Source organism: Arachis hypogaea, chromosome 15 (genome assembly GCF_003086295.3).
Source record: "Arachis hypogaea cultivar Tifrunner chromosome 15, arahy.Tifrunner.gnm2.J5K5, whole genome shotgun sequence".
NCBI lineage: Eukaryota > Viridiplantae > Streptophyta > Magnoliopsida > Fabales > Fabaceae > Arachis > Arachis hypogaea.
Genome location: NC_092050.1, coordinates 31,322,963 through 31,395,051, shown reverse-complemented (window position 1 = coordinate 31,395,051; position 72,089 = coordinate 31,322,963). Strand labels below are relative to the sequence as shown.

General features: G+C 40.3%; 1 non-coding gene across 1 annotated transcript; it reads right to left on the bottom strand.

Moving 5' to 3' along the window:
• Positions 1-63,886: 63,886 nt before the first annotated feature.
• LOC112752920 (small nucleolar RNA R71) lies at positions 63,887-63,994 on the bottom strand. The gene has a single exon (XR_003177329.1). It is a non-coding gene; the product is annotated as a small nucleolar RNA R71 (small nucleolar RNA).
• Between the last annotated feature and the right edge of the window lie 8,095 nt (positions 63,995-72,089).

The following is a 72,089-nucleotide window of genomic DNA, read 5'->3' as shown; positions in this document are numbered from 1 at the left end:
TACAGTTGCCAGGAATCAGCATCTGTACCTAAGCAGTGACCCTTCCATGAAAGAAGAGGTTAAAACAGCAACTGCTGAACTCAGTCCTGTAAAACAAGCTGCTGAATTCAACCAGCAATTGGACTTTCTAATAAAGCAGTTAGCTGAATTCAAAGAGAGACTACAAGAGACAAGGATGGCTAATATACATATGGACGAACAGTTTAAGCAAACAAAGCAGCAACTGTCAAGGCAAATAACAGAAGAATGCCAAGCAGTTCAACTGAGAAGTGGGAAAACATTAAATACCCCACCTCAATGCAGCAAAAAGCTAAGAAATGAGCAAACCACCCAAAATTCACCTGAGGACAGTAAGAGCCCAGGGAAAAGTAATTCTGGCGTTAAAACGCCAAAAATCTGGTGGAAGGCTGGCGCTGAACGCCCAGACCATGCTCAGGACTGGCGTTCAACGCCAAAAACAAGGCAGGACTGGCGTTCAACGCCAGAAATAGGCAAGGATCTGGCGTTGAACGCCCAAAATGGGCAAGATCTGGCGCTGAACGCCCAAAATGGGCACAGTTCTGGCGTTCAGACGCCAGGAACAGACAAGGAGCTGGCGTCCAATTTCACTCCAGCTTCTAACCCTGGCACTCAATTGCTGGTGAGGGATCAGACACACACAAATGCTGATAACAACCCCTCTAAAAAGGCTTCTTCAACCACTTCTGTAGGCAATAAACCTGCAGCAACTAAGGTTGAGGAATATAAAGCCAAGATACCTAATCCTCAAAAACTCCGGAAAGAGGAGCAGGATAAGCAATTTGCTCGCTTTGCAGATTATCTCAGGACTCTTGAAATAAAGATTCCATTTGCAGAAGCACTTGAGCAAATACCTTCTTATGCCAAGTTCATGAAAGAAATCTTTAGTCATAAAAAGGATTGGAGAGAAACAGAAAGAGTTCTCCTCACTGAAGAATGCAGTGCAGTCATTCTGAAAAGCTTTCCTGAGAAGCTTAAAGATCCTGGGAGTTTTCTGATACCATGCATATTAGAAGGTAATTGCACCAAGACAGCTTTATGTGATCTTGGGGCAAGCATCAACCTAATACCTTCATCCAATATCAGAAAGCTTGGTTTAACTGAAGAAGTTAAACCAACCCGGATATGTCTCCAACTTGCTGATGGCTCCACTAAATACCCATCAGGCGTGATTGAAGACATGATTGTCAGGGTTGGGCCATTCGCCTTTCCCACTGACTTCGTTGTGCTGGAAATAGAGGAGCACAAGAGTGCTACTCTTATTCTAGGAAGACCCTTCCTAGCAACTGGACGATCCTTCATTGACGTGCAACAGGGGGAAATAACCCTGAGAGTCAATGATGATGAGTTTAAGTTAAACGCTGTCAAAGCCATGCGGCATCCAGGCACATCAACAGACTGCATGAAAGTTGATCTTATTGACTCCTTGGTAGAAGAGGTCAACATGGCTGAGAGTCTCGAATCAGAGTTGGAAAACATCTTTAAAGATGCTCAGCCTAATTTAGAGGATTCAGAGGACATGAAAGAGCCTCTGAAATTTCTTCTGGAAGAAGAAAAACCTCCTAAATCCGAGCTCAAGCCATTACCACCATCCTTGAAATATGCATTTCTGGGAGAAGGTGACACTTTTCCAGTGATCATAAGCTCTGCTTTAAATTCACAGGAAGAGGAAGCACTTATTCAAGTGCTAAGGACACACAAGACAGCTCTTGGGTGGTCCATAGGTGACCTTAAGGGCCTAAGCCCAGCTAGATGCATGCACAAAATCTTATTGGAGGATAATGCCAAACCAGTGGTTCAACCACAGAGGCGGCTAAATCCAGCCATGAAGGAAGTGGTGCAGAAAGAGGTCACCAAATTACTAGAGGCTAGGATTATTTATACTATTTCTGATAGCCCCTGGGTGAGCCCTGTCCAAGTCGTCCCAAAAAAGGGAGGCATGACAGTGATTCATAATGAAAAAAATAAACTGGTTCCTACAAGAACAGTTATAGGGTGGCGCATGTGTATTGACTACAGAAGGCTCAATACAGCCACCAGAAAGGATCATTTTCCTTTACCATTCATAGACCAGATGCTAGAAAGACTAGCAGGTCATGATTATTACTGCTTTTTGGATGGCTACTCAGGCTATAACCAGATTGCAGTAGATCCTCAAGATCAAGAGAAAACAGCATTCACATGTCCATCTGGAGTGTTTGCTTATAGAAGGATGCCATTTGGGCTGTGTAATGCGCCTGCAACCTTCCAGAGATGCATGCTCTCTATTTTCTCTGATATGGTAGAAAAATTTCTGGAAGTCTTCATGGATGACTTCTCAGTATATGGAGACTCATTCAGCTCCTGTCTTGATCACCTGAAACTTGTTCTGAAAAGATGCCAAGAGACCAACCTAGTTTTAAACTGGGAAAAATGTCACTTCATGGTGACTGAAGGGATTGTTCTTGGGCATAAAATTTCAAACAAGGGAATAGAGGTGGATCAAGCAAAAATAGAGGTAATTGAAAAATTACCATCACCTGCCAATGTTAAGGCAATCAGAAGCTTTCTGGGGCACGCAGGATTCTATAGGAGGTTTATAAAGGATTTTTCAAAAATCGCAAAACCTCTAAGCAATCTGCTAGCTGCTGACACGCCATTTGTGTTTGACATAGAGTGCCTGCAGGCATTTGAAACGCTGAAAGCTAAGCTGGTCACAGCACCAGTAATTTCTGCACCAGACTGGACATTACCATTTGAGCTAATGTGTGATGCCAGTGATCACGCCATTAGTGCAGTGTTGGGACAGAGGCATGATAAGCTTCTGCACGTCATTTATTACGCCAGTCGTGTTCTAAATGATGCCCAGAAAAATTACACAACCACAGAAAAAGAATTACTTGCAGTGGTTTACGCCAATGACAAGTTCAGATTATACTTAGTAGGATCAAAAGTGATTGTGTATACTGATCATGCTGCTCTTAAATATCTACTCACAAAGCAGGATTCAAAACCCAGGCTCATCAGATGGGTGTTGCTTCTGAAAGAGTTTGATATAGAAATAAGAGACAGAAAAGGGACAGAGAACCAAGTGGCTGATCATCTATCCCGGATAGAGCCAGTAGAAGGGACGCCCCTCCCCTCTCTTGAGATCTCTGAGACTTTTCCAGATGAGCATTTATTTGCCATTTAGAAAACACCATGGTTTGCCGATATTGCAAACTATAAAGCTGCAAGGTTCATACCCAAGGAGTACAACAGGATACAAAAGAAAAAATTAATTACTGATGCAAAGTACTACTTGTGGGATGAACCTTATCTCTTTAAGAGATGTGCAGACGGAATAATCCGTAGGTGTGTGCCTAGAGAAGAAGCACAGAGGATCCTGTGGCATTGCCACGGATCTCAATATGGAGGCCATTTTGGAGGTGAGCGAACAGCCACCAAGGTCCTCCAATGTGGCTTCTATTGGCCCACACTCTATAAAGATTCCCGAGAGTTTGTACGTAACTGTGACAGTTGCCAAAGAGCTGGTAATCTGCCTCATGGTTACGCCATGCCTCAACAAGGAATCTTGGAAATTGAGTTGTTTGACGTATGAGGAATTGACTTCATGGGACCTTTCCCACCATCATACTCAAACACTTATATTCTGGTAGCAGTTGACTATGTATCAAAATGGGTTGAGGCCATTGCTACACCTACCAATGATACTAAAACAGTGCTGAAGTTCTTCCAGAAACATATCTTTAGCAGGTTTGGTGTCCCTAGAGTACTCATCAGTGATGGGGGCACTCACTTCTGCAATAAACAACTTTACTCTGCCATGGTTCGGTATGGAATTCGCCATAAGGTGGCTACTCCATATCATCCACAAACTAATGGGCAAGCTGAAGTCTCTAACAGAGAATTAAAGAGAATCCTAGAACGGACAGTAAGTACCCGTAGAAAGGATTGGGCACGGAGCCTGGATGATGCTCTGTGGGCTTACAGAACAGCATTCAAGACCCCTATAGGGACCTCTCCATACCAACTTGTGTATGGTAAGGCATGTCACCTGCCCGTAGAACTGGAACATAAAGCCTACTGGGCAACCAGATTCCTAAACTTTGATGCCAAATTAGCAGGAGAAAAAAGATTGCTCCAGCTAAATGAGCTAGAGGAATTCAGATTCACAGCTTTCGAAAATGCCAAGCTTTATAAAGAGAAATAAAAAAAGTGGCATGACAGAAAGCTGTCCTCTAGAATCTTTGAGCCAGGACAGAAGGTTCTGCTGTTCAACTCTAGACTCAGGCTATTCCCCGGGAAATTGAAATCCCGGTGGAGGGGACCATACGTGATTACAAGTGTATCACCATATGGTTATGTGGAGCTTCAAGATATTGATTCTGATAAGAGGTTCATTGTCAATGGACAGAGAATCAAACACTATCTTGAAGGAAACATTGAGCAAGAGTGCTCAAGGCTGAAGCTAGACTAAAAGCTCAGCAAGGTCCAGCTAAAGACAATAAAGAAGCGCTTGCTGGGAGGCAACCCAGCCATGGGGCATCAATCCTCTAAAGCATTTTGCCCTATTTTTATTTTTATTTTTATTTGTTTATATAAAGTTCACTGACACTGAGGTGAGGAATCATTTATATAAGTCCACAGAGTTACAAAAGGATTCGGCACACAAAACAGAGAAAAAGAGCTCACTGGCAAGAAAACGCCAGTAATGGTAGCAATCTGGGCGTTCAACGCCAGAAATAGGCACCCACTGGGCGTTGAACGCCAGTAATAGCAGCAGCTGGGCGTTGAAGCCCAGGAGAGCAGCATTTGGGCGTTGAATGCCCAAAACAGGCAGTGTTTAGGCGTTCAAACGCCAGGATGGCAGGGAGGAGGCAAAACTCATTTTTCTTCAATTTTTTTTCTAAATCTTGATTTTCATACTTCAATTCATGATTTCTTGCATAAATATGTTAAGAACTCTGATTTCTAAAATCCCTAATTTCTAAAAACCCTACCTTAAAAATATCAAATGTATTTTAATCCATAAGCACCAGGCCTCTTTGCAAATTCAATCCAACTCTTTTCAAATCCTATTTTCAAAACAAATCTAATTTTTTCCAACTAATATCTTTTTCAAATCTCCACATTATCTTTTTCAAAATCTAGATTTATCTTTTTCAAAAATCTTTCATATCTTTTCAATTTTAAACTATATCCTCTCTTATCATATCTTCTATCTTATCTTTTCCAAATCAATCTTTTTATCATATCTTTATCTCTTTTTTCAAAAACCCACCCTCCCTCCCTTTAAATTTGGGTTCGGCCTCCCTCCCCCTCCATCAACAATTTCACCTAGCTCTCCTTCTTTCCCTCTCCTTCTTTCCCTCTCCTTTCTTTTCTTTTGCTCGATCACTAAGATCATGGCTCCTAAAGGAAAACAACCCACTCCAAGAGGCAAGAAAGAGAGCGTTCCAAAACCACTTTGGAATCAAGGGAAGTTCTTATCTAAAGAACATTCAGACCATTATAATAAAATAATGGGTCTGAGATCAGTGATCCCGGAAGTTAGATTCGATCTGAAAGAAGATGAATATCCAGAGATCCAGGAGCAAATTCGAATCAGGAACTGGGAAGTCCTAGCTAATCCTGAAACGAAAGTGGGAAGGAATATGATCCAGGAGTTTTATGCTAATATGTGGCAGACTGACAAGCAAAAACTATCTGGAACTGCTTTCTATGAATATCGGACCATGGTCAGAGGAAAGATTGTTCATACCACCCCTGACAAGATCAGAGAGATCTTAAAGCTACCTCAGCTGAAAGATGATCCAGACTCCTTCAACAGGAGAATGATGAGAACAAACAAGGGCCTGGATAAGATTCTAGAGGACATATGTATCCCTGGAGCCAGGTGGACCACCAACACAAAGGGTGTCCCAAATCAACTCAAGAGAGAAGATCTCAAACCAGTCGCCAGAGGATGGCTGGACTTCATTGGGCATTCTCTGTTGCCTACCAGCAACCGTTCTGAAGTCACAGTTAAAAGAGCAGTGATGATCCATTGCATCATGATAGGAAAAGAAGTGGAAGTTCATCAGCTGATCTCAGCTGAACTCTACAAAATTGCTAACAAAAATTCTAAAGAAGCCAGGTTGACTTATCCAAACGTGATTTCTCTGCTCTGCAAGGACGCTGGGGTAAGGATGGGAATAACTGAGTATATCTCAGTTGAGAAACCAATTACCAAAGCATCAATGGAAAAACAACAAGCACAAGATGATCCCACCAAGAAGAAAACACAGGAATTTCTCCCAGAAATCCCTCAATCTGAATACTGGGAGTATCTTGAGACGTCTATCACCAAGATACGGGAAGCTATGGAGCAAATAATAAAAGAACAGAAGGAACACAATCAATTGCTGACCTATATGTTTAAAGAACAAGAGGAGCAAGGGCGTGAGTTAAGGGAATTGAAGCGCCAGAAGTTATCTCTTGAAGAATCAAGCACCCCACGGATCAGAGGAACACCTATTTCCTAGAACAAAGGTTGTTAAATTCCAATTTCTGCTTTAACTCTGTGATAGTGTCATTAGAGAAGTTCACCTTAGGAGTCATATAGTAGTAATTAGTATCTATTTTGATCTTATCTCCAATTAAGCCATAGTTTATTTTTCTCATCATCAGCAAACATGAATAAAATAGTAGATCTTTTGAATAAGAGGCAATAAAATTTCGAGTTTTAATAAGAGAAATTCTAATTAGTTACATGTGGTGGCAATACTTTCTGTCTTCTGAATGAATGCTTGAACAGTGCATATGTCTCTTGAATTTGTTGTTTAAGACTGTTAAATATGTTGGCTCTTGAAAGAATGGTGAACATGAGACATGTTATTGATAATCTGAAAAATCATAAAAATGATTCTTGAAGCAAGAAAAAGCAGCAAAAAAAAAAAAGAAAAGCAGAAAAAGCCAATAGCCCTTAAAACCAAAAGGCAAGGGTAATAAAAAGGATCCCAAGGCTTTGAGCATCAGTGGATAGGAGGGCCTAAGGGAATAAAATCCTGGCCTAAGCGGCTAAACCGAGCTGTCCCTAACCATGTGCTTGTGGCGTGAAGGTGTCAAGTGAAAACTTGAGACTGAGCGGTTAAAGTCAAGATCCAAAGCAGAAAGAAGAGTGTGCTTAAGAACTCTGGACACCTCTAATTGGGGACTTTAGCAAAGCTGAGTCACAATCCAAAGGGTTCACCCAATTATGTGTCTGTGGCATTTATGTATCCGGTGGTAATACTGGAAAACAAAGTGCTTAGGGCCACGGTCAAGACTCATGAAATAGCTGTGTTCAAGAATCATCATACTGAAATAGGAGAATCAATAACACTATCTGAATTCTAAGTTCTTATAGATGCCAATCACTCTGAGCTTCAATGGATAAAGTGAGATGCCAAAACTGTTCGGAAGGAAAAAGCTGCTAGTCCCGCTCATCTAATTAGAATCTGAGCTTCACTCAAAAACTATGAGATATTATTGCTTCTCAACCTATCAGTCTTCTATTTTATTTGTCTAGTTGCTTGAGGACAAGTAACAGTTTAAGTTTGGTGTTGTGATGAGCGGATATTTTATACGCTTTTTGGGGTTAATTTCATATAGTTTTTAGTATGTTTTAGTTAGTTTTTAGTTTATTTTCATTAGTTTTTAGGAAAAATTTATATTTCTGGACTTTACTATGAGTTGTGTGTTTTTCTGTAATTTCAGGTATTTTTCTGGCTGAAATTGAGGGAACTGAGCAAAAATCTGATTCAGGCTGAAAAAGGACTGCTGATGCTGTTGGATTCTGACCTCCCTACACTCAAAGTGGATTTTCTGGAGCTACAGAACTCGAAATAGCGTGCTTCCAATTGCGTTGGAAAGTAGACATCCAGGGCTTTCCAGAAATATATAATAGTCCATACTTTGCTCAAGGATAGACGACGTAAACTGGCGTTCAACGCCAGTTCTCTGCCCAATTCTGGTGTCCAGCGCCAGAAAAGGATTAAAAGTTGGAGTTCAACGCCAGAAATGGATTCAAACCTGGCGTTGAACGCCCAAAATGGCCTTATGCACGTGAATTGCTTAAGTCTCAGCCCCGACACACACCAAGTGGGCCCCAGAAGTGGATCTCTATACCATCTGTTATAGTTTACTCAATTTCTGTAAACCTAGGCTACTAGTTTAGTATTTAAACAACTTTTAGAGACTTATTTTGTATCTGATGATATTTTTAGATCTAAACTTTGTATTCTCTGACGGCATGAGTCTCTAAACTCCATTGTTGGGGGTGAGGAGCTCTGCTGTGTCTCGATGAATTAATGCAAGTATTTCTGTTTTCTATTCAAACATGCGTGTTCCTATCTAAGATATCCATTCGCGCCTAACTATGGACTAGGTGATGATCAGTGACACTCATCACCTTTCTCAATCCACGAACGTGTGTTTGACAATCACCTCCGTTCTACATCAGATTGAATGAATATCTCTTAGATTCCTAAATCAGGATCTCCGTGGTATAAGCTAGATTGATGACGGCATTCATGAGAATCCGGAAAGTCTAAACCTTGTCTGTGGTATTCTGAGTAGGATTTAGGGATTGAATGACTGTGACGAGCTTCAAACTCGCGAGTGCTGGGCGTAGTGACAGACGCAAAAGGAGGGTGAATCCTATTCCAGCATGATCGGGAACCTCAGATGATTAGCCGTGCTGTGATAGAGCATTTGGACCATTTTCACAAGAGGAGGGGATGTAACCATTGACAACGGTGATGCCCCAACACACAGCTTGCCATAGAAGGACGTGCGTGCGTGAATCAGAGAACAGAGGAAAGCAGAGATTCAGAAGACAAAGCATCTCCAAAACTCTAACATATTCTCCATTACTGCATAACAAGTAACCTTTAACCCATGCTCTCTTGTTCATTCGCAATTCAACTGATAAATATAATTGACTTCCTGACTAAGAATTGCAAGATAACCATAGATTGCTTCAAACCAACAATCTCCGTGGGATTCGACCCTTACTCACGTAAGGTATTACTTGGACGACCCAGTGCACTTGCTGGTTAGTGGTACGAGTTGTGAAAAGTGTGATTCACAATTCATGCACCAGCAGTATTTTGAAAACTGCCATGCTAATTGAAGACGAAGGTTGGCTTCGCCATAACATTTTTCACACAATGTGCGCTGCTCAAGGAAAGGTGTGCAAGGTCATCATTGACTCCGGAGGTTGTGAGAATATTGTTGTGACCTATATGGTGGAGAAACTGAAGATTCCGACTGAGGAACATCCTCACCCTTATAAGTTGCAATGGCTGAGAAAAGGGAATGAGGTCAAAGTGACAAGGAGATGTTGCGTTCAATTCTCAATTGGGAGTAAATATAAAGATGAAGTATGGTGTGATGTAATCCTAATTGTTGCATTGTCACTTGTTGCTAGGACACCTTTGACAATATGATCATCGTGCTATCCATGATGGTTTCAAGAATACATATTCCTTCTTCAAGGATGGAGTGAAGATTGTGTTGACTCCATTAAGACATGATGAGTACGAGAAGCAAGTTGAGTCGTCCTTAATCATACGGTCAGACCTTAACAAAACTCATCGAAAGTTTAACTTCATGTGTTTTTTATTGATTTGTGAGGAGAACAAGGAAACCTTGTCCGTGCATGAGGATGTCACGCCTTTGATTGAAGAATTTTTTGATGCGGTCCCTGAGGAGATCCTTAACGGGTTACCACCAATGCGAGATATTCAACATGTCATTAATTTTGTCCATGGTTCGGTGATCCTAAACAAGCCAGCATATCATATGAGTCCTAAGGAGCATGTCGAGTTGCAACTAAGGTGGGTTCTTGGCTATTTTCACCATAGTAGGGTTGTTAACCTTGCCAGGATTGGTGAGCCAAACGATGTCCCGGCGTCAGTTTGGTATCAGAGTAAGGTTGGTCCTCGACTTGCTCCAGTAAAATTTTATTTCGTTCGTGGGTACGGGTCTTTAGTGCGGTACTCTCACTGTTGGTACGAGTCAGTCGTCAGTGTAGATTATCTGTTGCAGAGTTTCGGGTAATATCATTCTTTTCTCTTCTTTTGGTGGCTTTTTTGTTGATGATTATCTTAGTGCATTCCCATCATTGGGGCATTCTCATCATCATCGTGCATCATCATCATCATCATCATAACATTGGCACCCAATCATCAACCTCATTGAAGGATGGCTCCAAAGCGTAGAACTACACAAGAGATTGAAATGGAAGAGTTACTGATGAGCGGATATTTTATACGCTTTTTGGGGTTAATTTCATATAGTTTTGAGTATGTTTTAGTTAGTTTTTAGTCTATTTTCATTAGTTTTTAGGAAAAATTCATATTTCTGGACTTTACTATGAGTTGTGTGTTTTTCTGTAATTTCAGGTATTTTTCTGGCTGAAATTGAGGGAGCTGAGCAAAAATCTGATTCAGGCTGAAAAAGGACTGCTGATGTTGTTGGAATCTGACCTCCCTGCACTCAAAGTGGATTTTCTGGAGCTACAAAACTTGAAATGGCATGCTTCCAACTGCGTTGGAAAGTAGACATCCAGGGCTTTCCAGAAATATATAATAGTCCATACTTTGCACAAGGATAAATGACGTAAACTAGCGTTCAACACCAGTTTTCTGCCCAATTCTGGCGTCCAGCGCCAGAAAAGGATCAAAAGCTGGAGTTGAACGCCCAAACTGGCACAAAAACTGGCGTTCAACTCCACAAATGGCCTTTGCACGTGACTTGCTTAAATCTCAGCCCCAGCACACACCAAGTGGGCCCAGAAGTGGATCTCTGCATCACCTATCATAGTCTACTCATTTTTTGTAAACCTAGGCTACTAGTTTAGTATTTAAACAACTTTTAGAGACTTATTTTGGGGCTCATGACATTTTAGATCAAACCCTTGTATTCTCTGACGGCATGAGTCTCTAAACCCCATTGTTGGGGGTGAGGAGCTCTGCTGTGTCTCGATGAATTAATGCAAGTATTTATGTTTTCCATTCAAACACGCTTGTTCCTATCTAAGATGTTCATTCGCACTTAACTGTGATGAAGGTGATGATCTGTGACATTCATCACCTTCCTCAACCCATGAACGTGTGCCTGACAACCACCTCTGTTCTATATCCGATTGAATGAGTATCTCTGAGATCTCTTAATCAGAATCTCCGTGGTATAAGCTAGAACTGATGGCGGCATTCATGAGAATCCGGAAAGTCTAAACCTTGTCTGTGGTATTCCGAGTAGGATTCAAGGATTGAACGACTGTGACGAGCTTCAAACTCCTGAAGGCTGGGCGTTAGTGACAGACGCAAAAGGATAGTAAATCCTATTCCAACCGGATCGAGAACCAACCGGTGATTAGCCGTGCTGTGACAGAGCGCGTGAGTGTAGTTTTCACTGGAAGGATGGAAGGTAGCCATTGACAACGGTGATCCACCAACACACAGCCTGCCATAGGAGGACGTGCGTGCGTGAATCAGAAGATAGAGGAAAGCAGAGATTCAGAAGACAAAGCATATTCAAAACTCCAACATATTCTCCATTACTGCACAACAAGTAACCTTTAATTTATGCTCTCTTGGTTATTCGCAATTCAACTGATAAACATAATTGACTTCCTGACTAAGACTTACAAGATAACCATAGATTGCTTCAAACCAACAATCTCCGTGGGATTCGACCCTTACTCACGTAAGGTATTACTTGGACGACCCAGTGCACTTGTTGGTTAGTGGTACGCGTTGTGAAAAGTGTGATTCACAATTTGTGCACCAAGTTTTTGGCGCCGTTGCCGGGGATTGTTCGTGTTTAAACAACTGACGGATTATTTTGTTGCTTAGATTAGGAAAATTTTTCTTTTTGGTTTAGAGTCTCTTATTATTGTTCTTGGTTAAAAATATCCTTCTTTAAAACAAGTGTTACATTTACTGCCCAATTGGCTAGAGCGTTAGTCTAAGCCCGTGGCAGTTTGGTGCACTCTTTTTAAAACCTTTTTCATAAATAATATTTTCTCTATTAAATTTTGTGCCAAACTTTAAGTTTGGTGTTTTCTTGTTGATTTTTCAAAAAAAAAATTTTTCGTAAATTTATTTTGGTTTTCTAAAAAAAAAAAATTTAAGTTTGGTGTTCCTTAGTGTTTTTCCCTTAAAAATTTTTGAAAACAAGGAGCATCAGATCTAAAAATTTTAAATCTTGTGCTATCTTATTGTTTTTCTCTCTCCTCTTTAAATTCAAAAAATATTTTTTCTCTCCAATTTTAAGCAATTTTTCGAAAATTTCCTTTAAAATTCAGATTTTTTTTTTAATTTTAAAACCTTTTTCAAAAATCATCATATCCTTTTTAAAACCTTCTAACCACTTTCTCTCTCCTCATTTTTTCGAAAATCTTCACCCATTTTTATTTATTTTATTTTAATTTATTTTGTTTTCGAAATAAATTAATAAATTAAATAAATAAAAATATTTTCTCTATTTTACATCATCTCCCTTTCTCCATCATGGATCTAAGCGGAAATGAACAGTCCAGGAGGACTCTGGGGTCATATTCTAACCCCTCTACTGCTTCATATGGGAGTAGCATCTACATACCCTCCATTGGAGTCAGTAGCTTTGAGTTGAATCCTCAGCTCATTATCATGGTGCAGCAAAGTTGCTAGTATTCCGGTCTTCCACAGGAAGAACCTACAGAATTTCTGGCACAATTTTTACAAATTGCTGACACAGTACATGATAAGGAAATAGATCAGGATGTCTACAGACTATTACTGTTTCTATTTGCTGTAAAAGATCAAGCTAAGAGGTGGTTAAATAACCAACCTAAGGCCAGCATAAAGACATGGAAACAGCTGACAGAAAAATTCCTGAATCAATATTTCCCTCCAAAAAGGATGACACAGCTAAGGCTGGACATCCAAGGCTTCAAGCAAGGAGATAATGAATCTCTTTATGATGCCTGGGAGAGATACAGAGAGATGCTACGAAAATGCCCCTCTGAAATGTTCTCAGAGTGGGTTCAGTTAGACATCTTCTACTATGGGCTTGCAGAAGGAGCTCAGATGTCTCTAGATTACTCAGCTGGTGGATCTATCCACATGAGAAAGACAATTAAAGAGGCTCAAGAGCTCATTGATACAGTTGCCAGGAATCAGCATCTGTATCTAAGCAGTGACCCTTCCATGAAAGAAGAGGTTAAAACAGCAACTGCTGAACTCAGTCCTGTAGAACAAGCTGCTGAATTCAATCAGCAATTGGACTTCCTAACAAGGCAGTTAGCTGAATTCAAAGATAGACTACAAGAGACTAGGATGGCTAATATACATATGGAAGAACAGTTTAAGCAAACAAAGCAGCAGCTGTCAAGGCAAATAACAGAAGAATGCCAAGCAGTTTAATTAAGAAGTGGGAAGACATTAAATATCCCACCTCAAGGCAGCAAAAAGTCAAGAAATGCGCAACCCACCAAAGATTCACCTGAGGACAGTAAGAGCCCAGGGAAAAATAATTCTGGCGCTAAAACGCCAGAAAATTTGTGGAAGGCTGACGCTGAACGCCCAGACCATGCCCACAACTGGCGTTCAACGCCAGAAACAAGGCAGGATTGGCGTTCAACGCCAGAAATGGGCAAGAATATGGCATTGAACACCCAAAATGGACAGGATCCGGCACTGAACGCCCAAAATAGGCATATTTCTGGCATTCAGACGCCAGGAACAGACAGGGAGCTGGCGTCTAACGTCACTCTAGCTTCTAACTCTGGCACTCAATCGCCAGTAAGGGATCAGACACACACAAATGCTGATAACAACCCCTCTAAAAAGGCCTCTTCAACCACTTCTGTAGGCAATAAACCTGCAGCAACTAAGGTTGAAGAATATAAAGCCAAGATACCTTATCCTTAAAAACTCTAGAAAGAGGAGCAGGATAAGCAATTTTCTCGCTTTGCAGATTATCTCAGGACTCTTGAAATAAAGATTCCATTTGCAGAAGCACTTGAGCAAATACCTTCTTATGCCAAGTTCATGAAAGAGATCTTGAGTCATAAGAAGGATTGGAGAGAAACAGAAAGAGTTCTCCTCACTGAAGAATGCAGTGCAGTCATTCTGAAAAGCTTAAAGACCCTGGGAGTTTTCTGATACCATGTATATTAGAAGGTAATTGCACCAAGACAGCTTTATGCGATCTTGGGGCAAGCATCAACCTAATACCTGCATCCACTATTAGGAAGCTTGGCTTAACTGAAGAAGTTAAACCAACCCGGATATGTCTCCAACTTGCTGATGGTTCCACTAAATACCCATCAGGCGTGATTGAGGACATGATTGTTAGAGTTGGGCCATTCGCCTTTCCCACTGACTTTGTTGTGCTGGAAATGGAGGAGCACAAGAGTGCTACTCTCATTCTAGGAAGACCCTTCCTAGCAACTGGACGATCCCTCATTGACGTCCAACAAGGGAAAATAACCCTGAGAGTCAACGATGATGAGTTCAAGTTGAACGCTGTCAAAGCCATGCAGCATCCAGACACATCAACAGACTGCATGAGAGTTGATCTTATTGACTCTTTGGTAGAAGAGATCAACATGGTTGAGAGTCTCGAATCAGAGTTGGAAGACATCTTTAAAGATGCTCAGCTTGATTTGGAGGATTCAGGGGACATGAAAGAGCCTCTGAACTTTCTTCTAAAAGAGGAAAAACCTCCTAAACCCGAGCTCAAGCCATTACCACCATCCTTGAAATATGCATTTCTGGGAGAAGGTGACACTTTTCCAGTGATCATAAACTCTGCTTTAAATTCACAGGAAGAGGAAGCACTTATTCAAGTGCTAAGGACACACAAGACAGCTCTTGGGTGGTCCATAGGTGACCTTAAGGGCATAAGCCCAGCTAGATGCATGCACAAAATCTTATTGGAGGATAATGCCAAACCAGTGGTTCAACCACAGAGGCGGCTAAATCCAGCCATGAAAGAAGTAGTGCAGAAAGAGGTCACCAAACTACTAGAGGCTGGGATTATTTATCCTATTTCTGATAGCCCCTGGGTGAGCCCTGTCCAAGTCGTCCCAAAAAAGGGAGGCATGACAGTGATTCATAATGAAAAAAATAAACTAGTTCCTACAAGAACAGTTACAGGGTGGCGCATGTGTATTGACTATAGAAGGCTCAATACAGCCACCAGAAAGGATCATTTTCCTTTACCATTCATAGACCAGATGCTAGAAAGACTAGCAGGTCATGATTATTACTGCTTTTTGGATGGCTACTCAGGCTATAACCAGATTGCAGTAGATCCCCAGGATCAAGAGAAAACAGCATTCACATGTCCATCCGGAGTGTTTGCTTATAGAAGGATGCCATTTGGGCTATGTAATGCGCCTGCAACCTTCCAGAGATGCATGCTCTCTATTTTCTCTGATATGGTGGAAAAATTTCTGGAAGTCTTCATGGATGACTTCTCAGTATATGGAGACTCATTCAGCTCCTGTCTTGATCACCTGAAACTTGTTCTGAAAAGATGCCAAGAGACCAACCTAGTTTTAAACTGGGAAAAGTGTCACTTCATGGTGACTGAAGGAATTGTTCTTGGGCATAAAATCTCAAACAAGGGAATAGAGGTGGATCAAGCAAAAATAGAGGTAATTGAAAAATTACCACCACCTGCCAATGTTAAGGCAATCAGAAGCTTTCTGGGGCATGCAGGATTCTATAGGAGGTTTATAAAGGATTTTTCAAAAATCGCAAAACCTCTAAGCAATCTGCTAGCTGCTGACATGCCATTTGTGTTTGACACAGAGTGCCTGCAGGCGTTTGAAACGCTGAAAGCTAAGCTGGTCACCGCACCAGTTATTTCTGCACCAGACTGGACACTACCATTTGAGCTAATGTGTGATGCCAGTGATCACGCCATTGGTGCAGTGCTGGGACAGAGGCATGACAAGCTTCTGCACGTCATTTATTTTGCTAGTCGCATTTTAAATGATGCCCAGAAAAATTACACAACCACAGAAAAAGAATTACTTGCAGTGGTTTACGCCATTGACAAGTTCAGATCATACTTAGTAGGATCAAAAGTGATTGTGTATACTGATCATGCTGCTCTTAAATATCTACTCACAAAGCAGGATTCAAAACCCAGGCTCATCAGATGGGTGTTGCTTCTGCAAGAGTTTGATATAGAAATAAGAGACAGAAAAGGGACAGAGAACCAAGTGGCTGATCATCTGTCCCGGATAGAGCCAGTGGAAGGGACGTCCCTCCCCTTTCTTGAGATCTCTGAGACGTTTCCTGATGAGAATTTATTTGCCATTCAGGAAGCACCATGGTTTGCCGATATTGCAAACTATAAAGCTGCAAGGTTCATACCCAAGGAGTACAACAGGATACAAAAGAAGAAATTAATTACTGATGCAAAGTATTACTTGTGGGATGAACCCTATCTCTTTAAGAGATGTGCAGACGGAATAATCCGTAGTTGTGTGCCTAGAGAAGAGGCATAGAGGATCCTATGGCATTGCCATGGATCTCAATATGGAGGCCATTTCGGAGGTGAGCGAACAGCCACCAAAGTCCTCCAATGTGGCTTCTATTGGCCCACACTCTATAAAGATTCCCGAGAGTTTGTACGTAACTGTGACAGTTGCCAAAGAGCTGGTAATCTGCCTCATGGTTACGCCATGCCTCAACAAGGAATCTTGGAAATTGAGTTGTTTGACGTATGGGGAATTGACTTCATAGGACCTTTCCCACCATCATACTCAAACACTTATATTCTGGTGGCAGTTGACTATGTATCAAAATAGGTTGAGGCTATTGCCACACCCACCAATGATACTAAAACAGTGCTGAAGTTCCTCCAGAAATATATCTTTAGCAGGTTTGGTGTCCCTAGAGTACTAATCAGTGATGGGGGCACTCACTTCTGCAATAAACAGCTTTACTCTGCCATGGTTCGGTATGGAATTCGCCACAAGGTGGCCACTCCATATCATCCACAAACCAATGGGCAAGCTGAAGTCTCTAATAGAGAATTAAAGAGAATCCTGGAACGGACAGTAAATACCCGTAGAAAGGATTGGGCACGGAGCTTGGATGATGCTTTGTGGGCTTACAGGACAGCATTCAAGACCCCTATAGGGACCTCTCCATACCAACTCGTGTATGGTATGGCATGTCACCTGCCCGTGGAACTGGAACATAAGGCCTACTGGGCAACCAGATTCCTAAACTTTGATGCCAAACTAGCAGGAGAAAAATGATTGCTCCAGCTAAATGAGCTAGAAGAATTCAGATTCACAGCTTTCGAAAATGCCAAGCTTTATAAAGAAAAATAAAAAAAGTGGCATGACAGAAAGCTGTCATCTAGAATCTTTGAACCAGGACAGAAGGTTCTGTTGTTTAACTCTAGACTCAGGCTATTCCCCGGGAAACTGAAATCCCGGTGGAGGGGACCATACATGATTACAAGTGTATCACCATATGGTTATGTGGAGCTTCAAGATATTGATTCTGATAAGAAGTTCATTGTCAATGGACAGAGAATCAAGCATTATCTTGAAGGCAACATTGAGCAAGAATGCTCAAGGCTGAAGCTAGATTAAAAGCTCAGCAAGGTCCAGCTAAGGACATTAAAGAAGCGCTTGTTGGGAGGCAACCCAATTTTTATTTATTTTCATGGTTTTTCATGTTTTATTAGGTTCATGATCATGTGGAGTCACAAAATAAATATTAAAAATTGAAAAAGGAATAAAAAACAGCAGAAGAAAAATCACACCTTGGAGGAAGCACCTGTCTGGCGTTCAACGCCAGAACAGAGCATGGTTCTGGCGCTGAACGCCCAAAATGGGCAACATCCTGGCGCTGAACGCCCAGAACAAGCATGGTTCTGGCGTTCAACGCCAGAAATGGCTAGTAAATGGGCGTTGAACGCCCAAAATGGGCACCAACCTGGCGCTGAACGCCCAGAGTTGTGTGCAAGGGCATTTTGCATGCCTAAATTGGTGCAGGGATGTAAATGTCTTGACACCTCAAGATCTGTGGACCCCACAGGATCCCCACCTTCCCTCCTCATAATCCTAGTTTTTTCTTTCCACATCTTCTCCTTCATCTATTCCCTCTTCTTTTGCTCAAGGGCGAGCAACATTCTAAGTTTGGTGTGGTAAAATAATTATGTGAAGGATCTATAGCTCAGTGGTAGAACATGTGGCTGCAAATCAAGAGATACCTCAGGGAATGCACTTCCCTCCACATAATTATTGGAAGCAACTGAGGATAGAAATACCAAAAATCACTAGGAATCAAGCCACAAAGGCAAGGAAGAGACATAAAAGAGCTCAAGAACATCATTGGTGCCTCAAGAAGGAAATGCCATCATCACTAAGGTGGACTCGTTCCTTGTTCTTACTTTCTCTATTTTTCGTTTTCTCTATGTTAAGTGCTTATCTATGTTTGTGTCTTCATTACATGATCATTAGTAGTAATTAGTGTCTAGTTTGATTTTATCCCCAATTAAGTTATAGTCTATTTTTCTCATCATCAGCAAACATGAATAAAATAGTAGATCTTTTGAATAAGAGGCAATAAAACTTCGAGTTTTTAATAAGAAAAATTCTAATTAGTAACATGTGGTGGCAATGCTTTCTGTCTTCTGAATGAATGCTTGAACAGTGCATATGTCTTTTGAATTTGTTGTTTAAGACTGTTAAATATGTTGGCTCTTGAAAGAATGATGAACATGAGACATGTTATTGATAATCTGAAAAATCATAAAAATGATTCTTGAAGCAAGAAAAAGCAGCAAAGAACAAAGCTTGCAGAAAAAAAATATAGAAAGAAAAAGAAAAAGCAAGCAGAAAAAGCCAAAAGCTCTTAAAACCAAGAGGCAAGAGCAAATAGCCAATAACCCTTAAAACCAAAAGGCAAGGGCAAATAAAAAGGATCCCAAGGCTTTGAGCATCAGTGGATAGGAGGGCCTAAAGGAATAAAATCCTGGTCTAAGCGGCTAAACCAAGCTGTCCCTAACCATGTGCTTGTGGCGTGAAGGTGTCAAGTGAAAACTTGAGACTGAGCGGTTAAAGTCGAGGTCCAAAGCAAAAAGAAGAGTGTGCTTAAGAACTCTGGACACCTCTAATTGGGGACTTTAGCAAAGCTGAGTCACAATCTAAAAGGTTCACCCAATTATGTGTCTGTGGCATTTATGTATCCGGTGGTAATACTGGAAAACAAAGTGCTTAGGGCCACGGCCAAGACTCATAAAATAGCTGTGTTCAAGAATCATCACACTGAAATAGGAGAATCAATAACACTATCTGAATTTTAAGTTCCTATAGATGCCAATCACTCTGAGCTTCAATGGATAAAGTGAGATGCCAAAACTGTTCAGAAGCAAAAAGCTACTAGTCCCGCTCATCTAATTAGAGTCTGAGCTCCACTCAAAAACTCTGAGATATTATTGCTTCTCAACCTATTAGTCTTCTATTTTATTTATCTAGTTGCTTGAGGACAAGCAACAGTTTAAGTTTGGTGTTGTGATGAGCGGATATTTTATACGCTTTTTGGGGTTAATTTCATATAGTTTTGAGTATGTTTTAGTTAGTTTTTAGTCTATTTTCATTAGTTTTTAGGAAAAATTCATATTTCTGGACTTTACTATGAGTTGTGTGTTTTTCTGTAATTTTAGGTATTTTTCTGGCTGAAATTGAGGGAGCTGAGCAAAAATCTGATTCAGGCTGAAAAAGGACTGCTGATGCTGTTGGATTCTGACCTCCCTGCACTCAAAGTAGATTTTCTGGAGCTACAGAACTCGAAATGGCATGCTTCTAATTGCGTTGGAAAGTAGACATCCAGGGCTTTCCAGCAATATATAATAGTCCATACTTTTCACAAAGATAAATGACGTAAACTGGCGTTCAACGCCAGTTCTCTGCCCAATTCTGGCGTCCAGCGCCAGAAAAGGATCAAAAGCTGGAGTTGAACGCCTAAACTGGAACAAAAACTGGCGTTCAACTCCACAAATGGCCTTTGCACGTGACTTGCTTAAATCTCAGCCCCAGCACACACCAAGTGGGCCCAGAAGTGGATCTCTGCATCACCTATCATAGTCTACTCATTTTTTATAAACCTAGGCTACTAGTTTAGTATTTAAAGAACTTTTAGAGACTTATTTTGGGGCTCATGACATTTTAGATCAAACCCTTGTATTCTCTGACGGCATGAGTCTCTAAACCCCATTGTTGGGGGTGAGGAGCTCTGCTGTGTCTCGATGAATTAATGCAAGTATTTCTGTTTTCCATTCAAACACGCTTGTTCCTATCTAAGATGTTCATTCGCGCTTAACTGTGATGAAGGTGATGATCTGTGACATTCATCACCTTCCTCAACCCATGAACGTGTGCCTGACAACCACCTCTGTTCTATATCCGATTGAATGAGTATCTCTGAGATCTCTTAATCAGAATCTCCGTGGTATAAGCTAGAACTGATGGCGGTATTCATGAGAATCCGGAAAGTCTAAACCTTGTCTGTGGTATTCCGAGTAGGATTCAAGGATTGAACGACTGTGACGAGCTTCAAACTCCTGAAGGCTGGGCGTTAGTGACAGACGCAAAAGGAAAGTGAATCCTATTCCAACCGGATCGAGAACCAACCGGTGATTAGCCGTGCTGTGACAGAGCGCGTGAGCGTAGTTTTCACTGGAAGGATGGAAGGTAGCCATTGACAACGGTGATCCACCAACACACAGCCTGCCATAGGAGGACGTGCGTGCGTGAATCAGAAGACAGAGGAAAGCAGAGATTCAGAAGATAAAGCATCTCCAAAACTCCAACATATTCTCCATTACTGCACAACAAGTAACCTTTAATTTATGCTCTCTTGGTTATTCGCAATTCAACTGATAAACATAATTGACTTCCTGACTAAGACTTACAAGATAACCATAGATTGCTTCAAACCAACAATCTCCGTGGGATTCGACCCTTACTCACGTAAGGTATTACTTGGACGACCCAGTGCACTTGCTGGTTAGTGGTACGCGTTGTGAAAAGTGTGATTCACAATTCGTGCACCAGTTACGCCATCAAGTTAAGGAGTTGCAAGAGCAACTTACAAAATATCAAGCTACTCAAAATAATCATGGCAACCAGAGTGATGACAGTTCTTCTAGCGAAGAAAATAATGGAAATTCATTTTATTATTCTTCTTCGTCTGAAGATTTGTCCACACGAAGAGTACGACACAACAACATAAAAGCTAAAAACTTAGGAATCAAAATTGATATTCCTGAGTTTGAAAGAAGACTCCAACCAAATGGTTTCATCGATTGGCTTTGCACAATGAAAAGAGTGTTCGAGTTAAAAGACATTCCAGATGACAAGAGTGTGAAGCTTGTAGTAATCAAGTTAAAGAAGCACGTGTCAGTATGGTGGGAGAATCTCAAATGTCAGCGAGAAAGAGAAGGATAGAGCAAAATCAAGACATGGGATAAAATGCGCCGTGAACTAAGGAGAAAGTTCCTTCTAGAGAACTACAGGCAAGAAGTCTTCATCAAATTTCACAATTTTAAAACAAATTATTGACTGTGGAGGAGTACACTATGGAGTTTGAAGAGCTTCTTATGAAGTGTGACATTTAAGAGTCTAAAGAACAAAATGTTGCTCGCTACCTTGGAGGGCTTAATGAAAACATTGCAAACATTGTTCAACTACAACCATTCTGGATGTTCGATGATGTTACAAGACTAGCATTGAAGGTTGAAAAGAAAATAACACAGAAGAAGAATAATTGCTTCTCAAAAGAAAGGGGGTGGTTAATTTTCCAAAGCAGAAGTGGACTCCCCAACAATACTCTTAGCTAAGTCCTTTAAACAGTTCACCAACCAATAAAGAGCACAACTCTTCTCGCTCTAGTGAGTCCAATAGAAGGTGTTTCAAGTGTCAAGAATTTGGGCATATTGCTACTGATAGCCCAAATCGAAGAGTTATCACTCTAATTGAAGAAGAAAACCATGAAGAGCTGAGTGAAGAGTTCGAGAAGGAGAATGATATTAAGTATGATGCTGTTCATACCCTGGGTCGAGCTATCCGACCTGGGATGATCAACGATGCAGCGACCGACCTGTTAAGGTCAAGCGGACCGACTTCGTTACAAAGAACTCGGCCATATCGACAAGAAAGCCCAATAAAGGGCCCAAATAGAGGAACACGACCCAAATCTAAAGGCAATCCCAGCCTATAGAGATAAAGGCGGTTCCCTTGAAGATAAGCTGACTTCATCCCAAATAGGATAAGATAAGATAAGATAACTAACTTATCTTATCAGAAAGGTCAGCCCACACTACTATAAATACACTGGAGCACCCAGGTATAACTCATACTCTGATTCTACATAAAACCTGCTTAATACCCATGCTAACTTAAGCATCGGAGTCTCTTGCAGGTACCCCCCACCCTCCGGTGGCCTAGGATCAGCAGTGCAGCAAGTCCAACAAGTCGGACACAACAGCTCCGGCCGCCACCAACCAGCCAGACACGTCATCTCTGACCAGTACCAAGGATCTCATCCGAGATCGACCTCCAGTTTCAGGTAACCCTCGGAACATTGGCGCCGTTGCCGGGGAACCTGAGAGTCATCCCAAAACCATGGCGGACGGCCATGACAACGACCACGACTCGGATCTAGAGAACAGAACACCGCACAAGACCGCGGACACTACGCTAAAAGATACTCCGGAATCCAACGGGAACAAAAACTCACCAAATTCGGGAGCCTTGGAAGCACTTCAAAATCACTTAAAGCAACTTGAGAAAGAAACCCAGCAACAACGGGAGATCGGAAAGGATCTACAAAGAGAGGTACGGCGACGCCGAGAACTGGAAGAAAAAATTAGAGGCCGACCTCAAATCAAAAGCTCCTCGGACCACTCCTGAGGAAAATTCGCGCAAAGAACAGGATCCATTCACCAGGGAAATCATGAAGACCAAAATCCCAAAGGATTTCAAGCTCCCGGATATGGTTTTGTATGATGGCACTACAGATCCCAACCATCATCTCAGCAATTTTAGAAGCAGAATGTACCTCACCGATGCCTCAGATGCCGTTCGCTGCAAAGCTTTCCCAACAACTCTCACGAAAACGGCGATCAGATGGTTCGACAACTTACCGCCGAAATCCATCTCAAACTTCGACGACCTGGCCAAAATATTCCTTGCCAGATTCTCCATCCAGAAAGATAAGGCCAAGCACGCACCCAGCTTACTAGGAATCAAGCAAGGAGATCGGGAGAGCCTCCGCAACTACATGGAAAGATTCAACAAAACATGCATGGACATACAAAATTTACCAACAGAAGCCGCCATCATGGGGCTTATTAATGGCTTACGAGAGGGATCTTTCAGCCAATCTATATCAAAAAAGTATCCTACCTCCTTAGACGAAGTACAGGAGCGAGCAGAAAAATACATCAACATGGAAGAGAACGCTCGACTGGGAGAAACCTCAAAATCTGGGGCCTCCTACCGAGACAAAGACAAGGACTCCAAAAGGAAAGAAGATCGACAGGGTGAGAAAATCAAAAAATACCACAACTACACTCCTCTCAGAGCATCCCTGGTCGAGATGTACAAAGAAGTCTGCCATACAGAAAAAATCCCCCCAGCGCGGCCACTCAAAGGCAAAAGGGGAGGAGGAAATCGGAAGGAATATTGTGAATACCATCGAGCGCGAGGGCACTCTACCAACGAATGCTTCGACTTGAAAAATATCATAAAAAAATTGGTAAGAGAAGGAAAATTAGATCGATTTCTGGCCACCTGGGATGATGACCAAAGAAAAAGACGAAGAGACGAAGATGATGGACGAGCTGAACGGTTACCTCGGACACCAGAAAGACACGTCCACATGATACATGGCGGATTCGCAGGAGGTGGGATCTCCAAATCGTCCCGAAAGAGACATCTCAAAGAAGTATATCATGTTAAGCGAAAGGAAGAAGCACCCGACATCCTGGCGAAAACATTTACTAAAGAGGACGCATCCGGCATCATCTCGGGACACGACAATCCCATGGTCATCACTATTATACTGGCAAACGCCAATCTACATCGCACATTAGTAGACCAAGGGAGTTCCACCGACATCTTATTCAAAACACCTTTCGACAAGCTCGGCTTAGACGAAAAGGAACTTAGAGCATACCCGAACAATCTGTTTGGACTAGGAGACATTCCGATACAATCATTGGGATACGTATCGCTACACACTACTTTTGGAAAAGGGAACCAATCTAGGACCCTCAGAATAGACTACATTGTGGTCGACGTAAGGTCAGCCTACAATGCTCTCTTAAGTCGGACAACACTCAATCAACTCGGCGCAATAGTCTCAACTCCGCACCTATGCATGAAATTCCCAACTACAGAGGGGATAGCCACGATAAAAGCAGATCAAAAGATGGCACGTCGCTGTTATAACGAGAGCTTAAACCTCAAAGGCAGAGGAGAAGAGTTTCATACAATTGAGCTTGGTGGTGGAGCTCAGCATCGAGAAGAACTCCGTCCGCACCCAGAAGGCGAGGTAGAGAAGGTCCAGATTGGAGACACCTCGGATAAAATGACCAATATCGGCACGGTCTTAAGAGGAGATTCAAAAGAATTACTGATACAATTCTTATGAGATAATGTCGACCTCTTCGCATGGAAAGCCGCAGACATGCCAGGCATAGACCCTAAGCTAATGTGCCACAAGTTGGCGGTCTATCCAGGATCTCGGCCGGTGCAGCAGAAGCGAAGAAAACTCGGATCAGAACGATCCCAAGCTGTGGAAGAACAAGTACAAATGTTACTGGAGGCAGGATTCATAAGAGAAGTCAAGTACCCACTATGGCTAGCCAACATCGTCTTGGTGAAAAAATCAAACGGGAAGTGGCGCATGTGTACCGATTACACCGATCTCAACAAAGCCTGCCCAAAAGATCCATACCCACTCCCAAGTATTGACGCTCTGGTAGACGTTTCCTCTGGATATAGATACCTCTCGTTTATGGATGCCTATTTGGGATACAACCAAATCCCCATGTATCCACCAGATCAAGAAAAGACCTCGTTCTTAACACCAAAGGTGAACTACTGCTACATCGTGATGCCTTTCGGTCTCAAGAACGCGGGAGCTACCTATCAAAGGCTAATAAATAAAGTCTTCTCGGATCACATCGGAAAAATCATGGAAGTCTATGTGGACGACATGTTGATAAAAACACAAAGCGAAGATACATTATTGTCTGACCTGGCTCAAGTGTTTGACACTATAAGGAAGCATAACATACGACTCAACCCCGCAAAATGCACCTTCGCAGTTGAAGCAGGCAAATTTTTGGGTTTCATGCTCACACAAAGGGGAATTGAAGCAAATCCAGACAAATGCCAAGCTATACTCAACATGAAGAGCCCAACCTGTGTCAAAGAAGTACAACAACTTAACGGGAGATTGGCCGCCCTATCCCGATTCTTAGCAGGAGCTGCGATAAGATCTCTCCCCTTCTATGCTACGTTAAGAAAGGGAAAACAGTTCGAATGGACGACAGAATGTGAGCAAGCTTTCTGAGACTTCAAGGAATTCTTAGGATGGCCACCTATCCTATCTCAACCACGAGAAGGAGAACCACTCATATTATATCTCGCAGTAGGAAGCCGGGCGATAGCTTCAGCACTAGTCAGAGAAGATGAAAATGGGCAACAACCCGTCTACTTCATTAGCAAAGCACTACAGGGATCTGAGCTGAACTACCAGAAAATAGAAAAATTTTCCTATACTCTCATCCTAACATCTCGACGACTCCGCCCGTACTTCCAGGCTCACACCATTAAGGTTAGAACTAACCAGCCCATAAAAAGAATATTGCAGAAAACAGATTTAGCAGGCAGAATTCTACAATAGGCAGTCGAGTTGTCAGAATTCGACCTCCACTATGAAGCTCGGACGGCCATCAAATCACAGTATCTGGCCGACTTCATCGCAGAATTCACAGATACCCTGGAAACCCCCACAGAATGGAATCTATATGTGGACGATTCCTCAAATAAAACTGGAAGCGGCGCAGGCGTGATAATAGAAAGCAACCAAGGAACCCAAGTTGAGTTCTCCCTCAAGTTCGGGTTCCCGGCCTCCAATAACCAAGCGGAATATGAAGCATTATTAGCTGGTTTGAAGTTGGCTAAAGAGGTCAGAACTAAAATACTCAATATTTACAGCGATTCACAAGTGGTCACATCACAAATAACAGGGAGCTATCAAGCCAAAGACCCCACCATGAAAAAATATTTGGATAAAACCAAGGAACTACTCGGACAAATCGGGAAATATAAGATCTGCCACATACCCCGCGAACAAAATGCCCGAGCTGATGCACTCTCAAAACTAGCCAGCACCAAACCAGGGGGCAACAATAGAAGCCTCATCCAGGAAATGTTGCAAAACCCGTCAATCTCGGAAGAGAAAAAAGTCCTGGCCATAACAAGTCAGGACCAAGGATGGATGACCCCCATAATCAACTACCTCAAAGAAGGAACACTCCCCGCAGAAGAAAAGGAGGCAAAGAAGTTAAAAAGGGAGGCACAGTACTACACCATCATAAACAACATCCTGTACAAAAGAGGAATCTCAATACCCTTACTAAAATGCGTGCCGACCTCCAACACAAGGGAAGTGCTAGAAGAAATACACGGCGGCATTTGTGGCAATCATCTCGGAGCACGAGCTCTCGCCAAAAAAGTACTTCGGGCGGGATTTTATTGGCCAACTCTACAGAAAGAAGCCACAAATTTGTAAAGACATGTCCACCATGTCAAAAACATGCCAACTTTCACATCGCCCCGCCAGAAGAGCTCATCAGCGTGACTTCGCCTTGGCCGTTTGCAAAATGGGGACTCGATCTTCTCGGCCCCTTCCCACAGGGATCAAGACAAGTAAAATTTCTCATAGTGGGAGTAGATTACTTTACAAAGTGGATCGAAGCAGAACCCCTAGCCAATGCCACCGCTCAAAGAAGCCGGAAGTTCTTATATCGAAACATTGTCACAAGGTTCGGGGTTCCATATTCAATAACCACAGACAATGGCACCCAATTCACAGATGCAGGCTTCAGAAAACTGGTAGCCGACTTGAATATAAAGCACCAGTACACCTCCGTCGAACATCCACAAGCCAATGGGCAGGCCGAAGCTGCCAACAAAGTCATATTGGCTGGATTAAAACGGAGATTACAAGACGCAAAGGGAGCCTGGGCAGAAGAGCTCCCACAGGTCCTGTGGGCATATCGAACAACGCCACATTCCACCACGAAGGAATCCCCCTTTCGATTAGCATACGGAACAGAGGTGATGATTCCAATAGAGATCGAGGAAAGGTCACCCAGAGTAGTTCACTACAATGAGGACGCAAACTTCCAACTTCAGAGAGAAGAGCTCGACTTGTTACCCGAAATCCAAGAAAGAGCTCGGATCAGGGAAGAAGCTCTAAAACGCCAAATGGCTTCCAGATATAATCAAAAGGTAGTGCCGAGAAATTTCACAGAAAATGATCTCATCCTAATCCGAAATGATATCGGAACAACTCGACCAGGAGAGGGAAAGGTAGCAGCAAACTGGAAAGGACCCTACCGAATTGTAGAAGTACTGGGAAAGGGCTACTACAGACTGTCTGAACTCGATGGACGAGAGCTTCCCAGGTCATGGCACACCTGCAACCTCAGAAGGTACTACAGTTAGAAAAGATAAAAGATCTCATCATAGGATGCACTCTTTTTCCTGAAAAGGTTTTTTAATGAGGCACCAAGTTGAGACTCAGACAATCCCATATGTATATATTTGCACTTTTCCTTTAAATAAAATATATTCTACAAAGATTTCAAGACGCATTAATCTGAAGTATTCATCATCCGATTATAAAGCAACAGATCGGCAGAAAGTGAAAAACAATTTCACTGCACGATCACGATAAAGACAACCGTCCGATAAAGGTGAAAACGCGATTCACCCAAAGGACGATCTAGAAATGACAACCACTTTCTACAGATCGGCAAAGATGAACACAGAATAATGTAAGAAGTTATCTAAAGCGATCCAAAAAAGAACCTGACGAGGTCTTACGGATTGTTAAAATAATAACTTAAAGACTGGCCGACGTTGAGAGGTCGGACCAAGTCAACCCAAGTTATAAGTAAACTCTGGAAAGAGGTCTGGCCAACCCAATTAAAGAGGATTACTTTAACTTAGAAGGGCTCGACATGACAAAGTCGGCCCAAAATGAGAAGTTATCAAAGTAGTCCCTAAAAGAGATCTGACAAAGATCCAAGAAAGAGGACTACAAATAACTTAAAGGAGACCGATATAACCAAGTCGGACTCCTACTACTAAAAAGTTATAAAAGTAATCCCTGAAAGAGATCGGACAAAGATCCAAGAAAGAGGATTACAAAAATAACTTAAAAAAGGACTACGAAAACAACTCGGAGGACTAACTTGAAGAAATCGGCTACAAATCGTCAGAAATGCAAGCCGAAGCGAGAACGAACCAAAAAGCAAGTTAGACCTACCTAGTCACAACCACAAAGGATTCAAGATACAAAGTACAAAGCAATCCAAAAAAGGTTAAGCCGCAAGGTTCCAATATTCGCAGAAAAAGAGATACCAAAGTCAAGCACAAAAAGCGCAATATCATCCACAAGGTTATAACAGCCTCAGAGGCCACCAAAACCTATCTCAAAAAAGCTAAAGCATGCTACCATTTGTTTTTCATAAAAAACAAAAGTTGCTAGGCAAGCAACGGGAAAGTGTCAGCAAACTAACAAAACATAAAGAGTTTAAAAAAGCCCACAAGCCGGGCCAACTACATATCCAGAATAAAGATAAAGCTAAGGGTCAGAAGATTTTTTAGCAGCATCAGGCCGAGGAGACGGAGGCCGAGTCTGGAGAGGAATGGCATCTACAGTACCGTCATCCCGGTTCAAGATCTGGCAGTCGGGATCAGAAGCGGGAGGACCAACCTCGGCAGGGGCAGCAGAAGTCGACACCTTGGTAGAGGTTACAGGGGGAGGATCGACATCATCCTCATCCTCGTCATCAGGGACAACCTTGCCATCCCTGACAACGTTCTCCAAGCTAAAGAGGGTCAGGTCAGCCTCGGGAGCAATAACCCGAACTTGTTCCTTCAGGTTCTCATAGGCAGCAGTTACACTGCCAACAAGATGACCTTGGAGTTCGGAATAATTCTCCCGGGCATTCTCTAACTCTTCTCTCAGACGCAACACCTCCCGGTAAGACGTCAAATAACTATCCTTATGCTGCATATCCATGTCCTTGGCCAGTTTCAGAGAACCAGCCAGGGAAGTAGAAATAGCCTTTTCATTTTCCAAGTCTTTCTCCAACCTGGCCACCCTTACTTCAAGCTTCCCCTTCAAGTCCTTCATTCGATCAAACTCCTGTTTGGCCTCCTCCATAAAAGCTTTAGTGGCATGGAGAGGAAGACTTTGAGCAGTTCGATATAGGGCCGCCCCCATATGTGCCAACTTGATACCACTCCGGGTGATATAATCAAAATGATGAAGAATCGACATGTCATCCATAGGAAGAACACCATAAGGGCCGATTTGTTGATCTACAAACTCAACCGCATCAAAGTCAGGAGCATCAAGGTTGAAAGGCTCAGTTGTTCTTTGCTTTTTACTAGGAGGGGCACCGGAAGCTGCAACGGAAGATTGTGGAGGATCGACCAGACGGACCCGAGGAGTAGGAATTGCTCTCCTCGGCCCGGGAGAACTCGGTATAGAAGGTTTAACTAGAGGCTGAGAAGACCCCTCTCCGGCCGCCTTGGCCGAGATGTTTAAAGCAGCGGTCGCCTTCTTCACCTTCTTATAGGCTCTCATAGAATCATTATTCTTTGACATCTCTAAAAAACACAAAAAACAAAGACAAGTTACAACACAGGAGAAACAAAGCTCGGGAGCAAGTATAAAAACAAATCAGGCAGTACCCAAAGCAGCCCGAACCAAAGATGGATCATTCAAAAATCTCTTTGTGTCCAGGTGGGGTGGCTTCCCCCACAAATCTTCAAGAACAACTACAAAGGCCCGCTCAACCTCACTAAGCATTTCCCATGTGTAACGTGGCACTCTTACATTCTTTTGCCACTTCAGAGGAAAAACATGCTCATCATTTTCATCAAGAAAAAAAGGGGCGAACCCCCTCAACGTTACGGACTTGGAAGAAATAGTTCTTAAAATCTTTAAACGACTCATCATACATGGCAAAAACTTGATGCCCCTGGGCCGACCTGAAAGAGACCCAGGAAGCTTTCTTTTTGGAGGAACCTCCAAGTTTGGCCGAGACAAAAAGATAAAGGAAAAGAGTTTCAGACGGTGTTATGTCCAACTCCTGACAAAGAAGTTGAAATATTTTGATAAAACCCCAAGAGTTTGGATGAAGCTGGGACGGAGCAATATTGCAGGACCACAACAAGTCAGTTTTAAAAGCAGTAAAAGGGAAAGTAACATTCAATTGGCTGAAGAAGTATTCATAAGCATAAAAAGAGGGACGCTCCCCCTCGACGGAAGTCGGAAAACAAACTCTCTCATCGGAATCAGGAGCAACAAGCTCATAATCACCCTCACAGGCACTGTTAGCACAAATCCTATGGCGCTTCCTCAGCTCTGTGCAAAATTCAGCATCCACAATAGAAACACACAACAAAACAAGGGAGTCCAGCCAATCGGACATCCCCTCGGGAACTCTGGAAGACATCTCTACAATGTTATTGCGAGAAGACATAAGGCCAACTAATCCTACAAGTAAGAAAAGAAGAGGGGATTACTAAAAACATCTCGGACAAGGGAGAAAACAACTCAATACGATGCAGGTGATCACACAGAAAAGGAAAACCCCAAGACTCAAACCAAAATCTTGGGGCATCCTTTGGAGGCAGTAACAAAGCAAGGTTTCCAGGAAAATCTACAGCTCTCACCCCAGCATCTTACAAACAAGAAAAAAGACTTCAAACAAGCAAGCATTTCCAGAAGCATAAGTCATCACAGTCAACCAAGCAAAAAAGCATTCCCAAAACATCAAAACACGTCAAATGGAAATCATCAAAGGTACGAACTTTAGAGAAATCAGACAAAAAGCAATCAAGCAAAGCAAGGAACGGATGCAGAGTTTCTATCAGATAGTAAAACATCAGAAGCAACAAACAAAAACCATATAAAGCCTCGACGGAAATGCCAGAGGAACACACAAAAGAAAGCCAAGAAAAATGCATTTACAGCGACAAACAGATGCAAAATCACGAAAAGGTTCAAACTTTCAAAACATGCAAAAGCAAAAGCTTCACCAAAAAAGTAAAGATGAAGCTGTGAAAGAAGCAAGAAAGTTAGTACCAACCTGAAAAGGCAGCAAGACTTCAGGGAAGGTGAAGAGGGACGGCGAAATCTGGAATCACTACCTCGAAGCAAAAGAAAAGACACGAGCAAAAGAAAACGTCGCTGGGCTGAAACGCGAAACCACGAACTCCAGGCAGATGCTTCAGAAAAATCAAACAAACGCCGCAACACAAAGAAAATTTGAAAGCGAGAGAATGAAGGGAAAAATGCGAAGAAGTTATGAAAAGGGCGAAAGAAGAGAAACCGTTTCTGGGTTTTCAAAATTAAAATAAAGAGCCAAAAGGAAACGGGGCAATTAATGCTAAAATTAAAAGGCATTAAACCCTCGCACGTTCCCAAAGCACCGATATAAAAGCGCGCGCTTGTAGAGGAAAACGTTCTACATTCAAAAGCTGCTACAAAAGAAGTCGACAAAATGCTTGAGTTCGGCTTCGCTACGAGAAGGACCGAAGTCAAGGACTCGACCTCGACAAAGAAGACCGAGCTCAAGCAGGGGCACTGTTCATACCCTGGGTCGAGCTATCCGACCTGGGATGATCAACGATGCAACGACCGACCTGTTAAGGTCAAGCGGACCGACTTCATTACAAAGAACTCGGCCATATCGACAAGAAAGCCCAATAAAGGGCCCAAATAGAGGAACACGACCCAAATCCAAAGGCAATCCCAGCCTATAGAGATAAAGGCAGTTCCCTTGAAGATAAGCTGACTTCATCCCAAACAGGATAAGATAAGATAAGATAACTAACTTATCTTATCAGAAAGGTCAGCCCACACTACTATAAATACACTGGAGCACCCATGTATAACTCATATTCTGATTTTACATAAAACCTGCTTAATACCCATGCTAACTTAAGCATCGGAGTCTCTTGCAGGTATCCCCCACCCTCCGGTGGCCTAGGATCAGCAGTGCAGCAAGTCCAACAAGTCGGACACAACAGCTCCGGCCGCCACCAACCAGCCGGACACGTCACCTCCGACCAGTACCAAGGATCTCATCCGAGATCGACCTCCAGTTTCAGGTAACCCTCGGAACAGATGCTAAAAAGGAGGTTTCAGCAGATTGTGGTGAAGCTTTGGTGGTTCGCAGTATTTTGAACACTGCCATGCTAACTGAAGACGAAGGTTGGCTCCGCCATAACATTTTTCACACAAGGTGTGCTGCTCAAGGAAAGGTGTGCAAGGTCATCATTGACTCCGGAGGTTGTGAGAATATTGTTGTGACCTATATGGTGGAGAAACTAAAGATTCCGACTGAGGAACATCCTCACCCTTATAAGTTGCAATGGCTGAGAAAAGGGAATGAGGTCAAAGTGACAAGGAGATGTTGCGTTCAATTCTCAATTGGGAGTAAATATAAAGATGAAGTATGGTGTGATGTAATCCCAATTGTTGCATTGTCACTTGTTGCTAGGACACCTTTGACAATATGATCATCGTGCTATCCATGATGGTTTCAAGAATACATATTCCTTCTTCAAGGATGGAGTGAAGATTGTGTTGACTCCATTAAGACATGATGAGTACGAGAAGCAAGTTGAGCCGTCCTTAATCACACGGTCAGACCTTAACAAAACTCATCAAAAGTTTAACTTCATGTGTTTTTTATCGATTTGTGAGGAGAACAAGGAAACCTTGTCCGTGCATGAGGATGTCATGCCTTTGATTGAAGAATTTTTCGATGCGGTCCCTGAGGAGATCCCTAACGGGTTACCACCAATGCGAGATATTCAACATGTCATTAATTTTGTCCATGGTTCAGGGATCCTAAACAAGCCAGCATATCATATGAGTCCTAAGGAGCATGTCGAGTTGCAACTAAGGTGGGTTCTTGGCTATTTTCACCATAGTAGGGTTGTTAACCTTGCCAGGATTGGTGAGCCAAACGATGTCCCGGTGTCAGTTTGGTATCAGAGTAAGGTTGGTCCTCGACTTGCTCCAGTAAAATTTTATTTCGTTCGTGGGTACGGGTCTTTAGTGCGGTACTCTCACTATTGGTACGAGTCAGTCGTCAGTGCAGATTATCTGTTGCAGAGTTCTGGATAATATCATTCTTTTCTCTTCTTTTGGTGGCTTTTTTGTTGGTGATTATCTTAGTGCATTCCCATCATTGGGGCATTCTCATCATCATCATCATGCATCATCATCATCATCATCATAACATCGGCACCCAATCATCAACCTCATTGAAAGATGGCTCCAAAGCGTAGAACTACACAAGAGATTAAAATGGAAGAGTTACGCCATCAAGTTAAGGAATTGCAAGAGCAACTTGCAAAATATCAAGCTACTCAAAATAATCATGGCAACCAGAGTGATGACAGTTCATCTAGCGAAGAAGATAATGGAAATTCATTTTATTATTCTTTTTCGTCTGAAGATTTGTCCACACGAAGAGTACGACACAACAACATAAAAGCTAAAAACTTAGGAATCAAAATTGATATTCCTGAGTTTGAAAGAAGACTCCAACCAAATGGTTTCATCGATTGGCTTTGCACAATAAAAAGAGTGTTCGAGTTAAAAGACATTCCAGATGACAAGAGTGTGAAGCTTGTAGTAATCAAGTTAAAGAAGCACGTGTCAGTATGGTGGGAGAATCTCAAATGTCAGCGAGAAAGAGAAGGACAGAGCAAAATCAAGACATGGGATAAAATGCGCCGTGAACTAAGGAGAAAGTTCCTTCTAGAGAACTACAGGCAAGAAGTCTTTATCAAATTTCACAATTTTAAAACAAATTATTGACTGTGGAGGAATACACTATGGAGTTTGAAGAGCTTCTTATGAAGTGTGACATTTAAGAGTCTAAAGAACAAACTGTTGCTCGCTACCTTGGAGGGCTTAATGAAAACATTGCAAACATTGTTCAACTACAACCATTCTGGATGTTCGATGATGTTACAAGACTAGCATTGAAGGTTGAAAAGCAAATAACACAGAAGAAGAACAATTGCTTCTCAAAAGAAAGGGGGTGGTTAATTTTCCAAAGCAGAAGTGGACTCCCCAACAATACTCTTAGCTAAGTCCTTTAAAAAGTTCACCAACCAATAAAGAGCACAACTCTTCTCGCTCTAGTGAATCCAATAGAAGGTGTTTCAAGTGTCAAGAATTTGGGCATATTGCTACTGATAGCCCAAATCGAAGAGTTATCACTCTAATTGAAGAAGAAAACCATGAAGAGCTGAGTGAAGAGTTCGAGAAGGAGAATGATATTAAGTATGATGCTAAAAAGGAGGTTCCAGCAGATTGTGGTAAAGCTTTGGTGGTTCGCAGTATTTTGAACACTGCCATGCTAACTGAAGACGAAGGTTGGCTCCGCCATAACATTTTTCACACAAGGTGCACTGCTCAAGGAAAGGTGTGCAAGGTCATCATTGACTCCGGAGGTTGTGAGAATATTGTTGTGACCTATATGATGGAGAAACTGTAGATTCCGACTGAGGAATATCCTCACCCTTATAAGTTGCAATGGCTGAGAAAAGGGAATGAGGTCAAAGTGACAAGGAGATGTTGCGTTCAATTCTCAATTGGGAGTAAATATAAAGATGAAGTATGGTGTGATGTAATCCCAATTGTTGCATTGTCACTTGTTGCTAGGACACCTTTGACAATATGATCATCGTGCTATCCATGATGGTTTCAAGAATACATATTCCTTCTTCAAGGATGGAGTGAAGATTGTGTTGACTCCATTAAGACATGATGAGTACGAGAAGAAAGTTGAGCCGTCCTTAATCACACGGTCAGACCTTAACAAAACTCATCAAAAGTTTAACTTCATGTGTTTTTTATTGATTTGTGAGGAGAACAAGGAAACCTTGTCCGTGCATGAGGATGTCACGCCTTTGATTGAAGAATTTTTTGATGCGGTCCCTGAGGAGATCCCTAACGAGTTACCACCAATGCGAGATATTCAACATGTCATTAATTTTGTCCATGGTTCGGTGATCCTAAACAAGCCAGCATATCATATGAATCCTAAGGAGCATGTCGAGTTGCAACGCCATGTAAAAAATCTCCTAGACAAAGGCCTAGTCAGAGAAAGTGATAGTCCTTGCGCCATTCCTGCTCTGCTAGTTCCGAAGAAAGATGGTTCGTGGTGTATGTGCATTGATAGTCGTGTTGTGAATAAGATCACCATCAAGTACATGTTTTCTATTCCCCGACTTGATGATCTGTGATAAACCGCTATTTTACGGTTTATTTTGTATTGAATTGAGCGAATTTTATCCATTATTCTCACACTTATGCATATGAATTGCGTGTTTTACATTTTCCTTCTTAATTCTGTGATATAGTTGAAAACATGTTTCCTAGGCCTTTAAATTGTCAATTCTTAATTACTATTACCATTCGATTCCGTGTTTTGTGTGTTAAGTGTTTTCAGGCTTTATAGGTTAGGAATGGCTTAGAGGATGGAAAGGAAGCATGCAAAAGTGGAAGGAACGCAAGAAAATGATATTTTGAGAAGCTGGCAGCGACGCGTACGCGTGATTGGCACAGAAGACGAACGACGCGTACGCGTGACTGATGCGTACGCGTGACAAAGATTTTTGCCAAATGACGCATACGCGTGGACGATACGTACGCGTAACAAAGCGTCATGTGCTGCATTTTACAGAAAGCGCTGGGGCCAATTTCTGAGCTATTTTTGGCCCAATTCCAAGTTCGAAAACACAGAATAGAGGCTGCAGAGTAGGAGAATCATGGACACAACTCTCGTTATTCACACATTAGGTTTTAGATGTAGTTTTCTAGAGAGAGAGGCTCTTTCCTCTCTCTAGGTTTTAGGTTTTTAGCTTTAATTCTTCTCAATTTCAGATTTCTATCTTAGTTTAATTTAGTTTCTCTTCTACTTTTATTTGTCTTAGCATTCTAGTTTATTTATTTCCCTTGTTGATTACTTTATGTTGCGAATTTAGTTTATGAATTCTCATGTTAGATTTGATTTTCTATTTAATGCAATTTGAGGTATTTCATATTTATTTCTTCTTCCATTATTTGTTATCATTGATTTTGCAATTGTTGGTTTTAGTATTTACATTCTCTTATTGCTTTTTTATGCTTTTATTTTGTGCCTACCAAGTGTTTGATAAAATGCTTGGTTGGATTTTAAGTTAGATTTTTATATTCTTAGCTTGGATTGATTAATTGGAGACTCTTGAATTATCAAAAGTCTTTTATTGATTGGTGATTGAGACTTGCTAGTTGGCTTAAGCTTCACTGAATCTAGTCTTTGATTAGAGGCTATAAAGCAGGGAAATCCATTCATTCATGAGAGGACTTGGATATTCACACAATTTTAGGTTTTAGATGTAGTTTTTAGAGAGAGGCTCTCTCCTCTCTCTTAGGTTTTAGGATTTAGGATTTCCTTTACTTTATGGTTATTTCTTCAAGCACAGGTTTAATGTTCCTTTAATTTATTTTCTACTTTTATTTATTTAATTACTTTAATTGTTATTTATGTTGTCCAATTGGCTTATGAACCTTTCCATGTTAGAACTTAAATTTATGTTTAAATGCAATTTGAGGTATTTCAGATTTATGATTATTTTATTCTGTTTAAGATTGCTTTCAATTTAATTTAGATTCATTTTTCCTTTTGGCTTTGGTTAAGTAATTGATAATACTTGAGTTATCAAACTCAACTGTTGATTGAAAATTGGGATTGCTGATTGATTTGAATTCCAATAACTCTAGTCTTTCCGTAAGGATTTGACTAAGATCTGAGGAATCAAATTGATTCATCCACTTAACTTACCTTCATAGTTAGAGGTTAATTAAAGTGGGAGCAAAAATCTAATTCTCATCACACCTGATAAGGATAGTTAGGATAGGACCTCAATTTCTCACACCTTGCCAAGAGATTTTATTAATTATTAATTTATTTTTCTTGTTATTTAAATTACTTGTTCCCTATTTCAAAAACCCAAAAATATATTGTTTTACATAACCAATAATAAATCATACTTCCTTGCAATTCCTTGAAAAGACGACCCGAGGTTTGAATACTTTGGTTATTTATTTTTATTGGGTTTGCTTTAGTGACAAACAAAACTTTTGTAAGAAATGAATTCTTGTCGTTCTAGAAGCTATACTTACAACGGGAATTTATTCGTGAAAATTCTAGATCGCGCGAGAGTTTCGCTCTTTCAAAATGGCGCCGTTGCCGGGGAATTGCAAACGTGTGCCTTATTATTGGTTATTATAAATATTTTATTTTTTTTGCTTGTTTATTTACTTTTATTTTTATTTTTAATTTTCATTAGCTACTATGATTTCTCACCCCCATCGCTTTGAGTTTGGTTCCAATGCTGTTGCAAGGAATGAAAATTATAACAGGAACATGCATCAAGGTCAGAATAATCAAAGATGGAAGGAGCCACGAGGATTTGATCAACCCTTTAGGCAACAACACCCTCCAAGGTACCATGGACCACGACCATTCCACAATGCATGTCAAGACAATCGTTATGATGGACCCCATCATACGCCTACGAACCACCTCTTCAGTGCAACTTTGAACCATCACACTCACAAGCCAACTACTACCATTCACCTCCATATGACCCTAACTCGTATCTACCCCAATTCCAATCCAATTACTCCCAAGAACCACCACATCCCTATGCACCATGTCCATATCCATCACCCCAAGAATCAAGGAAGCAACTCAAGGAAACATTTGAAAAATTTCATGCCACACTTCACCAATTGTATCAAGTGATAAATCGACTACCTTCCCGACATTCGGACACCCAAGAAACCCCCATGGCTAAAGAATCTCAACTTGAGAACAAGAAATTAAAGTGTGCTGTGCAACAAGTGGAAAAGAGGGAGAGTGATTAACCACCCTCTTATCATGAACCTTTCCTCCCAAATAATGAGCCCTCACATCCACCTCAACCTTCAATACATGATACTATTGGTGTTCTTCTTCAAGGGCAAAGAGAGATGAAACGGGGAGTACTAGAATTCACGACTGCCTTTACCGAGGTAATAAATCAATTAGCTTCCCAACATCTGAGCACTCAAAGTACTCCCATGGCTACATGTGGAGAATCAAAAGAAGAGCATAGCATGAAAGAGACACTAGAAACTCCGGTGGACAACGAGGAACATGGCTTTGTATTGGAACAAGTGGAGGAAGCCATAACAGTTGCAGAGGAAGAAGTGGTTGAAGATTTAGGGGATGCTAAACCTCCATGGGAATCTAGAATTGTAAAGTACCCCTCCAATAAGATTGAAATTGATGTCAAGAAGGCCAGTGCACAACCTCCATGGCATATTCCTTATGAAGACTTGGATGGGATAGATCAAGAAGTAAGTTCCCTTGGTGATGAGAATCATGCATCAAGTCCTCCTAGTGATAAATCTACATCCGCAAACGAACTCCTTAAGTATGAAGACTCTTCTCTGATTGAGTCTGCAAATGATGTGGAAGTAGAAGCCCTTCGAAAAGGATGGACGGGAGTTGAGTACGCTTTGTCAAGAACGTTGGAGACTTCTCCACCTAGGTTGTCGTCTACTCCTTCACTTGAGTGGGTAAAACTTATCTCTGTTCGTCTTCCTATCCCACTTGAGTATGGTATTCTTGAAACGGATGGCCAACTTAGGAACCTTTGTGGCATTAAGCATAAGAGAAGAATGTTTAGTGGTTGGAGTTGCAAATCAAGGCTTATCAAGGTTGATACTTCAAGAGAAAGATGTAAGGGCTCAACTGGTGATAATTTGGTTAGATCTAAAAGAAGAGTTTGGTACTCCGTAGAGAATTCAAATTGCTTGTCACTCGGTTAGAACAGTGATGATCAACAAGAAGACGGGTGCAAAAGCAAGGTCTGGGACCCCGGAATTCAGTCTAGAAATCAACACTCTTGGGGCCTTGTCACTTGCTTCAACTTGCTTGAAGACTTTACGCGTCTAATTTGGGACCCCGGAGGTTACTGGAAGTACAAACATTGGTGGAGATTCCTGGATGAGTTCAAGCACAAGCCACCATAACAAAGGACTCCCCAAATGTCCAACTTAATGACTTTAACTAAAAGTGCTAGGTGGGAGACAACCCACCATGGTATAATCCTTCCTTTTATTCCTAGTTTATTTTATTTTAATTTTATTATTGTCATTCATAGTGTTTGCATTAGCATCTGCATACTGCATTCTACATTTTGCATATTATTTAAAAAAAAAACACGCACGCGACATGGCAGCGTCGCTGACGCGCCCGCGTCACCAGTGCGTTGGGAAGAAAATAAAATTGAACAGAAAGTCACGCAAAAGCGTGGCTGGAGGCGCGCCTTAGGCATAACCATGCCCACGCGACCATGTCAATGACGCGACCGCGCCATTTGAAAAATAAGCCTCCCACGCGTCCGCGTTAACCACGCGAATGCGTGCTCTTAAAAATCGACGTAAAAGAGGTGTATAGCAGTAAGTTATGATGGAGTGAGGCTGGAATGGTGCTGGAAGCACCAGCCTTACCACGCGACCGCGTGCCCCACGTGGTCGCGTCGTTTTCAAAATATCGCCATCCACGCGATCGCGTCAACCACGCGATCGCGTCAACCACGCGATCGCGTCACCCTAAAAATTTGGCAAAATGAGTTTGAGACAGAGAGTCACGCGAACGCGCAGCTGCTCTCGCGCCATTCGCACAAATCAAGTCACGCTACCACGTGACCCACGCGTCCGCGTCGCATGCGGCGTACAGATTATCCCCATCAGCCAAAATATCTTATATTTTCTTCCCCAAATCCTTATTTTTCTTTTCCCTTATTATTATTTCTTTCTTCTCATTTCTTCCTTCTCTATTTTTTCTCACTTTTTACTTTTTCCTTTTTCTTTTCTTTTTACATCCATTATCAAGGTTCTTTTCTTCTTCCCTCTTTACTTCTTCCTTCTTATTCCTTTTATTTTATTCATGTTTTCTTATTACTTTCATTATGCATATTTTATTTTTCCTTCTTTTTATTCCTTTAATTGGTGTTGAAAATTTATTTGGGTCATTATTTATTTCTATATTCTGCTTGTGGATTTTTATATTGTTTGACAATTAATATTACTTCCTTAAAGGGTTGCTTGCATGTTCTATCTTATATTTTCCACAACTACTATGCATGCTAAGTGTTTGTGAAAAAGCCCGTATGGCATTGTGCATTATTTTAAATTACTCAATTCTACTACGTTAATGCCTATTTTTCACAAAACCCCTTTTATATTTTATTTATTTAATTTAATTATCAATACAAACAGATTGTCAGTTTGAATGACTTGGTAATCTAACTTAGACATTGAATGCTTGATCTATGCTACTCATGCCTTTGCCAGCATGCCAATAAACATCTTGCATTCAATTGCCATCACATGCACTTGATATGTTACCTTTGATGAACTTTTGACATGTAGTCTAGACCATGTGTTAACAACATCCCTCCTTACAGTGCATTGATTACCACCCATAATGTTCGCTCCCTTGCTCGAACCCTTAGCTTTACATGTTACTTTCTTTTTCCCTTTTTAGGATGGCCACCAAGAAAGGTAAAGAGAAAGCCACTCCCAAACCACCGGCAAGGAAAGGAACAAAAAGAGCACTAGCTGCGGAGCCACCCGTTCACTTGTACATCTTAGCATGCACCGAGGACGGTGCAATCTTTAAGTGTGGGGAGGTTGATACCGATCTCCATGGGTTAGTTATTTTCTCTTCAAAACCAATATTTTATTTTCTTTGTTTGATCATTGTTCCATTTGCATGTTTGATTGCATAATTATTTGATTTTGTGCATATTTTACCACCACTTGGTTAAAGTAATATTTTCTTTTCCAAGAAATTATTTTATAATATTTCACTAATTTGAATAAAATTTTTGTTACACTTGTTTGAAGAAATATTATACTAGAACATGGTTTAGAGCTCGAACACACAAAACCAGTGAGACTTTGAGCCTAATTGATTGGTTGCATCTTATCAACCAATATTTTATTTTTAGTGTGTGTTTTTCTCTCTAAAATTGTGATCTTTGTCTTGCTTGATTCTATATCTCCATTGTTTGATGTATGCATGCACTTATATGATTAAGGCCTTTGTTTCACTGAGCTTACATACCCATATGGCCTTACCCTTTCGTTATCCTTTGTAAACCAATGTTGAGCCTATTATACCCCTTTGTTCTTTACTTTAGCTCATCACTAACTCTAAGCGGAAAACAATAATGTCTTTAATTTGAATCCTTGGTTAGCTTAGACTAATGAGAGTGCTTATGATTTAAGTTTGGGGAAATTGGGTTTGGAAACATTTGGTTTGAGAATTGAGTATGTTAGAATTTTCTGAAAATGTGAAAGAATGTTGAAAATATGTTCATGCATTCAATACCTTAATCATATGCATTGAGAAAAATAAAAGAAAAAAATATACATATATAAAAATAAAAAAATAATAAAAAAAGAAAAAGAGAAAAAGAAAATAAAAAAAAGAGCAAATAAGTAAAAGGGGACAAAATGCCCAAAAGTAAGTGGAGAAAGCAATGCATATGTACTATACTTGAAATTAGAATGCATGAATATATGGAAAACATGGTTAATGGATAGTTAGATGTGGTATTATGATCACATGGATTGTCTAAAGTTAGGTGGAAAGTTTAAGTTAATTAAGGATTCAGATTTTAGTCCACTTGGCCAAATACAGTCCCACCTTGATCCTAACCCCATTACAACCCTTAAAAGACCTCTTGATATGTGTATCTATGCATCAAATTTGTGTTGATTGGTAGAAGAAAATCAAGCCTTAGAAAGCATGGTTAGTAGAGAATTGAGAGAATCGAACCTTAAACACATGAGTGATTAGAGTGCATACACTTCCGGTGAGGGTTCGATGCTCGATTCCTTGTTCCCGGCTTTCATGAGCTATTTTCTTCTACAAGTTTACTTGTACTTTATTTTATGATTTGAATTAGTAAAATCCAGTTCATATTTGTTCTTAAAAGATTTTCTTACTTTTAACCAAGTAGGTAGAAATATTCTGCAATTAGTTGCATTCATAGGTTGCATTTCATACTTATCTACCATTCCTCTTCACCTTTATAGCTTCTCTTGAGCTTAGCATGAGGACATACTAATGTTTAAGTGTGGGGAGGTTGATAAACCACTATTTTATGGTTTATCTTGTGCTCAATTGAGTGGTTTTTATCAACTCTTTACCCACGTATTCATACTATTTGCATGGTTTTACCTTTTCCTTCCCGATTTTGTGTTATGATTGAAAACATGCTTCTTTGGCCTTTAAATTGCTTATTATTAATCCTCTCTTATTACCATTCGATGCCGTGATATGTGCGTTACGTGATTTCAGAGATTACATGGCAGGAATGGCTTAGAGGATAGAAAGGAAGCATGCAAAAGTGGAAGGAATACAAGAAGTTGAAGGAGTTGCTAAGTTGTCTAGCCTGACCTCTTCACACTCAAACGGTCATAACTTGAGCTACAGAGGTCCAATTGACACGGTTCTAGTTGTGTTGGAAAGCTAACGTCCGGGGTTTTGATTTGATATATAATTTGCCATAGTGGCCGTACAGCTAGAGGATGTGAATGCGTGCTCCACACGGACGTGTCACAGTGACGAAAATCAGCGTGGCAGATTTTGCCCCCAGCGATTTCTGGGCTGTTTCTGGCCCAATTTTCGGCTCAGAAAACACAGATTCTAGGCTATAAAGCAAGGGAATCCATTCATTCATGAGAGGACTTGGATATTCACACAATTTTAGGTTTTAGATGTAGTTTTTAGAGAGAGGCTCTCTCCTCTCTCTTAGGTTTTAGGATTTAGGATTTCCTTTACTTTATGGTTATTTCTTCAAGCACAGATTTAATGTTCCTTTAATTTATTTTCTACTTTTATTTATTTAATTACTTTAATTGTTATTTATGTTGTCCAATTGGCTTATGAACCTTTCCATGTTAGGACTTAAATTTATGTTTAAAAATTTGAGGTATTTCAGATTTATGATTATTTTATTCTGTTTAAGATTGCTTTCAATTTAATTTAGTTTCATTTTTCCTTTTGGCTTTGGTTAGGTAATTGATAATAATTGAGTTATCAAACTCAACTATTGATTGAAAATTGGGATTGCTAATTGATTTGAATTCCAATTACTCTAGTCTTTCCGTAAGGATTTGACTAGGATCTGAGGAATCAAATTGATTCATCCACTTAACTTACCTTCATAGTTAGAGGTTAATTAAAGTGGGAGCAAAAATCCAATTCTCATCACACCTGATAAGGATAGTTAGGATAGGACCTCAATTTCTCACACCTTGCCAAGAGATTTTATTAATTATTAATTTATTTTTCTTGTTATTTAAATTACTTGTTCCCTATTTCAAAAACCCAAAAATATACTGTTTTACATAACCAATAATAAATCATACTTCCCTGCAATTCCTTGAGAAGACGACCCGAGGTTTGAATACTTCGGTTATTTATTTTTATTGGGTTTGCTTTAGTAACAAACAAAACTTTTGTAAGAAAGGAATTCTTGTCGGTCTAGAAGCTATACTTACAACGGGAATTTATTCGTGAAAATTCTAGATCGTGCGAGAGTTTCGCTCTTTCAGGCGCGTTAGATTCGCCCTTAGATAAGACTGGTGAATTGGTGGAAACCACTTCACCGTCTTCAGAGGCTAACCGATGTCGAGCTCGCCTAATACGTGAAATAGTTTTCTCGATCTCAGGATCAAATGCGGCTAAGCTCGGATCAGGTAGTGAACGCGTCATTCAATGAAAGAAAAATTAAACTAAAAATAGAATAAAAAATCCAAAGATGCAAATATAAAAATATTTACACCAACCAATAATTTAGCACACTATTGCAACTTCCCGGCAACGCCGCCAAAAATTGACGGGCGAAAAATTGCCGATTAAGAATTTATAATGAAAATAGCATTGCAAGTATAGTTCTTAACCTACGAAAATTTCACTTATCAATTTAAAAGAGTTATCACAATTTAAGAATAAAATACTGGGAGTAGAATTTCCAGGTCGTCTCCCAACGAGTTGACAAAAGAGTGCAATTTATTGGTCAGGAATTTTCTAAGGATTTTTTAGAGTCGGGGAATAAAGAAATAAATGACTATAAATTAAAGCAATAAAAATTAGCAAGAGAAATTATATAATTAAAATAAAAGTATTGACTAGGAGAAGATTAATCGGAATTTCTATCCTTGTTGAATTTTCCCAAGTATAATAGTAAGAGGTTATTGTTCTACTTAGTTATCCTTTACCTAATAAAGGAAAGTCAAGTAACTAACCAACTCTAATTCACGAGTCCTAATCCCTTCCTAGGGAAGGATTAGAGTTTGAGACTAGAGAGTCAGCCATCAACTTCCAATTACGAATTAACACTTGAGTATTCCAACTCAAAGGTCTCCTATTAATCAATTCCAAAGTCAAGTTGGGAGTCTACTCCATTGACATGGATGCCATTTTCGCAAACATGTAAAGGGAGTAGAAAGGAGACATGATAATTAAAATAAATTAATAAAAGAGAACTTTTGAGCGAATAAATTAATTGGAGATGATAATCAAACAAATAATGAAATTAAATATAAAAATTAACTCTTGCATTAATAATTCCCAAAATCGAAGATATCCATATGTAACTCTGAACAAACTGAATGGAAAGTAAAAGAGTAAGGAAATAAGAAAGCAAACTGTAATCATAGAGACTTTAATTGAAGGTAGTAACTCTCTCAAGATCCAAACCAAAAGCATAAAACTAAAAATCTATGAATGTGAATAACCCTAGAGGAAGTAGTGTTTTTTCCTCCAAGATTCAAAACTAAAAACTAAAATTGTGTAAATGTGAATGTGTGTTGAGTCTCTACTTGTCCCCTGGCTCTAGTCTGTGTTTCTGGGCCAAAAAAGGGTCAAAAGCCAGCCCAAAATTGCCCCCAGCATTTTCTGCAGTTGCAACATGTACGCACGTCACGCGTACGCGTAAGTCACGCGTATGCGTCGATGGTCTTCTACGCGTGTCACGCGTACGCGTCAGTCATGCGTACGCGTCGATGTGCGACTTCGTTGGTCACGCGTACGCATTGATCACGCGTACGCGTCACTGTGAAAAGCTCCAAGTCACGCGCACGCGTGAGCCATGCGTGCGTGTCGATCCTCGCTGGTCAGCTCCTTGGTTTCTTGTGTTCCTTCCATTTTTGCAAGCTTCCTCTCTATCCTCTAAGCCATTCTTGCCCTATATAGCCTGAAAACACTTAACACACAAATCACGACATCGAATGGTATAAAAGAACATTAAAAATTGACAATTTAAAGGCTTGAGAAGCAAGTTTTCAATCATAGAACAAAATTGGGAAGGATTTGTAAAACCATGCAATTTATATGAATAAGTGTGCAAGGAACTGATAAAAACCACTCAATTTAGCACAAGATAAACCATAAAATAGTGGTTTATCGTGCACCCTCCACATCCCCGCCTTTACTATTGCAGTTCACCGCCACCATTGACAATAATGATAACCACCTCAATGCCAACGCATTGTTCAAAAGCCATGCAGAATCTCCACTCCGTTCTCGGCTTCTACTGCAAGATTCACGGCGGTCTCGCTTCTTCCTTCCCTTCTTCCTCTGCCATTTTCGCCATGAACCTCACAACGCCACACAGTATGAATCTAAAAGGCTACGTCTACAGCAACATATTGGACACGCAATGAGAAAGTATGCAGCGAAATCCATATACAGGATTCTCACAAAGGTATTTCAGAATATTACAAATCTACTTACGAGAAAATGAATCTAACCTTATACCCACAAGTTTCTATTGATAAAATTATCCAAATCCAAAAAATTTATTAAAATTTTTAAATTATCCTCTAATAAAATTCAACTAACTCCAACTATAATACTACTCTATCTTTAATCACTAATCCTTCAACACCACTATCAACAGTCCTATCTCACCTTAACATTACACTTACCTATAAATTGAGAGAGCGAGAGAGGTGGAGAGACACTGGATGTGAGAATGATGGGTGGGGTAGCAATAGGCAAACGATCAAACACGGAAAAGATCCTAAAATTTGGAACAAGGACGAGTATCATCGATTGGAGCTTGATTCTTTCTCCGTTTTTGTTGACAATCTTCCGGTTGATATATCAAAACGAGCACTTTTCAGTTTGTTCAACTGGACGGGTAAGATCATTGACATATATCTGTCACAGAAGAACAAGAATAGGCAGATCTATTTGTTCGCATTTGTGCGGTACACTACAAAAGGGGAGCTTTGAAGACTGTTGTAGAAATGAATCATATGGTGTTGAAAGGAAAAAGAATTTTCGTAGCAGAAGCACAGTACAAAAGAAGACCTGAACTTAAGGACATCAAAGGAAAAAAAGTGCAGGAACCCACAAGACAAGGTGAAGAAGGTAGCCGTTAGCAATATAGAGATACAAGAAAAGTGGAAGAGAAGGTGGAAAAGTTGTCAAGAGATGCGAATGTTAAGGACCCAAATAAGAATGGATGGACTAAGAAATTAGAAATTCTACTGGAAAAAGATAATGTTATGTGGTTACAACGGAGCATTGTCGGAGGTACAAAGAAGATGATCAACTTTCAGGCACTCCGTCGAAAGATTCATAATGAATGGCCGTGTGTAACGCATGTACAGGAATTGGGTGCATACAAAGCAATGCTAACGTTTGACACAATATCCAATGCGGAGGAAGCATATACATTTAGAATAAATGAGCTATTAAAATTATTCCATATGGTATGGAGATGGGATGAGAATGAGAGGAGCGAGACAAGAAGAATATGGTTGGAATGCTATGGAATACCAATGCATGCCTGGTCAACAGAGACTTTTACCAAATTAGGAGATCAATTGGGGGAAGTGGTAACGTGTGATAATCTAACAAAAAATGTAACTTGTTTAGTGTTGGCCGCATTCTGATCGATACATGTATGTTCGATATGATTAATGAATGGATTCATATCACCATTGGTGCGAGCAGATTTGATGTTCTTGTAAAAGAGGTAGGTGGAGAGGTGTATCGAGAAAAATGCTTTTCGGAGGCAAAGGGTGAACAAGTAGATAAACGCATAGTGATTGGGAAAGGTGTGCAGCATATTGGCATAAGGGATAAAGCCGGTAGTGGCCCTGAGATGATGGTGGCTAGATGGGATACGGCAGCGGAGCTTACGGCGAAAGAACAACTGGGTAAGGAACAACACAAAGGCAAAGTTGTGATTTTTCCTTTTGAATTAAATGAATGGAATAATCAAAATTCAAATTTTGATTATGCGAGTAATGATAATGCACTAATTAAGGGAAAAGAGAATTATATGGCTTCAATTGCAACACAACAAGAGGAAGACTCGGATTGCACCATATCTTGCAATTATGAGGAGTTACGAAATGAATTTTCAAATGCTTATGGAGGTGTCCTTAATGGGCTGAGGACAAAAAAGCCTAATGACTTGAAACAAAGGGATGACAAACATAACAAGATCAAGGCCCAACTGAATGAAGGTGGTCTTGGGATAGATGAACGGGTTAGGATTGGCCCGTTGGAGGAAGGGACCTGGATGGATAGCTATGCGATGATCCCAGCGCTTTCCTTAGGCAATGAACGACACCAGCGGGGAGATGAAGATGCGCTCCTGGCCAGGAGTCTAAGCATCTAAGGGGATTGCTTCACAGCCCACGAAGCTGATGAGGAACTAAAGCGCGAAGGACGGCACGCAGGTGTTGATGCGGAGCAGCACCCCAATGTAGGAGAAAGTGCAAGACACAGCCTTGAGATGAACGAACAGGATGAGGGAAACGCTACAACTGTTAATCAAATGGAAGAGACGAATCAAAAGAAGAGAAATCTAAAACAGGTTGAGGTGGAAGGACGAGAGCTGAGTGGAGGTGTACAGAGACAGTATGATGGTAGAGCTAAATTAGCAAACATCGACGCACAAGAAGAGGGATGGATACCCGGTGATAAAAAAGTAAAAAATTCAAAGGGAGGGGAGACATCGGTGGTGGATTTGGGAAAAGGATCTGGGGGTGGGGAAGAAAATGAACATAAAGAACAAGCCTTAGAAGAAACTGGCACAGAGGCGGTTATGCACGGAGATATGGCGATGTACGGAGACAACAAAATTCGGAGCTGGGAAGAGGAAATAGCAGAGAATAAAGAGGCTTGAAAATTGGCGGTAGAGTCAGGAGCAATCCCATGCAGTGATAAGGAAGACATCATGACAATTCTCCAGGAGCAAAATGAAGCAATAGCTATGAAATGAAAACAGTCGAACCAAAAGGAGAAAATCAGAAGAAAACACCCAAAAACACAGAAGCAGGTATGTAATAATATTTATAAATGATTTTAAGCTCTTGGAATATTAGGGGGTTGGGACGTGTTGCGAAACTAAATATGATAAAAAAATTTCAAAAAAAAGTTTAAGATAGATATTTTGGGTTTGATAGAAACAAAAAAAGAGGTGGTGAATAAATATGATTTCACTAGAATTTGGGGTAATAAGAGAGCCAGTTAGGAGTGTGTTAATTCTACTGGAGCCTCCGGAGGTCTACTGTTAATATGGGATGAGTATGTATTTAAATTGCTAAATTGCTATAAAGCTCTGAGTAGTGATGGATATAACATGAACTTTATAAAAAGGTGCGGGGAGGAGATTGGAGCGGAATTTACTAAAATTGTGATGAGTTTCTTTGAGACGGCGAGGTTACCAGCAGAGTCCAATGTTACTTGGGTAGCGCTGGCTCTGAAATTTATGGGAGCGAAGGAGATAAAGGATCTTAGACCGATCAGTATAGTTGGGTGCATGTATAAAGTCATATCAAAAGTGTTAACAAGAAGAATGAGGAGTGTAATACCAGGGTTAGTGGGGGAATCACAGAGTGCATTTGTAAAGGGCAGGAGGATACATGATGGAGCATTAATAGCATGTGAAACTGTACAATGGCTAAAACTAAAGAAGAAGGCATCAGCAATCATCAAATTGGACTTTCAGAAAGCCTATGACAGAGTCAAATGGAATTTTGTTGATATTATGCTAGAAAAGATGGGATTCGGTAGTAGATGGAGGGCATGGATTGCAAAGTGCATTAGACCAGCATCTATTTCCATAATGATTAATGGGATTTCATCGAAACCATTCAAGATGGAAATGGGACTTCGGCAAGGTGACCCATTATCACCATTTCTATTCGTACTTGTTGTAGATGTGTTGAATAGGATGATCGGGGAGGCGGTAAAAAATAGGAGAATAACCCCTCTTTTAGTCGGTAGGGATATATAAAGTTATCACACCTTCAGTTTGTTTATGACACTATATTATTCTGTCCACCAGAAGAGGAGACAGTTAGAAACTTCAAGAGACTTCTGAGGTGTTTTAAAGTGATGTCTGGATTGAGTATTAACTTCAACAAGTCTAGTTTGATACTGGTGAATTGTAGTCAGGAGTGGGTTGGTCGGATGTGTCGATTATTAGGGTGCCAGGCGGCGAGTCTACCAGTGAAGTACCTGGGTATTAATCAAGGAGCAAACCTGATAAACCCATTTTTAGGGTTTATCCTGTGCTTAATATAGTGGATTTTATCCATTATTCTCACACTTATTCATACAATTCGCATGTTTTACATTTTCCTTCCTAATTTTGTTCTATAATTGGAAACTTGCTTCACAAGCCTTTAAATTACCAAATATTAATTCCCCTTTATACCATTCGATGCCGTGATATGTGTGTTAAGTGACTTCAAGCTCTATAGGACAGGAATGACTTAGAGGATGGAAAGGAAGCATGTAAAAGTGGACGGAATACAAGAAGGTGAAGGAGTTGCTAAGTTGTCCAACCTGACCTCCTCACACTCAATCGACCATAACTTGAGCTACAGAGGTCCAAATGAGGCGGTTCCAGTTGCGTTGAAAGCTAACATCCGGGGCTTCGAAATGATATATAATTCGCAATAGTGTCCGTAGAGATAAACGACGCGCATGCGTGCATCATGCGCACGCGTTGTTCTGCAGAAATTCCAGCGACCTGTACGTATTTGAATTCGCCCCCAGCGATTTCTGGGCTGTTTCTGACCCAGTTTTCGGCCCAGAAAACAAAGATTAGAGGTTATAAAGTGGGAGAATCTATTCATTCATGGATACAACTTTCATATTCATAATTTTAGGTTTTAGATGTAGTTTTTAGAGAGAGAGGCTCTCTCCTCTCTCTAGGTTTTAGGATTTAGAATTTCTCTTAATTTTAGGTTCATTCCTTCTACATTCCAGGTTCAATGTTCCTTTAATTTAGTTTCTCTTCTACTTTTATTTATTCTAGTATTTTGGTTTATCTATTTCACTTGTTAATTACTTATTTTCCCCAATTTGGTTTATGAACCTCCCAATGTTAGATTTGATTTTATATTTAATGCAATTTGAGGTAATTCAGATTTATGATTTTAATTTAGCTTTTTACATTCTTAGCTTGAATTGATTAATTGGTGACACTTGAGTTATCAAACTCCTTGTTGATTGAAAATTAGAATTTGCTGGTTGATTTGGATCCCTCTAAAGCTAGTATTTCCATAGGAGTTGACTAGGACTTGAGGAATCCAATTAATTAGTCCACTTGACTTTCCTTTATTTAGTAAGGGTTAACTAAGTGGGAGTAATAAAAAATTCTCATCACAATTGATAAGGATAACTAGGATGGGATTTCCGGTTCTCATACCTTGCAAGGGTTTTCATAATAATTAATTTACTTTCTTGCCAATTTATTTCCTTGTTCCCTATTTTCAAAAACCCAAAAAGATACTTTTCTATAACCAATAATAAGTGCATGTTTGGGCGCCATTATTTTGTTAAAAAAAGATCTTTTTTCAATGAAAAAAGATCTTTTTTTTATTTTTTAACGTGTTTGGCAAATTTCTAGTAGTAAAAGTAAAAGCACTAGTAAAATAAAAAAAAAAAAGATCTTTTTTGAGAAGTTATAATTTACATCTTTTTTTAAAAGATCTTTTTTCCTTAAAAAAAAAAGATGTTTTTCATGTAATAAATAAACAAAAAAGTACTTTTATATTGTTATACCCAAACATAATTGATTGATAAAAAGACCTTTTTACATGAGATATCCAAACATAAAATTACTTTTACTTCTCTATAAGATCTTTTAAAAAAAGATAACTCGAAAAAAGTTCTTTTTTAAAAAGCTCACCCAAACAAGCCCTAAATCATACTTCCCTGCAATTCCTTGAGAGACGACCTGAGGTTTAAATACTTCGGTTATAAATTTTATTGGGTTTGCTTTAGTGACAAACAATTTTTTTGTACGAAAGGATTCTTTGTTGGTTTAGAAACTATACTTACAACAGGAATTTATTTGTGAAATTCTTTACTAGCAGAAAATCGTTCATTCAAAAATGGCACCGTTGCCGAGGAATTACAAATGTGTGCCTTATTATTGGTTATTGTAAATATTTGCTTTTTCGTTTCTTTGTTAGTGTTTCTAGTTTTAGGAGTTTATTTTCATTAATTTTTATTAATTTTTATTTTCTTTAGCTACTATGAATTCTCACCCCTCTGGTTTCAAATTTGGTTCCAATGTTGTTGTAAGGAATGAAAGCTATAATGAGAACATGCATCAAGGTTGGAAGAATCAAAGATGGGAGAAGCCACAAGGATTTAATAAACCCTCTTGGCAACAACCCCCTCCAAATCGCTATAACCAACAACCATTCTGTGATGCATACCAAGACAATAGTTATAGTGGACCCTTTCGTGACAAACCACCTCCACCAAATTACTATGGTCAAGAGCCATTCCAGGGGGCGTACCAAGATGATGAATATGGTGGACCCCCTTGTAGTTACCAACAAGCCCCACCATACTCACAAGCCACCTACAACCATTCACTTCCTTATGACCTAACCCCTATGAGCCATATGAACCATATATAGAACCACCCCAATTCCAATCCAATTACTCCCAAGAACCATCACTTCCATATGCACCACGACCATATCCATCGACCTAAGAGCCATATGATCCTAATCATGCAATCCGAGCAGAACAAGAATCACAGGATCGTCTCAAGGAAATAGTGGATCAATTTCATGCGACCCTTCATCAACTGGAGCAAGCAATAAATCAATTAGCTTCTTGACGTTCGGACACTCAAGGAACCCCCACGGCTTCATGTGGAGAATCTACTGAAGAACGTAGCATGAAAGAGAAGCTAGAAACTCCGGTGGACAGTGAGCAGCATGACTTTGTATTGGAACAATTGGAGGAAGGTGTAATCGTTGAAGAGGAAGAAGTGGTCGAAGACTTAAGAGATGCGGAACGTCCATGGGAAAGCCCAGTCATAGAACCCCCTTCTAAGGAGTTTGAATTTGATGTTTAGGATGGTGTACAACCTCCAAGGCATATCATGGTTGAAGACTTTGAAGGGGATGATCAAGAGATGGATTCAATCATTGATGAATTCTTATCTACATTTAAATCCTCTCCCATTGGACTTGACATGGAGATTAAAGAAGAAGAAGCACAACCTCCCATGCCCTTGGTGAACAATGAAGAAGAGATTGAATTGGAAGAAAGCTACCAAGAAGAAGAGGTTGATATTGAAGAAGCTTGCAAAGAGGTGGAAGTTGTCAAAGAAGAGCCCAAGGGAATGGAGCTGGAAATCACCTTGCCAAGGTTGTTGGAGACCTCTCCCCCAAAGCCATCACCATCCATCCCTTCATTCAAGTGGGTAAATCTCTCATCTCTAAGCTTAATTAGCCCACTTGAATATGCTTTGCTTGAGATGGATGGGCAACTTAGAGCTCTTTGTGGCTATAAGAGTAAGAGGGAGATGGTCAGTGGTTGGCAACACAATCCTAGGTTCATTGTGGTAGAAAGCTCACGGCTGAATTATCATGGTTGGAAGAATACTAAATTGTATGGGTCTAGAAAGCTGTTTGGATGCCTCAGTGAGAATTCAGATTGCTTACCACCCGGTTGGAACAAAGATGGTCAACAAGAAGACAGGTGCAAAAGCAAGGTTTGGGACCCCAGAATTCAGTCTAGCAATCAACACTCTTGGGGCCTTGTCACTTGCTTAATCTTGCTTGAAAGCTCTTTGCACCTAGTTTGGGATCCCGGAGGCCATTGAAATTAAAAAAAATTGGTAGGGATTTCTGGATGAGTTCAAGCACAAGCCACCATAATAAGGGGCTCACCGAATGTCCAACTTAAGGACTATAACTAAAAGTGCTAGGTGGGAGACAATCCACCACGGTATAATCGTTCCTTTTTATTCTTAATCTAATTTTATTTTATTTTTACTAGTGTTCATTCATAATTTCTGCATATTCACCTGCATCCTGCATTTTGCATTCTGCATACACATAAAAAAGGGGGGCAAACCACGCGTGCGTGCAGGCCATGCGTGGGCGTCGATAGCAATCTCACTCCCCCATCCAACGAACAGAAAGTTGTGATGGAATCGTGCGGCTGGTGTGCTCTGCGCACAATTCGACCCACGCGTACGCGTCTATGACGTGTGCGCGTCATCTGCCACAAGTAAAATCCACGCGTACGCGTCAAGAACGCGCACGCGTGGATAGGGAAATCGGCGTAAATAGCATGTTGGACAGAAAGTTGTGCCGCCCCCACGCTGGAACTGTGCTAGAGGCACAAGGTCATCCACGCGTACACGTCCCTGACGCGTGCACGTCCTTTTGCTTCCAAGACAACCCACGTGTACGCGTGGGCGATGCGTACGCGTCACATGGCGAATACAGTTCTTACGCGCACGCGTGCCTTGCGCGTGCGCGTCACGTCCCGACTTTTCATTCCATTCTCCTTTCTTCCTTCATTTTTCTTATTGCATTTAATTACTTTTCTTTCTTCAAAAATTTTTCTCTTTCATGCTTAGTTATTTATGGTTTCTTTTTCATTCTTTTCTTTTTCTTCATGCATTTTTATGTTGGTGTTGGAGCTTTATTTGGGTCTTATATTATTATACTTGAGCTTGTGGATATCATCAAGAGTGATTTGACAATTAATATTAATTTTTGGATTGCATGCATGTTAGAGTTCTTACTTTTCTTAACATATTTTACATGCATACCAAGTGTTTGTGAAAAGCCCGTATGGCATTGTAAATTCTTAATTATTTTATCCTTCTACTCTAATGCCTGTTTTTCACAAAAAACCCTTCCAATATTTTTTTAAGCAAATATAATTGTCAATACAAACGTTATTGCTAGTTTGTTACGAGTGATAATATATTTTGGCTTTTAATGCTTGATCTATGCTACTCATGCCTTTGCCGGCATGCTAATAAACATCTTACATTTAATTGCCTTAATAATTCTTGCTATATTTCCATTGATGTCCTAATTGCATGGAGTCGCGACCATGTGTTAACGACATTCTTCTTTACCTTGGCATGATTATCACTCGTACTACTCTCTTTCTTGCTCTATCCCTTTGAATTCATGCCCATTTCTCTTCTCCCTTTTCAGGATGGCCACCAGGAAGGGTACAGAGAGAGCCTCTAACAAGTCACCGGCAAGGAAAAGAACAAAAAGCACAAGCACCTTCAACAAATCAGTTGCTCCCTCAGATACTTCAGAAGTTGGACCAGCTTGACCGGCAGGCAAAGTAAATAGAGCGCCGTAACAAGCACCAATTTACATACCTCAAGGAGCTGATTGTTGGCAACCACCCACCTGAAGAAGATCCAGACACTCCGGACTCCACTTCATCCACCAGCACAGGGAGCCAAGACAATCCCAACGGTGGAGATGTTGTTACTAGTCCCCCCTTTGTTCCTGACTGATGGCACCGAGGACGGTGCCAAGCTTTAAGTGTGGGGAGGTCGGTCAGTACCTGACTTCCGGAGGTAATCTCTTTTTCATAACACCAATATTTTAGTTTTTCTTTTGTTAAATAGAATAAATTGCAAGATAATACTTGTTTGCATGTATGTTTACTTGGTTAAAGTAATAAATTTCTTTTCAAGACTCTATTTTATAATATTTCACTAATTTAAATTAAAAACCTTTTTGTTAAACTTGTTTGAAGACTGTAGATTAGAACATGGTTTTTGAGTTAAGAACACACGTAACCTGTGAGATTTGAGCTTAATTACATGGTTACACTATTTAACCATAATATTTTATTCTTGTGTGTTTTCTTCTCTATGACTGTAATTTTTATTTTGTTCCATCCTATATGTCCAATGTTTAATGTGTTATATGCATGCATATGATTGAGGCCATTATTCTATTTGCTCACTTATCCTAAATAGCCTACCCTTTCAATCACCTTTGTTAGCCACCTTGAGCCTTTTTATTCCCCTTTGTTCTATATTTTACCACATCACTAACCTTAAGTGGAAAAAATAATTAAATACCCAAATTGAATCTTTGGTTAGCTTAAGATAGTGTGTTAACTAAGTGTGGAGAAACTGTGGAAACTTGGGTTAATGAAAGTGTACAATGTTTAAATAATAAAATATTGGAAATGTGGGTACCTACTCATGTGAGACCAGAAAAAAATTAAAAATCCATGTGCATTGATAAGCTATGTTTACTTTTATTTAAAAAAAACCAAAAATATTCAATAGATAAATAAATAAGGGGACAAAATTACCCCAATGTTAAGTTAATGAAAAAAAATCAATGCATATGTGATAAAATTAAAGAAAAGTTGATGCATGAGTATGAGATGCAAAAATGGAAATTTTGGGTAGCTAGGCATAATTTAAAAAGAATATAGAGTATGTATAGGTGAGAGCTTAGGTTAGTCAAGGATTTAATTTATAGCTCACTTAGCCATATATATACCCTCACCTTTACCTTAGCCTCATTACAACCTTGAAAAGACCTCATGATGTTTGCATTAGTACATTAAATATTTGTTGATTGGTTAGGTGAAGAACAAGGTTTAGAAAGCATGACTAGAGAAGAGTAGAGTGATTACCCTATACACTTGAGTGATGAGAGTGCATATACACTATCAGTGAGGGTTCAATGCTTGATTCTATGTTCCCTGCTTTCATGAGCTAGCTTCTTACAAGTTTACTTGTCTTTTATTGTGTGATTTAAATTAGTGGAATATGATTTATGGTTGTCTTGGAGAACTTATTTACTTTTAACCAAGTAGACAGAATCATCATAGCATATAGTTGCATTCATAGGTTGCATCTCATGAGTCTTACTTTCCCCATTCATTCTTTATAACTTCTCTTGAGCTTAGCATGAGGACATACTAATGTTTAAGTGTAGGGAGGTTGATAAACTCCATTTTTAGGGTTTATCCTATGCTTAACTAGTGGATTTTATCCATTATTCTCACACTTATTTGTACAATTCGCATGTTTTACATTTTCCTTCCTAATTTTGTTCTATAATTGGAAACTTGCTTCCCAAGCCTTTAAGTTACCAAATATTAATTCTCCTTTATACCATTCGATGTCGTGATATGTGTGTTAAGTGACTTCAGGCTCTATAGGACAGGAATGACTTAGAGGATGGAAAGGAAGCATGTAAAAGTGAAAGGAATACAAGAAGTTGAAGGAGTTGCTAAGCTGTCCAGCCTGACCTCTTCACACTCAATCGACCATAACTTGAGCTATAGAGGTCCAAATGAGACGGTTTTAGTTGCGTTGGAAAGCTAACATCCGGGGCTTCAAAATGATATATAATTCGCAATAGTGTCCATAGAGCTAAATGATGCGCACGCATGCATCATGCGCACACATCGTTTTGCAGAAATTCCAGCGACCTGTACGTATTTGAATTCGCCCCCAACAATTTCTGGGTTGTTTCTGACCCAGCTTTCGACCCAGAAAACACAGATTAGAGGCTATAAAGTGGGAAAATCCATTCATTCATGAATACAATTTTCATATTCATAATTTTAGGTTTTAGATGTAGTTTTTAGAGAGAGAGGCTCTCTCCTCTCTCTAGGTTTTAGGATTTAGAATTTCTCTTAGTTTTAGGTTCATTCCTTCTACATTCCAGGTTCAATGTTCCTTTAATTTAGTTTCTCTTCTACTTTTATCTATTCTAGTATTTTAGTTTATCTATTTCACTTGTTAATTACTTATTTTCCCCAATTTGGTTTATGAACTTCCCAATGTTAGATTTGATTTTATATTTAATGTAATTTAAGGTAATTCAGATTTATGATTTTAATTTAGCTTTTTACATTCTTAGCTTGAATTGATTAATTGGTGACACTTGAGTTATCAAACTCCTTGTTGATTGAAAATTGGAATTTGCTGGTTGATTTGGATCCCTCTAAAGCTAGTCTTTCCATAGGAGTTGACTAGGACTTGAGGAATCCCATTGATTAGTCCACTTGACTTTCCTTTATTTAGTAAGGGTTAAGTAAGTGGGAGCAATAAACAATTCTCATCACAATTGATAAGAATAACTAGGATGGGATTTTCAGTTCTCATACCTTGCAAGGATTTTCATGATAATTAATTTACTTTCTTGCCAATTTATTTCCTTGTTCCCTATTTTCAAAAACCCAAAAAGATACTTTTCCATAACCAATAATAAATCATACTTCCGTGAAATTCCTTGAGAGACGACCCGAGGTTTAAATACTTCGGTTATAAATTTTATTGGGTTTGCTTTAGTGTCAAACAATTTTTTTTGTACGAAAGGATTCTTTGTTGGTTTAGAAACTATACTTACAACGGGAATTTATTTGTGAAATTCTTTACTAGCAGAAAACCATTCGTTCAAAACCCGAGGTTAGTTAAAACATGAAAGTTAGTAATAGATAAGGTAGAGGAGAAACTTAGCTTGTGGAAAGCAAAGGTGCTCAGTAAAGCAAGGAAGGTGGTTCTCATCAAGTTAGTGATTAATAGTCTGCCTACTTACTATTTGAATTTGTATAAAATGCCAGTTTCGGTGGCAAAAAAATTAATCTCATTGCAAAGGAGGTTCTTTTGGAGGAAGGACGACGGACAACTTGGGCTGGCTCTGGTGTAGTAGGAGCTGATACAGGCACCGAAGAAGCTAGGAGATGATTCGTAATACCACATTATTGTTTAAGTGGTGGTGTCATTTTTCTAAGGAAGATTGTCCTTTATGGAAGAAGGTTGTGTGCTCCTACAATAATCTGAACCCTGGGCAGCTACTGTCTACTCAAGCTTTACCAGTAAAACAAGGACCGTGGAGAGACATATGCCACTTTCAAATAAAAGAGAAACATATCAGACAAAATATGATTGACGGTCTGGCTATGGAGGTTTGGGATGGGATAGAGTGGGTATGGAACTTCCAATAGAGGAGGGAACTTTGCCAATGGGAGGTTGACAGTTTGAACCAATTGCTTTATATCTTGCAAGCTGTGAGATTGATAGAAGGCGCACAAGAAAGAGTGGTATAGAAATTTGATAACGAAGGTGTCTATACGACTAACTCGTTTGTGCAGGTGTTGCAGGTGCAGACTTTGACGGACGATATACTCAGCTACAAGTACACAAATGGAATCTGGAAAGGACTAGTGTCCCCTCGAGTAGAGTTATTTACTTGGTTTGTGCTGGTAGGCCGAGTTAATACAAAGGATCGCCTGAGCAGACTGGGCATCATTGAACGAAGTGATAATGTTTGTGTTATATGTAACAAAAAAATTGAAACTGTACAACATTTGTTTGTTATGTGTGAGTATGCCTGGCAGGTGTGGTGCGCATGGATTACTTATGTGGGTCGGGTATGGAGCATTCCAGGTTCCATAAAAGAGCACTTTGAGAGCTAGAAGACGATGCCATTGAGAAAAGAGGTGCGACAAACATGGTTAGTGGGATTCTTCTCAGTTATTTGGAACATCTGGCTATGTAGAAACTAGCTCATTTTCAGAACAAGGGAACATATGTGGTGGATTGTGTTGCTAGGTCGTTTTGTTGCTCTAGAGAATGTGGCAAAAGTTAACCCATGTTGTTGATGGCTATGCCGGAGATAACATAGGAGTTGTTAAAATTCATGTAATGTCCTTTGTACACTCCACTTAGTGTGTTGAGCTTGTTTCTCCTTTTAAAAAAAATTGAGAGAACCTCAAACATGTCATTAGCTACTGCCTTGCAATAAACACTAGGCTTTTCTCTACTTTTGACATATCAAAAACCTATGATGTACGGACACTGACACGGACACGACACGACAAAGACACGCAGAAACACGAATTTAAATTCTTATAAGACATAGAGACACAATATATATAAATTATAAATTATTTTTTAGATAAATTATAATGATATTTTGATATTTATCGATATTAAAATATAAATTAATTTTTAACTGTCTTAATGTCTTTTTTAATTATATAAAGTATTTAGAAAATTTTTTGTTTTAATAAATAATATATACTAGTTTTAAATTCATTTTTAAAATACATGTTAAGAATAAAGCTGGACATACTGACACGTGATGATATTTAGGTATGTCCAAGTGTATCCAAAGAATAATTTTTTATTTTTTATTATGACACAATTGGACATATGGGAGCCACGCGTGTCAGACAATTGTTGATGAGTGTCGTGTCCAAAATGTGTCCGACACGCAGACACGACAACTTAGCAAAGTGTCTGTTCTTTATAGTCAGAAGCATTCCCCAAAGGTTTTGCAGTTGAATATGAAGTTGTAGACCAAATCTAGCTTAAATTCCTTGACTTGGATGTGAAACAGTCAAGTTCCCAATAAACAAATCCCAATGTAATAATCTTTTCAATAAGCTATCTTCATCAACACATTCAATCAATTTTAATCCCAAGGTACAGTGTCAAAGCTCAACAAGTTTCAATTATTAGAAGAAAAAAATGACACAAAGAATCGTTCATATTTCATAGTCAAAATTTAATGGGATTTGGAAAGAACTTTGGGATAGAGAGAAAGAGAGAAGCAAAACTTGTTACTAAGATCAATGAAAGACATATTGGGAATGATGGTTCATGTGAATTGTTGAGGGTTTGTAAATTATTAATGATGTTACTGATTAACAATGTAAAAGATAAAGTAGGACTAGCTGGTGGTGGCGATATATAAGATTAGATTCACTTTTTTCATAGGTAAATTTATCCGTATATTGATATATTCAACATTCGTTGGTAAAAATGGTAATATATTCTATATTTTATTATTTATTTGATTATAATTTAATTGAACCAAAATCCAACCAATTAGACCGTTAAACTGTTGAACCTAAATCTTTAGAGTTTAGATTGACCGGTTTATTACTAAACGTATCTCTTTGCCCTCTTTTATAGTGTGTTACTGCCTTGCTGGCTGCGTTTAAACCTGAAACCATTATTCTAAAAACTGAATCGGATCAATTGGTTCAATTGGATTAACTGAAATCCGTCACCAGACAGATTCGTTAGGTCTATGAATTGTCTGGCAAAAAAACTTGTTACAAAACCGAATAAACCGGTAGAATTTGCCAGTTTTTTAAGGGTTTCCGGTTCGGAATAAACCCTCCAAAAATGGCGCCTTTGTCTTTAGGAAAAAAGAAAGAGAGAGGAAAACCATAAAACCATAAATCCCTTTCATCACCTGTAACCCAGTCAGTCACATTCACACTGTCACACACAGGGAGAGAAGAACCCTAGCCCCAATCGCGGAGCCTGCAGCCCGCAGCCACCGCAGCGACGGTTTTGACCATCGTAGCCCCTACATGTAATACCCGGTCTAACCGAAATTAATTAAATAATAAGTTAAATAGGAGCGAATATGGTTGGAAGATTTGGCAATTGGAATTTGATAATTTAAATATGATATTTGGATTTAGTGAATTTTTCCGAGTCGGAAAACATAGTTTTCTGCGTAAAAGCGCGCAGTAGAATTTTGACCGGCAGTACCGGCTAAGATCTGTCTGATACTACAGCTGAGGAAATTGATTATGAGTAAATAAGATTAAGAAATGAGGAATTATAATTAGGGGAGGTAGAAATTTTTAAAGTGCGATTTAAAGCGCTAATCTTAAAGGGTTTTGGCCCAAAATTGGGACAACAGACAAAAATAAGTGAACCGGGCCTAAGTGGGCCCAAGACCCAATATATATAAACATTAGTTATGAGAATTTCAGCTCATTTTACCCTAAAAGGAAGGGTTGGGGCGCTGATTTGGGAAGAGAGAAGAGAAGAGAGAAAACCTAACTCTCTTTGATCTTCAAACCACCATAACTTGAGCTACGGAGCTTCGATTGACGAGCCGTTTGCGGCCACGCGTCACTCTTCTCATCCTCTACAATTCTATCTAAGTTTTGTGGTGAGTATTTGATAAACCACTATTTTATGGTTTATATTGTGTTTAATTGTGTGGTTTTATCATGATCTTTACCCACTTATTCATTAGATAAGTATGCATTTATAATTCCTTCCTAAAGTTATTGCATGATTGAAAATTTTCTTCCTAGAGACTTTTAATTATGCATTTTATTTCTCCTTTATTTCATTCGATGCCGTGATATGTGTGTTTAGTGTTTCAGGCTTTATAAGGCATGAATGAGTTGGAGATTGGAAAGGAAGCTTGCAAAAATGGAAGGAACACAAGAAATTGAGGAGATGACCAGCGAGAAGCGTCGCGACCGCGCGAAAGAGAGGAAATCGCAGTGACGCGGCCGCATGGATGACGCGACCGCGCGAGTTGGAAACTACACAAGCGACGCGGAGGCGTGGACGACGCGTCCGCGTGGCAAAGCAAAACGCCGAATGACGCGTCCGCCTGAATGACGCGTCCGCGTGACATGCGCGATCTGCATAATCTGCAGAATTACTGGGGGCTATTTCGGGCCTTATTTTGACCCAATTTTTGGCCCAGAAAAGCAGACTAGAGCCAGAGAACATGCAGAAACCAACAACAACATTCATTCCGCATAGTTTTAAGTTTCTAGATCTAGTTTTCCTCTCCTCTAGGTTTTTCTCTCTACACATTCATAGTTTTTAGGATTTGTTATTTTCATTGTTTTTGCATTGGGATATTGAGAAGAGTTATTGCCTCATCAAGACTTCGACATTCTAGTTCGTTCTCTTTACTTGTCTCTTACTCTTCCATGTTCCTTAATTTACTTAATTTTACTATTGGATTATTTTAGCATTTATTAATACAAGAATTACTTTTATTTTTAATTAATCTTTTGATCATTATTTATCATGTCTTTCTTTAATTCCCTTCCTTATGTTATGAATTTTACATTTACAATGAGCGAGTAGTTCCCTAACTTGATGGGGAGTTGATTGAAAGGAACCCTTGAGTTGGAATGCTCAAGAGAAAGATTGTAATTGGGTTTATTGTTGGATTTCTCTCTAGTCACTAACACCAATCCTCCCAAGAGCGGATTGGAACTTGTGGATAGAAACAACATTCCAGCTTGTTTGACTTTCCCTTACTTAGTAAGGGACAACTAAACATAATAACCCTCAATTGTCAATTAATCTTAAGAGTACTCCAACAAGAATAGGACTTCCAGCTAATCAACTCCCAGTCAAGGCTTTTATTTAAATTTATATAAATTCTCTAATTTAATTTTCTGCCATTCAACTCAACCCTTTTTGAAAACATCTTATTAATAAAATAGCACACTTTTCTGCAACTCGTTGGGAGACGACCTGGGATTCATACTCCCAGTATTTTAATTTTAATTTCTGTGACACCCTTCTAAATTGATAAGCGGATTTCTGATTGGTTGAGAACTATACTTGCAACGCATATTTTGTAATCATTCTTAACTCGCCAATTTTCGCCCGCATCAATTTTTGGCGCCGTTGCCGGGGAGTTGCAATAGAGTGCTAAAGTTATTAATTGGAATTTATTTATTTGCATTTTATTTTATTTTGCTACTATGAGCTGCTTGTTTCTTTCGTTAGATGGCACGTTCGCTTCCTGATCCAAGCTTGCTAGTATTCGATCCTGAGATTGAAAGAACTATTTCACGAATAAGGCAAGCTCGGCATCGGTTAATCCTCTCTGAGGGCGGATCTGAAACGTCACTTGAGAAAGAAACTAGCCCCCGTTCTACTGATTTGGTTGTTTTACGTGCAGGTAATATGGCAGCAGCTAGGAGAGTTACTATCCAGGAGGAAGGAGCCCCTCATTTTACAATGTAACCGTTTCAAGCGCATCACCCAGCGGTGGCTACAAACTTTGAAATAAAGACCGCACTGCTCAATTTGATGCCCAAGTTTTATGGCTTACCTGCTCAAGAGCCTATCAAGCACCTGAGAGATTTTCAAGTAGCTTGTTCTACTGTTAGGCGTGATGGTGTAGATGAAACTTCAATTTTGTTGAAAGCTTTCCCATTTTCTCTTGAGGGGAAGGCAAGAGAGTGGTACTACACTCAACCAGCAGCAATTGTATCCAACTGGGATACACTGAGAAAAGAATTTTTGGAAAAGTTCTTTCCAGCTGAAGTTACTGATAAACTGAGGAAAGACATTTCCATGATTGTTCAGGATGATTCTGAAACTCTCTATGAGTACTGGGAGCGCTTCAATAATCTTATGGAAGCTTGCCCCCACCACATGATTGACAAGATAGTGTTACTCGATTATGTCACACAAGGCATGAGGCCCCAAGATAAGACCACATTAGAAAGTGCTAGCAATGGGTCTATGAAAAAGTACAAGACCACTGATGAAGCATGACAATTGATCAGTGACTTAGCTGAATCTACTAGGAATCACAGGCAGAAACAAGGCCGTGCAAAAGCCATTGCAGAAGTATCCTCTAGCAGAGAGACTACTACTTTAACTCAGAGTATCTGTGAAATGACCAACTTGCTGAAGCAGATGCAATTGAATCAACAACAAGTTCAGCAAGCTCAACCTTCTCCACCACAGCAAAACCAATAGTTAGTCCCACAGAGAGTTTGTGGAATCTGCGCTGATTATAGCCACTATACTGATGAATATCCGTAGCTCTAGCAGGAAGACAACACCGTGGCAGCCACACATAACTTCTATGACCGCCCCAACCAAGGGTACAATCAAGGTGGCAATTACAACCACGGATGGCAAGACAATTCTAACCAGAATTGGAGGGACAACTACAACAGAGGAGGCAGAGATAATCAGGGAAATCAGAGGTGGAATAACAACAACAACAGGCAGCAGAATCAGAATCAGCCTTACAGAGCACCTCACCTAAGGCAATCCCAAGGACCACAGAATACCCTACAGCAGACCTCTCAATTTACCTATCCTTCTTCATCTGCCAATAATGACTTACTACAATCTATTGATCGGAGACAGCAGACCATGGAAAATAACATTAATGCCACTCTAAATGGTCTGACCGCTACTTTACAGGCTCTTGTCTCCCAGATTGGATCAATGAACAACTCCAATAACCAACCTTTGAGCTCCAGTGGAATCCCCTCTCAACCATTACCCAATCCAAAGGGTGGCATTAATGCCATCACCCTGAGGTCCGGAACCACACTGCAGGAGAGGAATCAAGAGGAGCCAAACCCACCAGAACATGCCTCAGCTGAAGAGGTAGTGGAAATAGAAGATGTTGAAGAGGAAGAGGACATACAGGACATGGCTGAAGAAGAAGAAGTGCAACCACGAGAGGAAGCACTAAAAGGCGCAGACACTGCAGAAGACACCACTCCTATTCCATTTCCACAACTTGCAAGGAAGCCCAGGAAGCAGCTGGAACCTGATCCAAAAATGGTAGAGATATTCAAAAAGGTTGAGGTAACTGTTCCTCTATTTGATGTTATTCAACAGGTACCTAAGTATGCAAATTTTCTAAAAGATTTATGTATACATAAAGACAAAATTAATGAATTAGAAACTATTCCTTTAGGAAGTTCCATATCTGCTTTAATGGGAGGTTTACCTGAAAAGTGTAGTGACCCAGGTCCTTGTATAGTCAATTATACTATTGGTGGTGTGATAATTTCTGATTTCATGTGTGATTTAGGAGCATGTGTAAGTATAATGCCTTTGTCTATATATGATATTTTGAGGCTCCCTCCCTTAAAAATGTCGGCAGCTCGTTTTGTGTTAGCAGATAAAAGCATTATTACAGTGGCTGGAGTTGCTGAAGATGTATTAGTGGGCATTAAGGGGCTCACATTTTCCATTGATTTTTATATCCTGGAGATGCCCCAGAATGCCTCAGATAAGCCATCATCAATCCTACTCGAAGACCATTCCTGAAGACCTCAAAGTATAAATTAGATGCTTTTTCAGGAACATACTCTTTTGAAATAGATGGCCGAGTAGTGATCTTCAACCTGAACGGAGTTATGAAGCACCCACCGGAGGATCATTCTATCCTCAAGTGTGACATTATAGATGAAACCATGGCTGAAGTCCATCAGGAGGAATTTGAAGAGAAGCACACAGGATAAGGTCCAAGTGTGGGGACATTCTCAGAGAACAATGACAGTGCCTTACCACTATTACCAGCTCCAGACAACCCAAAGCCTGAACATGATCAGAAGTTGGAATTAAAACCCCTTCCTCCACACCTCAAATATGCTTACCTTGAAGACGGGCAGAAGTTTTCGGTTATCATTGCAAGGGAACTCACTTCTCAACAAGAAGAGCAATTACTTAGTGTGCTGAGGAGGCACAAGAAGGCAATTGGGTGGAGTTTGGCAGACATAGTAGGCATAAACCCTTAAGTCTGTGAGCATAGAATATTTTTAGAAGAGGGAGCAAGACCTATCCATCAACCCCAGAGAAGACTGAACCCCACTATCCTAGAGGTTGTCAAAAAGGAAGTGACTAGACTACTAGAGGCAGATATCATCTATCCCATCTTAGACAGTGAATGGGTAAGCCCAGTACAAGTGGTGCCAAAGAAGTCTGGAGTCACTACAGTAAAGAATGAGCATGGAGAGCTCATAGCAACCAAAGTTCAGAACGCCTGGAGGGTCTGCATTGACTACAGACGCCTCAACCAAGCCACCCGTAAGGATCACTATCCTCTTTCATTCATTGATCAAATGCTGGATCGCCTGTCAGGTAAATCACATTATTATTTTCTAGATGGTTACACAGGTTATTTCCAGATTCATATAGCTCCTGAGGACCAGGAAAAGACTACTTTTACATGTCCTTTTGGGACTTATGCTTACAAGAGAATGCCCTTTGGCTTGTGCAATGCACCAGCTACTTTCCAGAGGTGCATGATGAGTCTTTTCTCTTATCTTATTGAGGACTGTATGGAAGTTTTTATGGATGATTTTACTGTTTATGGCGATTCCTTTAGCCTTTGCTTAGATGGATTATCTAGAGTATTAGATAGATGTGTCAGTACAAACCTTGTATTAAATTTTGAAAAATGTCACTTTATGGTTAAACAAGGGATTGTACTAGGACATGTTGTGTCTAATACTGGCATTTCTGTAGATCCAGCAAAGGTAGATGTTATTTCTAGTTTACCTTACCCCTCTTCTGTGAGGGAAGTCCGTTCGTTCCTTGGCCATGCAGGTTTTTACAGGAGGTTCATTAAGGACTTCAGTAAGGTAGCACTTCCCTTATCCAGGCTACTGCAGAAAGATATTGAGTTCAAGTTTAGTGAAGATTGCAAACAAGCGTTTGATAAGCTGAAGACCGCACTAACTCAAGCTCCAATTGTGAGAGGACCAGACTAGAGCCAACCATTTGAAATAATGTGTGATGCTTCCAACCATGCCGTAGGAGCAGCACTGGCTCAGCGTGAAGGTAAGGATCCTTTTGTTATTGCTTACGCATCTAAAACTTTAGATGCCGCTCAGTCGAATTACACTACTACTGAGAAAGAGCTTCTTGCTATTGTTTTTGCTCTAGATAAATTCTGAGCCTATTTACTTGGTACTAAAGTAGTAGTGTATTCAGACCACGCAGCTCTAAAGTATTTATTAGCTAAAAAGGAGTCCAAACCAAGGCTTATACGTTGGATACTGCTATTACAAGAATTTGATTTGGAAATTAAGGACAGGAGTGGTAACCAGAATTTAGTGGCAGACCACTTGAGTCGTCTTGAACATATTACAGATGACTCCACCCCTATAGCTGATAATTTTCCATTTGATAATTATCTAGTTAGCCGCACCTTTCCTCCGAACTTTTCTAAGCATCAAAGAGACAAGCTGAAAAGCGAGTCTAAGTATTATATATGGGATGACCCATATTTATGGAGATGTGGCGCTGACCAGGTAATTAGACAGTGTGTGCCTCAATCAGAATTCCAGTCCATCTTAGAGGCATGTCACTCATCTGAGAGTGGAGGACATTTTAGCCCTCAAAGAACTGCTAGAAAAATCTTAGACTGTGGATTCTGGTGGCCTACTCTTTTTAAGGACGCTACTGAATTTTGTAGATCTTGTTTTCCATGCCAGAAATTTGGTAATATATCCAGAAAGGATGAGATGCCTCAACAAATTATGCTTTTTTGTGAAATTTTTGATGTTTGGGGCATTGACTTCATGGGTCCATTTCCAATTTCTAATGGTTATTTCTATATATTGTTAGCTGTGGATTACGTTTCCAAATGGGTGGAAGCAATTCCTACCCGTACTGATGATGCTAACACTGTTGTTTTCTTTGTGAGAAACCATTTTATTTGTCGCTTTGGATCACCATGAGCAATCGTGAGCGATCAAGGCACCCATTTTTGTAACAGGAGACTAACAGGACTAATGAAGAAGCATGGGATAATTCATAAAGTTGCAACAGCCTACCATCCTCAGACTAATGGGCAAGCCGATGTGTCAAATAGAGAGATAAAGCGTATCTTGCAGAAGATAGTCAAACCTCATAGAAGAGACTGGAGCACCAGGCTACAAGATGCACTCTGGACATACAGAACAGCATACAAAACACCCATTGGGATGAGCCCTTTCCGCTTAGTTTATGGAAAAGCTTGTCATCTCCCTGTTGAAGTAGAGCACAAAGCCTTCTGGGCAGTAAAGGAATGCAACATGGGAATTGAAAAATCCAGAGCTGAAAGGAAGTTGCAACTACAGGAACTGGAGAGCCTTCGCCTAAAAGCTTATGAGAACTCAAGACTATACAAGGAGAAGATGAAGGCTGTACATGATCAGCACATCAAGAGGAAAGAGTTCCAACCTGGGGACTTAGTCCTCCTTTATAAATCTCGACTGAGGCTCATGCCAGGCAAGTTGAGATCAAGATGGGAAGGTCCATACAGAGTAGAGAAGGCCGAACCGTACGGAGTTTATCACCTAAGCCATCCTTCAAACTCTGAACTTATCAAAGTTAATGGACATCGTTTAAAGCTGTACCATGGCGAGAAGCTGAAGAAAAACAAGGAGCTTGAGATCTTCCTCTTAGAAGATCCCCACATAGCCGAAGACTAAGCTAGTGGAGCGTCCAACTTACGGACGTTAAAGCAAAGTGCTAGGTGGTAGACAACCCACCATGGTATGATCGTTCTTTTCCTTATTTTTAATTTTCTTCTTCAATAACTCTTCTCTTCATTAGTACATTTCGTACATCTGCATTTCCATACTTTTATTTAAAAAAAAATCACGCGACGCGACCGCCTCATTGACGCGTCCGCATCGCAGGTGTTGGGAGAGAATAATAAAATGAACAGAGAGTCACGCGAGAGCGTGGCTAGAGGCATGCCAATGGCACAAATCATCCCACGCGACCGCGTCATATGGGGATAATGGCCTCCCACGCGACCGCGTGCCCCACGCGGCCGCGTGACAAGGATTTCGACGTCAAAGTGGTGCACACCCGAAAGTTGTGCTAGAGTGGTGTTGGACTGGCACTGGACGCGCAGTCCCTCTCACGCGATCGTGTGCCCCACGCGACCGCGTCGTATCCCAATAATTGACCACTCACGCGATTGCATGCCCCATGCGATCGCGTCACCTAAAATTTGGCACTAATATAATTTTGAACAGAGAGTTGTGCGAGTGCGAGGCTACCCTCGCGCCATTAGCCTAAAACGGGTCACGCGACCGCATCACCGACGCGACCGCGTCATTGAGTTTAAGCGCAAGTCGCGCGATCGCGTGCCCTACACGACCGCATCGCTTGCGCCGCACAATTTTCCTAATTTTCCAATTATCATATCTTTTTCTCCCAAAATCCTATTTTCTCTTTTCCCTCCTTATTTCTTCTCCCTCCCTTCCTCCCTTCTTCCTTCTTTCTCACTTTTTACTCTCTCTCACCCCCATTAACAAGGTTTTTCTTTTTCTCCTTTCCTCCTTACTTTTCTAATATTCTTCTTATTTTTATATGTTATCTTCTTTTCTTTTCTTTTTACTTTCATTACTCATATCTTTTTTTTCTTCCTTTCTTTTTCCTTTTTACTTGGTGTTATAAATTTATTTGAGTCATTGTTTTTCATTATATGCTTGTGGATTGTTGTAAATTTGTTTGACAATTATATATTGCTTTTTAAGGGATTACTTGCATGTTCAAATTCTTATTTTCAAGAGCTTCTTCTACATGCATGCTATGTGTTTGTGAAAAAGCCCATATGGCATTATGAACTTCTTTACATTTTTCTACTCTAATATTCAATGCTTGCTTTTCACAAATTTCTTTTACTATTTTATTCATTGAATTTAGTTGTCAATACAAATGTGATGGTTAGTTACGAGTGATAACATATTTAAATTGGACATTGAATGCTTGATCTATGCTACTCATGCATTTGCCGGCATGCCAATAAACCTCTTGCATTTCATTGTCCTACATGCACTTACTATATTTCCATTGATGATCTTTTCACATGTAGTCCGGACCATGTGTTAACGTCATTCTTCTTTATTGTGCATTGATTATCACTTACATCACCCTCTTCCTTGCTCTACCCCTTTAAATTTAATTTACTTTCCCTTCCCTTTTTCAGGATGGCCACCAAGAAAGGAAAGGAGAAAGCTACCCCCAAACAACCAGTAAGAAGAGGTACAAAGAGAGCATTAGTGGCAGAACCCTCTTCAACTGCGGTAAAGCCCTCAACAAAGAAGATTAAGAGGATCATAAAGGTTGATGATAAAGAAAAAGCCTTCCCAGCAAAGGACACTGCGCGATTCCCCAATCGCTACTGTGAGCAGATGTTCCCCATCTTGGCTGAAAGAAGCTACAACAACGAATACCTTCTTCTCCTCCTGCCCAATATTGCTATCTTTGTTGAGCCACAAATTGTCCGAAGACAATGGGATTTCCTACAAAGACAGCCAAGGCAGGTCAATCTTTCTTGGGTAGTCGAGTTCTACTCCAACTTCCACCTGCCAACCCTGCAGTCTGTGTATGTCCGTCAGAAATAAGTCCCCATTACAGAAGAGGCCATTCAAAAAGTTCTAAGTCTTCCCCCTATTCCAGAAGGATTGGATGCCTTTCAAGAAGCCGCACTCAAGCGCCAGCTGTACCAATTTGACTGGGACGCTGTTCTCAGAGTTATCGCACTACCTGGCAGCAGATGGATCTACGGATACTATCGTACCTGCCCTAAGGGAATTTCGACTTCAGCACTTACCTTGGAGGCTCGCGTATGGGCACAGATCATGTCCCATTACGTCTTTCCGAGCACTCACGAATCCTCCTTAACTGTGGACATGGCCATTCTACTATGGTGCATCCTTATAGACCAACCTCTGAATCTACCAAGACATATCCGGAATGCCATGGGACACATACAAATTGCGGGCAACTTACCTTTCCCCGCCCTGGTCTCAGATCTTGTCTCAGCAGCCGGAGTCTCCTACAGAGCTGGGGACACCAAAGCCATGCTCCCTCGGGATGATCAGTATGTCCCTAACGGGAAGTACCTTAGATTTCCAGCAGCCACTATCAGCCAGCCTACTGAACCAGTTGAAGATATTCCTTCTTCAACACCACAAGCACCCACTACTGACCAACTGCTCCAGCAGATACTTGCAAGATTGGATCGGCGGGAACAGAAAGCTAAGATGAGAGAGCGTCGTAACAAGCGCCGATTCACATACCTCAAGGAGCTGATCATGGGAAAATTCAAGGACTCAGACACCCCGGACTCCACTTCTTTTACCAGCACAGGGAGCCATGATGGTCCCGATTGTGGAGATACTGCTACCAGCCCACCTTTGTTCTTGACGGATGGCACTGAGGACGGTGCAAAGACTTAAGTGTGGGGAGGTCGGTCAGTACCTGACTTCTGGAGGTAATTTCTCTTCCCTAGCACCAATAAATTAGGATATTTAGTTAGTTTTTCTTTTGTAGAATAGGATACTTAGTTGCATGCATGTTCTGCTTGATTGAAAAGACAATAAGTTTCTTCTAAGACCCTATCATTGGAACAAAATTTCACTAATTTTAATTACTTCTTTTATGTTAAATTTGCTTGAAGTTGTATTTGGAACATGATTTTTGAGCTAAAGAACACACAACCTGTGAGATTTGAGCCTTTATGAATATAATGGTTGCATTATTTAACCATAATTATTTTATTCTTGTGTGTTTACTTCTCTATGATTGTAATCTATATTTTGTTTCATCCTATATGTCTAATGTTTATTATATTTATATGTTTGCATATGATTGAGGCCATTATTTGTTTAGCTCACTTATCCAAATAAAGCCTACCCTTTCAATTACCTTTGTTAGCCACTTTGAGCCTTTAAATCCCATTTGTTCTATATTTTACCACATTACTAGCCTTAAG